The 72,089-nt window shown below is 35.5% G+C and overlaps 3 protein-coding genes and 1 long non-coding RNA gene across 8 annotated transcripts in view; 2 read left to right on the plus strand and 2 right to left on the minus strand.

Moving 5' to 3' along the window:
* LOC125646314 (carbohydrate sulfotransferase 1-like) overlaps window positions 1-20,748 on the minus strand; it is a 24,602-nt gene extending 3,854 nt beyond the window's left edge. Inside the window, exons 1-4 of one of the 2 annotated variants that reach the window (XM_048872545.2) lie at window positions 20,642-20,748; window positions 10,647-10,839; window positions 9,767-9,874; window positions 4,762-4,948 (exon numbers count right to left, since the gene is read on the minus strand). In XM_048872545.2, the coding sequence (XP_048728502.2) occupies window positions 4,762-4,948; window positions 9,767-9,874; window positions 10,647-10,839; window positions 20,642-20,746 (593 nt within the window). In that variant the 5' untranslated portion in view covers window positions 20,747-20,748. Of the gene's footprint in view, window positions 1-4,761; window positions 4,949-9,766; window positions 9,875-10,646; window positions 10,840-13,425; window positions 13,509-20,641 lie in introns of those variants that run through there. The other variant, XM_056140865.1, reaches the window with a different exon arrangement.
* Window positions 20,749-26,108: 5,360 nt separating this feature from the next.
* On the plus strand, window positions 26,109-51,801 carry LOC125647999 (uncharacterized). The gene is made up of 10 exons (XM_056140870.1): window positions 26,109-26,281; window positions 26,382-26,434; window positions 26,740-26,901; window positions 27,561-27,696; window positions 38,093-38,266; window positions 39,276-39,328; window positions 40,187-40,315; window positions 44,832-44,876; window positions 47,366-47,501; window positions 49,544-51,801. The coding sequence occupies exons 5-10, from the start codon at window positions 38,184-38,186 to the stop codon at window positions 50,037-50,039; spliced, it is 942 nt and encodes a 313-aa protein (XP_055996845.1). The 5' UTR covers window positions 26,109-26,281; window positions 26,382-26,434; window positions 26,740-26,901; window positions 27,561-27,696; window positions 38,093-38,183; the 3' UTR covers window positions 50,040-51,801.
* Window positions 41,419-42,431, minus strand: LOC125669451 (uncharacterized). The gene is made up of 2 exons (XR_007367860.2): window positions 42,176-42,431; window positions 41,419-41,727 (listed from the first exon to the last, which is right to left on the minus strand). It is a non-coding gene; the product is annotated as an uncharacterized LOC125669451 (long non-coding RNA).
* A 19,230-nt stretch (window positions 51,802-71,031) lies between the features above and the next one.
* The window catches only part of LOC125667356 (multiple epidermal growth factor-like domains protein 11), a 19,156-nt gene continuing 18,098 nt past the window's right edge, over window positions 71,032-72,089 (plus strand). For 2 of the 4 annotated variants that reach the window (XM_056140871.1, XM_056140872.1), the window contains exon 1: window positions 71,038-71,214. In XM_056140871.1, the coding sequence (XP_055996846.1) occupies window positions 71,132-71,214 (83 nt within the window). In that variant the 5' untranslated portion in view covers window positions 71,038-71,131. Of the gene's footprint in view, window positions 71,215-72,089 lie in introns of all 4 variants that reach the window. The other 2 variants (XM_056140874.1, XM_056140873.1) reach the window with 2 other exon arrangements.

The raw sequence follows: 72,089 nt of genomic DNA on the forward strand, positions 1-72,089 counted from the left end.
TCACCGTGCGCTCTCCGTTTACAGTTTTGGGCTCACCGTTCACCGTTCACAAAACGTTCGCCGTTCTCTGTAATTCGGAACACCAAAGTGAAAGGATCGATTTTCATAGCAAGGCAAAATTGAAAAAGGAACGTGTGCGTAAGAGTGAAAGTAAACTTTCCTATTATATCAGAAATTTAATCTATAAAGTATAAATATCAGGATTATCAACTGCGAAAATTCAAGGAAAACTACAGATCACTCACCAATATCAAAGAATATAGATATTATTACAAAACATAACTATTATTTGGTTAAAAAGTAGAAGTTCTGAATGAGAGAAGAATGTAAGAACCTGCAGTTATGAATTCAACCCTTATGCATGTACATGTAGCGAAGAACGAGCGCTGGTACGTGTACAAAAAATGAGGCAGTTTTAGTTAATGAATACCACCCCCCCCCGCCCCCCTCTCCTCCCCGAATTATCACTTTAACATTTCCAAGTTTGGGGTAAAGCACAATTTATTATATTTTATCTCACTTGATAAGAATTTTAGACAAGTCTATTTTTTCACCTTAAGGCCTCTCCCCTTACTTAAAAAAACCCCGATACTACAGTGCACATTTCAATGCACATTCGTGCCCGAATGTCAATCTGATTTCACAAGTATTTCTGATTATTTTACGCCTATATTTATGAGAGACATTGTCAATAAATGTATTTACTCCATCCCCATATTTGAAACTTTTCAATCGTTTGTCTTTAATATAAAGATGAAATTTTTCTCGTACATTTCTGCCCCACACATGATATACACTGTACGTATAGTTCAGTACAATAAACAGTTTTATCCGCATCAAAAATATACAAATATTGTACAATCTAAATGTAAATTTCATGGTCACACTATTTTGTACGTACATTAATTCTGGGATTATTTTATTATTTTATTCAGGTCGATATACTATACATATATTTGCAATAAAGTGCAAAATCTACGTGAGAATAAACCTAAGCGTTCAGGTGTTAACACGAGATACCTATACTACCCGTGTTATTTGTCTTGACTCCTTTCGGGGATGTTTTTTTTTTAAATTGCAATTAATCCAAACGACCGCGCTCGTAAATTTTGAAGTCATGCATGTACACCTGTAAATTGGTGGCGGTAATTACTAGACTATCTTCAGTTCACATACATTGTTTATACTATTGTATTAAAAGAAATTAAACACTATGTATCTAAGTCAAAATGTAATATACATGTACTATACCAAGATGACGCACCAATATTCATGATTTATGAAATCGTCAAGACTTCTAAATATCATAGAATACATGTTTCTACTTTTCATGTGTACATGTATCTATATATGTAATACTGTAAACAATGTACATAAGAAATTTTATTTTGTTTATGCATGATTGCTCCCTGCATTGATGTGAAATTTACGATCATTTCATGAGAAATACACGAAATGAACAAACAGATGTATTTATACATGTATATTCCCTACCTAATTATAAAATAAGTACAATCATGCAGGGGAAAAATCCGAAATATACCGAATGAATAGACCATTTTGCGTCCACTGTGCGATGATCGTTCACTTTGCGTTCACCGTTCACCAAACTGCGTTCACCGTGCGTTGATCGTTCACTTTACGTTCACCGTTCGCTCTGCGTGCGTTCACCGTGCGCTTTATGTGCGTTCACCGTTCGCTCATCGTTAAAAGTGGGAAAGTGGAACGTTTCAGGGACTGTATAATCTGGAATCAACTCTATCCATAAATGATTTGTGGTAAGTTTGATTAAACATGGCAAATGGTTCTGGAGAAGCAGATGGAAATGTGAAAAGTTTTAAATGACCCCAACGACGACAATGATTACAAGAGACACCGGAAAAAAATGATTAGAAAAGTTGACGTGAGCCTTTGGCTCAGGCGAGCTAAAACCGATATGCCTATTGTTTCATAATTCAATAATAGATATTGACTAAATGTGTGGCAGCAAGGTCAGTATAGTAACTTTTCTTTCAACTATGCATGATCAGGCAAAAAAAAAAAAAAAATGTAACCATCCATGACATCAATTTAAAAAAAAAAATATTTTCAACTAAAACCAAAACCCCCAATTATTCAATTATTTGTGTGGAGAAAAGATATCATAGTAGTAACAACTATATTCCTGGATATTACTGAGAATTCCAAAATTTACGCAAGGAAATTATCATTGCTTAAATCACACACGAAATAAAATAATAATTTTTATTCTTATTTTGCTAAAATATATGTAAAACTCTTGTTCAACAGAGCAATTTACGTTCTCGCGATTTGACGTGTACAAGTCAATTCGCTATATTAAGAACTCGCATAAAATAGAGAATTTACAGTATTCAGTTTACAATCAGTCAAATTGAGCACAATTAGTTTGAGATAGACATAGTTTGAGATAGACATTGTTTGAGATAGACATAGTTTGAGATAGACATTGTTTGAGATAGACATAGTTTGAGATAGACTTTGTTTGAGATAGACATTGTTTGAGATAGACATTGTTTGAGATAGACATTGTTTGAGATAGACATTGTTTGAGATAGACATTGTTTGAGATAGACATAGTTTGAGATCGACATTGTTTGAGATAGACATTGTTTGATACTTTGTATGTTCTGTTGTTGATAACAGTGAATCTAAATATGACGTCACAATGCACTGTTTACATCAACTGTCCTGCGTTAGTAAACTGGTACCCTGTTGACCTCACTTCTCTCGTGTGTGTAGCACCAATCAGCGGGAACCAGTTTACCTGTGTTAGATGAATAGGCGGATCATATAGTATCTAAAGTCGTGTTGCAAGACGTTCTGACAGCCGTCCGTATAAGCCAGGAAAAAAAAATCTTCAGAATTTTCTAATTACAAGTGCCTATTATGGATAAATCTATACACATAAGTATACACTGGCTGCGCTCACCCTAACAGTAGCACACTAAACATATGGAAGTGTAATTGAACACTATTAGTGATTGTGGATTATTTGGACAAATCTTTCTAAATGATTTTGTCACCGTTTTCCCCTATGTCAATATGCAAAGCCATGTTGTAGATCCAACAGAGGCACATGGGAACTGAAGAAAATTGACTTGACACCACATGAAAATTCATTCTTACTAAGAAACCGATATCTACGCCTAGTAGTCTTGAGAAATTTTTATTATGTAGTAATGAGTCAATTTTAAAAAGACATTCTTGGATAAAGTACAATGGCATGTAAATTAAAGGTGCCTCAAATGAAAGATCACGTTTTCTCCCAAAAGAGGCAAGAAAATGGAAACGATAAAAACACGTCGATAATCTTTTTTACATTAGAAGGTGTAGCCTTGTTCTCGAGATAATTTCTATTGATCCATATCGCTAGAGATTTCTATTGATCCCTATCGCTAGAAATTTATATTGATCCCTATCGCTAGAGATTTCTAATGATCCCTATTGCTAGAGATTTCTATTGATCCCTATTGCTAGATATTTCTATTGATCCCCATCGCTAAAGATTTCTATTGATCCCTATCGCTAGAGATTTCTATTGATCCCTATTGCTAGATATTTCTATTGATCCCTATAGCTAAAAATTTCTATTGATCCCTATCGCTAGAGATTTCTATTGATCCCTATTGCTAGAGATTTCTATTGATCCCTATTGCTAGAGATTTCTATTGATCCCTATTGCTAGAGATTTCTATTGATCCCCATCGCTAAAGACTTCTATTGATCCCTATCGCTAGAGATTTCTATTGATCCCTATCGCTAGAGATTTCTATTGATCCCTATCGCTAGAAATTTATATTGATCCCTATCGCTAGAGATTTCTAATGATCCCTATCGCTAGAGATTTCTATTGATCCCTATTGCTAGAGATTTCTATTGATCCCCATCGCTAAAGATTTCTATTGATCCCTATTGCTTGAGATTTCTATTGATCCCTATTGCTAGATATTTCTATTGATCCCTATAGCTAAAAATTTCTATTGATCCCTATCGCTAGAGATTTCTATTGATCCCTATTGCTAGAGATTTCTATTGATCCCTATTGCTAGATATTTCTATTGATCCCTATTGCTAGATATTTCTATTGATCCCCATCGCTAGAGACTTCTATTGATCCCTATCGCTAGAGATTTCTATTGATCCCTATTGCTAGAGATTTCTATTGATCCCTATTGCTAGAGATTTCTATTGATCCCTATTGCTAGAGATATATATGTAACCCGGAACCTGGGGGAACGTGCTTTGAAGAAAACAATAACTTCATTACATAAGATTTTAAATGATCCCATTTTTAAAAATTATTCTTGAGACATATTTATTAAAGCGAAAAAGTAACGGTGACAACAACGTCAAAGAACAGATTCCGAACAAATTTGGATTAGAAAAGCTTTCGTAAGGCTACATTCAGGTGACCTAAAATGTTTCAGAATATGTTTACCAGTATTAGAATGATATAAAGTTTGAATATATACTTCAAATCATAAAAATCCCGTGGGGATCCGGGTTAGAATAGGTCTTCAGTACCCCTTGCTTGTCGTAGAAGACGACTAAATGGGGCGGTCCTTCGGATGAGACCGCAAAAATCGAGGCCCCCTGTCACAGCAGGTGTGGCACGATAAAGATCCCTAAATTTTGCAGCCCTTCACCGGCAGTGGTGACGTCTCCATATGAGTGAAATATTCTCGAGAGAGACGTTAAACAATATACAATCAATCAATCAAATCATAAAACGAATATTACCTACATCCTCTATCTGTAAAAGAACACAATTTTGACTGAGTATAATAATACTGGTCTGTGAACGCCTTGAGTGGTTCATATATATAAAACACATCTGGCGACTGCTGTATGACGTCAGCTGTAAATGTTGAACCACTGCGCATGTATGTCAGCAGTAAAATGGGAGGCTTCCTGTTCAATGGAGGATCTGGAATTTAAAAATTGCGAAATCTCATGTACATCTACAGTGTCAAACTATTTTAAATGATTATATAATACAAGTTTGATAAGGAAGCAATGGCGCTATTCAACCCAAGTTTTCTTACGTAAAACAGTTACAGGTTCAAACCTTTCCACTACTTATTTTCAATGTAAGAGTTCTCCAAGTAAACAAAGTAAGTAAACGCTACGTTTCACATTTAAAGTGAAAATAAGACAGCTATTAAAGATGGTGTCATTCGCCAAACCTGGCAGACATGCTTCTCAAATAGAGAAACTGTGTTTTAAGTCAATGTGAGTACCATATTAAATTCAAGTAATGCTATTTTGTAAATCAATTTTTGTTCGATATTGTATCATTTTGGGACTACAATGGTGTAATAATTGATTTTAGAGTAATTAATTGCTCAAACACTTTTTGACAATTTTCATAATTCTTTCAAAATGAATCCACTGAAAGATATTACCTACATGAAGACCGGAAGCTGACATTTTAAGACTTAATGCTTAAAAACTAAAATAAAGGCATAATCTTAGAAATTTAGGTGTAATAGGCTAGTGTTCTATGTAAATATGGGATCGGGATCAAATGGTAAACTGTAATTCAATTTTTTACTTATATAATTCACGAAATATCCATTCATTTAAAAGCAATCTATGGCAAGCCGTTTTCCTGTTTATTCGAAAGAGAGATATCTCTAACTTTGAGATATATTTCTCTAATTTAAAGAGATATCTCTTACTTTAAAGAAATATCTCTTAACCTGAAAATATATCTCTTAACCTTAAGAGATATCTCTTTAAAGTAAGATATATCTCTTTAAATGAGATATCTCTCTTAGTTTGAGAGATATCTCTTAATTTGAGAGATATCCCTTAGTTTGAGAGATATCTCTTAATTTGAGAGATATATTTTAGTTTGAGAGGCATCTCTTTCATTTAGAGAGATATCTTCTTGACATTGAGAGATATCTTTTTCACTCTAAGGGATATCTTTATAAGATTTTGAATAAAACATATCTCTTAAAACAGAAAACATAATTATATCTTTCCAAGTTCAAGAGAGAGATATCTCTCTAACTGAAGGAGATATCTCTTTCGATTCTTAAATACACACGGAATGCTCCCCAAAGCGAAAACGCACCAAAATTGTGTTACATGACAGAAGTTGGAAGTGACGAGATGCAACCATTTTCGGCTTTCGATGTGCATACCGGTATGAATGAAAAATACAAACATCAACGCGGTAGCGACAACCTCATCTACATGTTCAGCCATTTTAATCATGTGCATTTATTACGTCATAAAAAGGCCAAGGCCAATTTTTGTTCAACTTAATTTTTGACATGTACTTTTTCCAAAGTATCTTATATAAACACCAATATACGTTTTCTCAAGTCTTTGTATTATTCTCAGGAAATTGTATTTCAAAGAATACAGTCTATGTGTCATTTGAAAATCTTAAGGAAAGATTTACTATCTCAGATTACATGTATCTTTTAGGTTGTCATTATGACTTGAATCATTATAAAACGTTTACTTTGGCATGAATGAGCCGTACATGTACACTAATAATAACTGCCAAGTAGGTTGAAATGTAACACTTATATTTAAGAAAACTTGGGCAGATGTTGGCTCTTACAGACTTCTTCATTACCATATCATATTCCACACATATTAACTCTTAAAGTCTCGGTTTACTTGATACATGAAAGTGAATATCATCCTCTACGTTAGTTTCGTAACTTTTTTCCAACAGCAGGGATCTCCATTATTCATTGTTTTCATGGTTAGGCATGACCTCACAGTCTAGATTTATGTAAGAGGAGAGAATAAAAGGTGTGTGTGTGTGTGTGCAATAGCCTATGTACCATGCATATAGTTTTTGCAAGAGTAGGAAAACGTTTCAGCATTGCTTATGACCCCCCCCCCCTAAAATACGCAACTTCCGAGATATCAGCTCTTCTGTGATGGAGGTACGTTCAGTATTCTTTTGAGCGCTTGGGTGGGTACAGGGTGTGTATACATATACTTATAGACTGACTACGTACATAAGGATAAACGTTATGAAAGCATAAATTTTGTTTATATCATCAGTTGATATACATCAAGAATGATATTTGTTTGAATTAGGCCATTAAATTAAAAATGAAATCATTAATCATTTCCTCTTCTGTACACGTGATACTCTAATCAAAGAAAGATGGTGATTATCGATAATAATATTAATGATAATAATCTTTATTTCTAAAGTCGGATATACATAATCAACAATAAACATTACCTATATACTAGCTATTTTTATACCAACTTGCACGGATGTTTGCGCTAAGGTGCCTTTCTGTGGGAGGATACTGGAATTATTCAAATATTTATCAACAAATGAAAGGTGAAGATAACGAACAGTGATCAATCTCATAAATCCCATAAGCAATACTAAATAGATAGTTGAGCAAACACGGACCCCTGGACACACCAGGGGTGTGATCAGGTGTCTAGGAGGAGTAAGCATCCCCTGTCGACCGGTCACACCCGCCGTGATCCCTATATCTTGATCAGGTAAACGGAGTTATCCGCAGTCGAAATCAGTGTTCCACGAACGGTTTAACAATCGGTATGAAAAACGTCAGACAGCATTTGACCCAATGATAGGTTGTATTGGCAAACCAGATCGCTATAACGACCATAGAATTTGCGAAATGTTGACTTTGAACGAAACTGTTGAAACCCCTGTATCATCAAGTTGTTTGTCAGTAAGCTTGCCTCGATTTAAAAACTGACCATACGCAGAACAAACTCTTGCTTATCGAATCATTTGAGAGATATAAACACCATATGCAGGTGATAATGGAATATTGCTACATAAATATGAGAAGTTGACGATGGAAAAGCTGAAATCATCCCGTTCGTCATTAAGTTTAGTTGTTAGTTTGCCGTATATCTAATTTCAATAAAATATCTAAGTATGAAGCAGAAGTGGACGACTCTGTGGGGTCTTATTTCGAGCTCACATGGATATATCGAATCGACATGTGAATGAAAGTTAAAGAAAAGTCTTTAAAGATAAAGGAAATGGATGAAAACATAATCCCAGTGCCACTTCCTTGTTGGAGTTAATCATTTCAGTCCAATAAATATGCACATCTTTATCAGAACCTCCCATCAAAATTACTAGTTGTAATATAGTAATGTAGATGTGTATAATTCAAAGTCTATGCATATTCACTAGCGGAGTGGATTAAAAACCCTTGATGAAGTCTATGAGAACACATCTTTCATAATGAAGAGAAATCGAAATGAGATGAAGGGTGGAGTGAGTAAAGGTGTTGTCCTATTAGAGCCTTTATTCTACTACAATGTGTTTGAGAGGCTGATACACATTACACAGCCTGCATGAATGAAGATAATTCAAGCATCAATACAAGTTGTATAGGGCTTGTTTTTAGCTCACCTGAGCTAAAAGCTTAAGTGAGCTTTTCTGATCACCCGTATTCCGGCGTCCGTCCGTCTGTAAACTTTTAACATTTTTGACTTCTTCTCAAAACCCACTGGGCCAATTTCAACCAAAGTTGGCACAAACCATCCTTAGGTAAAGGGAATTCTAAATTGTTAAAATAAAGGGCCAGGCCACCTTCCAAGGGGAGATAATCAAGAAAAGGTAAAAATAGGGTAGGGTCATTAAAAAATCTTCTCAAGAACCACTGGGCCAGAAAAGATGAAATTTATAGATAAGCTTTATTAAGTAGTGAAGATTCTAAATTGTTAAAATCATGGCCCCCGGGGGTTGGATGGGGCCACAATAGGGGATCAAAGTTTTACATACATATAGAGAAAATCTTTAAAAACCTTCTTCTTAAGAACCACTGAGCCAGAAAAGCTGAGATTTACATAAAAAGCTTCCTAACATAGAGCAGTTCAAATCATGGCCCCCTGTGGTAGGATGAGGCAACAATAGGGGATCAAAGTTTTACATACAAATATATAGGAAAAATCTTTGAAAATCTTCTTTTCAAGAACCACTGAGCCAGAAAAGCTGATATTTACATGAAAGCTTTCTGACATAGTGCAGATTCAAGTTTGTTCAAATCATGGCCCCTGGGGGTAGGAGGGGCCAGAAGGGGGGATCAAAGTTTTACATAGAAATATATAGGAAAAATCTTTAAATATCTTCTTCTCAAGAACCATTGGGCCAAAGAAGTTCACATTTACATGAAAGCTTTCTGACATAGTGTAGATTCAAGTTTGCAAAAACTATGGCCTCCAGGGGACCCTGGGGTAGGTTGGGGCCATAATAAGGACTAAGGTTTTACATGCAAATATATATAGAAAGTCTTCTGATATGGACCAAGGTGACTCAGGTGAGCGATGTGGCCCATAGGCCTCTTGTTTTATCTTTGTTTTAAAAGTCCTCGCATTGGGTCAAATGCTGTCTGACGTGTTTCATACCGATTGTTAAGCCGTTCTTGGCATACTGATTTTGACTGCGGATAACTCCGTTTACCTGATCAGGATATGGGGCTCACGGCGGGTGTGACCGGTCAACAGGGGATGCTTACTCCTCCTAGGCACCTGATCCCACCTCTGGTGTGTCTAGGGGTCCGTGTTTGCCCAACTATCTATTTTGTACTGCTTGTAGGAGTTATGAGATTGATCACTGTTCGTTATCTTCACCTTGCTTTTAAAAGTGAATTAGTTTGGATGGTAATGACTCTGGTCGTATTTATAGACATTCTAAGCTCTCCATGAGAATAGACAAAATGGTACTGTTGATTATGAAATTTTGATATCGCAGTTGAAGAGAACTTACCCTTGGGTATTGTGATAAATGGTACTGTTGGTAATGGTTCCAGTGGCTGGAAGGACGGTGTATATTTCGTGGTCATTTTAGTGGACAGGAGCACTGTTCTGTTACCATCTGTAATATGAGATGGTACTCAAAAGATCTAGATACTTTGTTATACATTCATGTAAAAGGTTCGTTAAACTGCTATAGGAATTACATGTATATTACTTTTTACGATATTTAAATAATTTAATATTTAACCGTAAAACTCCTTTTGATATTCAAAGTTTTATAGTACATGTAGTCATAAATTCTTGATTATCAGTCGTGACTAATATCTTATCAGTAAATAGTAACCATTTTGAAATTCATGTAAACGTAACTCTCTCTCTCTCTCGTTCAAAATGTTGAAATAAAATTCACAGATGAAAACAGTATACGTATATAGACATTGAAAGAGAGAACTTAAAATGAATTTTGATAAATATATGTACATGTGCAGTCTTTTTCATTGTTTTATTAACACGGCGAAATTTGTTTAATCAACATCTCATATCAATGACACGATTTCGGGATTTAATTTTTTTATAAGACCCAAAACTGCATTCATCCTTGAAAAAGTGCCGTGTCTGTAGTTGGAATATTATTTTCAGTCTAAATATATTCACTCTGAAAATGTCTTTAAACTGATATTTCTGAAATTCTTTTATAATAAGAATTTTTTTCGGCTAATTAATCCTTACCAAACTTATATTATGGAGAGTTTACATTGTTCACTCATTAAAACATATTCATATAATTATCATGCTTTGTCCTGAATGCTAATTTCATATTCATATAAAACCATTGTGATCAGACAGAGAAGGGGGCGGCTGAGAAGTGGTTAGAATGATAACAAACCCACCTTTATAGTTTGTGAACAGCATGAAAATAAAGACAAGTGCCACCAAAGAAAGAATATATAGCTCCGGACGTCTTCTGGGTGACTGTAGAATAGATAACTCCGGACATCTTCTGGGTGACTGTAGAATAGATAGCTCCGGACATCTTCTGGGTGACTGTGACCTTTTACACAAGATTTTCATGATCTCAGATATCTATGGATATAAAGATACAAACATGCCACTCATTATTTGGTATTTAAGCAAAGAATTATATTTTATGAAAGATGTAGTCTCGTAACTGCAACGGTGTGTGCATACAAATTCAATAACGCGGGTTATCAAATTTGTTTGCACACACCATTGCAGTTATGAGACTACATCTTTCAAAATATAATAAAAAAAAAAAAAAAGTGCGCAACGCTGAAAAAAATTAATAGTGCAATTCTTGAATTGATTTTCAATTGAATATTATAGAAATAAACTTATTAACAAATTTTATAATCTGAACTGGGTTTAAACAGTTCATATCTTTTAAAATACATACATTTTGTACATCTAATTGTAAACAACATAGGTATAGTCACTGTAGGTGCTCGTCGGCCATGTTGTCACTTCGAGAAATTGAAAGTACAATTAATGAAAGAAGAACTGTTGAAAAATCCCGCACTTGGATTAATTTCTTGTGTTGATTTGGTGATATTAACCACATTAGAGGCAAGATCAACTTCTCTGGCACCGAATGAGTAGCACTTGTGTTGTCTAAGACGGGAATGGACAATTAATCTTTGTTTGCATTCTGCACACATGCGACCGAGCACAGGAAATGGTAATTTTACCTGTAATGATAATAATAGTAGGGGTCTATACCATACCACACCGCAATGAGGGTTAGTAATAATTCTATTAGAGGTGATATGGTTTAAGACCCCTACTATTACATATGTATTATCATAAAATCACCGGTTCCTGTGGGCCGAAATATTATATGCAGACGGGTTCTATGACAGCATTGACAAGTTACCAAAAGACAACTCGCCGAACGACAACTCCCCGAACGACATCTCACCGAACAACAATTCGCCGAATGGCAACTCCCCGAACGACAACTCAACGACACTATTTTCACCTACAGTGTAAAACTCGCCGACACGACAACTCAAAGAAAGACAAGTGACCGACAGACAACTCGTCGACAAAATATAATACACCGACACATATAAATAAATCATGTATACGAGATTTGGCCATGTAACCAAACCGTTTAGTCAAACATCACCAACCGTGTGTGCAATTTTATATCTCTTTGCATAAATCACAATTTCATCAATCAAATTTGATGTGTAAAGTTATGTGCGAGTCCCTCGAGGTTGGGAAGAAAGGGATATTTAGTCCTTTCTCTACATTCTGAAACAATTTGTTAGAATTCTACCATTTCTTTTTTAGGACATCGCAAACTTTACCAATAACTGCCGATCTTTTAATCATTTAGGACCGAGCTTGCTCTGATTTGAGGGAATTAATATTTTTTTTATTACTTTAATTAATTAAACACATAACACAACGCATAAGAGATAAACATATAAACATAATTGTCGATGAGTTTCTACTCACCGCCACAATTATCAGTGAAATGTCCGTTCGGCGAAATTTTACGCGTCGGTGATTCCGCTTTTAATTGTCGGTGAGCTGTCTTTATGCGAGTTGTCCTGGATCGTGCAGACGACAGGTTCGACAGTGCTCTTTTTTCCCGTGAGGATCCGGGTTAGAATAGGTCATCAGCACCCCTTCAGGCTTGCTTGTCGTAAGAGGCGACTAAATGGGGCGGTCCTTCGGATGAGACCGGAAAAAACCGAGGTCCCGTGTCACAGGTGTGGCACGATCAAGATCCCTCCCTGCTCGAAGGCCATAAGCGCCGATCATAAGCCTAAATTTTGCAGCCCTTCACCGGCAATGATGACGTCTCCATATGAGTGAAATATTCTCGAAAGGGACGTTAAACAATATTCAATCAATCAATCAACCTAACGGATTTATAGTGATTCGGTCTTTGCATTTATTAGCAAATATCCTTCAAAACTACATGTATGTAATGCATTTTAACACAGGATCAAAGAGTAAATGTAAATATCAGATATCAAATAATATACAGTTAAATGCATACCTTAGTCAGTTTTTAAATCGAGGTAAGCTACTGACAAATAAGTTGATGGTAGAGGGGTTTCAACAGTCTCGATTAGTCAACATTTCGCAAATTCTATGGTCGTTATAACGATCTAAATCGTCAATACAACCTCGCATTGGGTCAAATGCTGTCTGACGTGTTTCATACCGATTGTTAAGCCGTTCTTGGCAAACTGATTTTGACTGCGGATAACTCCGTTTACCTGAACAGGATATAGGGCTCACGGCGGGTGTGACCGGTCAACAGGGGATGCTTACTTCTCCTAGACAGCTGATCCCACCCCTGGTGTGTCCAGGGGTCCGTTTTTGTCCAACTATCTATTTTGTATTGTTTATAGGAGTTATGAGATTGATCACTGTTTGTTATCTTCACCTTTCATACCTTATACAGAGAACTGAAAGAAAATAAGTTTGGTCAATTTAGGGTTCCTTACACTGTTAAATGCATATCATATATACAGAACTGCAAAGTAAATATCTGAAGTTATTTCTGAGTGAGGATGAGATTCTTTGCTTCACAGACAATGTTAAATTCTTTTAAATACATTCAGAAATACATTTTGGAAAACTAAAGATTTTGAAATACATGTTTCTATGAGTATTGAATAGTTTTTATACCCGCACGTTCAATGCCGATTGCGGTAGCTCCGTGGTACAGCGTTTTCTTCATAACAGGGAGGTCGTTAGTTCGAGCCCCGCTTGTGCTATTGCCACGTCAAACCTAAGACGTTAAAATAAGAAGTGATTGCTCCAAAGGCGCGACATGTAGAAGTGAGAATCACGGGTCTTTCGGATATGATGTTAACAAGAGGCCCATGGGCCACATCGCTCACCTGAGTCACCTTGATCCATATTGAAATATTTTCCCTATATGTTCGCATGTAATTCTTTGATCCCTATTGTGGCCCCAACCTACCCCCAGAGGGCCATGCTTTGAATAAACTTGAATCTGCATTATGTCAGGAATACACTTTCATGTAAATTTGTACTTCCCTAGCCCAGTGGTTCTTGAAAAGAATTTGTTAAAACGATTTTAAAGATTTTTTCCCTATATAGATGTATGTAAGACTTTGATTCCCCATTGTGGCCCCATCCTACCCCCGGGGCCATGATTTTTACAAACTTGAATCTGCACTATGTCAGAAAGCTTTCATGCAAATGTAAACTTCTTTGGCCCAATGGTTCTTGAGATTTTTTTCTATATATTAGTATGTAAAACTTTGATCCTATATTGTGGCCTAATCCTATCTCTGGGGCCATGATTTTTAACAAACCTAAATCTGTACTATATCAGAAAGCTTTCAAGTAAATCTCAGCTTTTCTGGCCCAGTGGTTCTTGAGAAAAAGATTTTTAAATGACCCCACCCTATTTTTGCATTTTTGTGATTATCTCCCCTTTGAAGGGGACATGACCTTCCATTTGAACAAACTGGAAAGTCCTTTGCCCAAGGATACTTTTTACGAAGTTTGGTTGAAATTGGCCCATTGGTTCTACAGAAGAAGTCGAAAATGTAAAAAGTTGACAGACAGACGACGGACAACAGGCGATCAGAAAAGCTCACTTGAGCTTTCAGCTGCGGAGGTCACGGTAGGCGTTGGCACGATAGAGAACCCTACTACTATGGTCTTGGGCGCTAAATTTGTGGTACTTCACCTACTGCTGGTGACGTCTCAATATGAGTGAACAATTCTCCACGCGGGGCGAACGCCCCACCTCTTGACCAACCCCCCCCCCCCCCAATACAATTTTTTTTGTTCCTTTAACAACATAGAGCGCTAAATTTGTGGTACTTCACCTACTGCTGGTGACGTCTCAATATGAGTGAACAATTCTCCACGCGGGGCGAACGCCCTACGTCTTGACCACCAACCCCCCCCCCCCCAAATACAAATTTTTTTTGTTCCTTTAACAACATAGAGGAAAAGGAATTTCTGATGGAGGCATAAATTGAGGAGTGGGACTCGGGCGACTGAAGAAAGTTTGTTCTTTTATACAGGTAAGATCTTAAAGAAGTAGGTGCAGGTAATACAAGATATTAAATGGTTTAGTTTATAATACGCATTAAATTTTTTCATATTGAATATTATTAAGTTAATATGATTTTATGTTGAAGATTATTAAGGTAACATTTATCATATTTCACATTATCAAGTTCATATTTTAAGGTAATACATTATTTTATGTAAGATTAGTTTAGTACCGATGCTGTGTATTATATTGTGTGTAAAATTCATTATGATGTTACCATGAAATATTCACTTATTTCATGATTGATTGGAAAGTTTAAACAAGAGGCCCAGGGGCCTTATAGGTCACCTGAGTATCATGTAACAACCTTCCAATGTTTGAATTAGGTTTGTGTTTAAATATAAGAATTTTACTTTTGGATGGAAGAAACATTGAATAGCTATGTGGTCAGCTCCGCCTTTGCACCAGAACCCCTGACCCAGGGGCCATAAATTTCACAATTTTGAAAGAAGCATCCTTGCTCATCATAACCATGCTATTGGTTTGTCTACTTAATACCCAAGGACAGAGAAGAAGATTTTCAAAGAAATAATGCATTTTCACTATATGACTTATAGAGCCCCACCCTAGCACCAGAACCCCTGATCCAGGGGCCATGAATTTCACAATTTTTAACAAGAGGTACTGTGAGCAATGCTTACTAAGAATACCCCCCGCTTACCCCAATCTCCCAAAGGGTGTTGGTAATAGGTATAAACTACCTCTTTTCTGAGTGTTGCTACTTCGATGTCCAGTGCGCATGAACTTTGACCTTTCGACCCCAAAATCGATAGGGAACATCTTCATCCCATGGGTAGTCCATATGTATGATATGGTAACTGTAGGTGGAAAGGATAACGCTTTAGAGCCCGGAAACCATATTGCTACTTCAATGTCCAGTGCGCGTGACCTTTAACCTTTTGACCCCAAAATCGATAGGGATCATCTTCATCCTATGGGTAGTCCATATGTATGATATGGTGACTGTAGGTGGAAAGGATAACACTTTAGAGCCCGGAAACCATATTGCTACTTCGATGTCCAGTGTGCTTGACCTTTGACCTTTTGACCCCAAAATCGATAGGGAACATCTTCATCCTATGGGTAGTCCATATATATGATATGGTGACGGTAGGTGGAAAGGATAATGGTTTAGAGTCCGGAAACCATTGCGTCTACAGACGGACGGACGGACGGACAGACAGACGGACAACCCGATTCCAGTATACCCCCCCCCACAACTTGTTGCGGGGGGTATAAAGAGGCATCCTTGCTCATCATTACCATGCTATTAGTTTGTCTACTTAATACCCAGAGACAGAGAAGAAGATTTTCTACATTTTCACTTTATGACCAATAGAGCCCCACCCTAACACAAGAACCCCTGCCCCAGGGGCCATGAATTTCACAATTTTGGTAGAGGGCTCAACGCTCATTATAATTATGCCCACAGTTTGGCTTCTTGATGTCCAGAAGTAAAGAAGAAGATTTTTTAAAATTACACTCATTTTGATGGTTTTTGCCGCACCCCTCAGGCCCCAGGGGGGCAGGGACCACGAATTTCACAATTTTTGTTCCCCTCCACCCACAGATGCTATATGCCAAAATTGGTTGAAATTGGTTCAGGGGTTTCAGAGAAGAAGCTGAAAATGTTCGACTGTTAACGCACGACGCACGACGACGGACAAAAACAGATAGCAATAGGTCACCTGAATGAATTCAGGTGACCTAAAAAAAGTAGCACTGAAAGTCTTTCTTAAATTGTAAAGATTGGTATCAGGGATCAAGTGCTTCTTGGGTACGATCTGTGGGACAGTGTGAAACTGCTCACAATGCAAAAAAAAAAAAAAAAAAAAAAAAAAAAAAAATAAAAATAAAAATAAATAAATAAATAAATATAAAAAAATAGCGATTCCGAATATCATACTTAAATTTCTAGGATTTCGAACTTCGTTGCTTCAACATCAAAATATAAGTATAATTTCCGATTCTTTAGACGGAAAAATTTGACTCTGGGAAATAAAACAAACGAAAAAATAATTTGGTACATTCACGAGTTTCATAGCTATGAAAGAAAAACTTTTATTCACATATTTTTTTTTGCACTTTTAAATCGACAGAATTTCCTTTGATTTATTAGTTTTTGCTCTCCCTGCATTAATGAATTTAAATGTTTTTTCTACATGCAGTTGCGCCTTGCGACAATGATGTATTACTGTTGCATAGCTGCATATATTGTACATGTCTTTCTGAGGAATTCCATGGCGGCCGCTAGCAAAGGTTTATCCAGGATTCGCCGCCATTTCATGACGTATGCAAGAAGAATAAAGCCTGGTTTTTTGTCTACAATGAACTTTTTATTCATTTCGGAATTCGACGAGTAGAAAGTGTAACCACTTATTAGGTGCTATCACAGCTAGCAAGCGGCCCGCGTAACAAGCTCTATAGATTAGGACAGAGAAAATTCGATTAAACATATGCGTCCACATGATTTTCGACGTCGAAAAAAGACAAAAACTCCCAAAATTCTAACGTCAACCGTCCTTATTGATCTCCTGAAGTTGACTCGAGATCATGAATTGACATGGATTATCTCAATTTCATCTTACTTTTATGATCTTCTGCACGATGCATTGCAAGGCGCGGCGATAGATCAATCGGAACGTCACTCGGCCTTTTCCGTCAAGTATGAACTAGAATGTAATGTATGTATGTCACTATATGACAAGAAATATATTGAAGCAAGTTTCAAAAGAACGGAACCACCGCGGTGGTCTAGAGGTAGAGCGTTCGTCCCGCATGGCCTCATGAGGAAGGCCGGGGTTCAAATCCCAGCCCCAACAGACCTAAGTCGTTAAAACAGGTAGTGACAGTTCTATTGTCAAACGCTCGGCATCAGGTGTGGATGTCACTGGTCCTCGGAGATGACCTTAAAAACGGATGTTCCGTGTCACAGTAGGTGTGGCACGCTAAAGAACCCTTACTGCTGAATGGCCGTAAGCGCCGAGTATTGGCCTAAATTTGAAGCCTTTCACCGGTCTTGGTGACGCCTCCATATGAGTAAAAAATTGTAGAGAGGGAAGTTAAACAATATACAACCAATCAATCAATCAAAGAACGGCTACAACTAATCGACCGTATAAAATGTTAATTTTGCATGAGAACAAGTATCGATGATGCAGATTAATTTCATCATACATTGCAAACTAAAACTTTGATCCCCTATTGTCGCCGCATCTTACCATCCAGGGCCATGGTTTTAATAAATTTGGAATCTGCACTTCCTGATGATGCTTGTATACTAATATGATTAATCATGGCCCTGCAGGTCTTGAGAAAATTACATGTAATTACCATATAAAACTTAAGACTTCCTATTGAAGCACCATTGTACACTCCAGGGCCATGATTGAACAAACTTGAATCTGCAATACCTGTGTAAGCTTGCACATTAATACGACTAATTATGGCACTGCTGCTTTAAAGAACAAGATTTAAATATAAGCTTTTGTTCATCAGTTGTGAACCCGCCATACCTCCCGAGGTTATATTAATTAAACAAATTGCCTCTTGGCGGTCGATAATAACTACTTTGGGTCGCATGACAAGAAAATGGCGTTGCCAGCAATTTAAGCGTTTTGTGGTCGATCCCAAAGAAACGCATGCACACAGAAGGTAAGCATTCAGTTAGAGAATATTTGATAACTATTAGAATTCTGTACAATATGAAATGTTTTAGAATACATCAATGCAATCAGCTGCAGCACTGTAGCTATCTGGGACAAAAATTGCAGGTTTTTTTCTGCACACGATTTCTAAAGGTCTTACCTTGAGGTATTCTTACACCACCGCCTCCAAATTTTCCTGACATATTTCCCCACTTCAACTGTTTCAAAACGTACCTTCAAACATTCTTTAAAGCCCCATGCGAACCAAAAACTTGACTAAAAAGGTTGGTAGGCAATTTCAACCTTTTTGATTATTGTATTCATTCGTAATTTCATACTGCTGTGTTATCATAAACAGAAATGATTAATATGAAATGAAAAATGGATAGTTCCTCTAGACGTAAAAGCTCCTGAGCGTTGAAAATAATCCTTGTACCAGATGGTCCTCCCCCCGTCAATCCGAAGTGCCAAAATGGCGTGGCGGAAACTATCCTAATGAGAGATCGTAAATTTAATTCAATTCACAAAACTTTACTAACCGAACTAAAATTATTTCATCCAGAAATATATATCTAAAATAATTTGTGGGTAAATAAGGAACATAGGCAGGACAAGTATCGAAGCAAATGAAGACTGTTACCCAACATGGTTATGTTTACAGATTTGTTTGAAGCTGTGAGTTTTCGGTTCGAATGGTGCTTCAATTTTGTTTGAAGGTATGTCTGACACAAGTGTTGTGGGAAAATAGCTCAGGAATTTATTTGAATTCATTAGATGGTTGAAGCCACAATGCAAGAATTAATCCTAATGTTTTCATAAAGAGCTAAAGATAGGCTATGTGCAGCTGTGCTAAATAGGGATAAAGATACAGAATATCACCACCTTGCTATTAAATAAAGATTTTTTAAAATACGATCTTTACTACCAACCCCCGTCTTTTTTTCTTCAAATAAACATCTTAATTTCAGTGGTATAGACTATGTCAGAGAGGCAAATGGAGGGGGAGGGGTCCAATCCTAATCCCCTAAGCTAGGTAGAAAATAAATATATTTGCCTATTTTCATGTACTTTCAGTTATAGAATACTAGGCCTTTTTTCACCCCAAGAAAACTATTGTCAATCGAGGCGTAGCCGAGGTTGACAATGGTTTCTCTAGGGAGAGATTTTCAATGTTACCCTCAACTACATGCAATATTTGTTTTATTATACTGGGCAAATCAGAAGAACTGACGACTGTTGACATGCATTTGATAAATCATTATCATGCAATGTTTTGTATATCGATGCGGGTATTCACGTTTATTACAAATGTATTCACGTTTATTACAAATGCTCAAATGACGTCGTCCAACAATCTACGGCGAACCGTACGCGCATACATTTGACGCATGTGGTCCTTGTCTGGTTATGTTGCCCGTTGCTAGATACAATCACTCCGGAGCACGTGGAGCACGTGCTTCCTATTCTCAGAGGGAAATACTATGTTTTTTCAAATGCTTCTTGACCTCGAGCAGATTCGTGGAATTTACATGAAAGTATATAACTATATTAGTCCCTAGTATAGGATGGACCCCCTGAAGAAAAGTTTGCATGGGTTACATGTACCTAGAACCTACTCCCCTTGGAAAAAATTCGAGTTCCCGCACGCCATGCAGGTAGCATCGAGTCCGTCAACGTTTTAGACAATGTGATTAAAATCAAGTCCTTGATCCGCTCCTTTATTTTTATGTTGTAGCGACAACATTATGTAAATAACGGAGTGGATCGAGGGGTTGATTTAATCAGATTGCGTTTTATATGTAGATTACAAATATATATTTGTGTACCGGGAAGAAAACATTATCCTCTGTCGATAACCTGCATATTTTCATAAATCTGATTATTAGAGAAAATGTGTATTTCAGAGCATTAGAATATACAACAGGAAGGGATATTTTACTGAATTCGATGTTGCTCCCATTGGTAGGGAAATTACATCATACGACGTGGGCGACCACTTGATGATATAGTCTAGATTTAAACAGCTTGAAATTCATGAAACATACAAATAGTACATTTTACCAGAGAGAGAGAGAGAGAGAGAGAGAGAGAGAGAGAGAGAGAGAATTGTTGGTCTATATCACCGTTTTTGTAATATATTGGTAGATTCTTTACTTACCATTCCGTAGAATCTTGGAAACCACAGTATAATAACAGTCACTCTCTTTAATTTTCGTAAAAGCGCATTGTTAATTAAAAATTCAAGAGTCGGACATTTAGACATACACCGTCAGCCCTCATTAATCAACCAAGCAGAACTTGAACAACATTAACGATTAATGAAACACCTGGCGCGAGCACATGTATTGTCATCGACATTGTTGTTAAGACAATCTACAGAATCATTTCGAATGAACTATTATGGCATAAACACAAAAAAATTTAATTGCTAGTCCATTTGAATAGGTATGGTCGAAATATAGCGACAAATATACAGAAAAACCTCCTATTTTCATGCATAAAATAAATCGTACAACCAACTTAGGCTGGAAATCAATTCAATTTATATTTCCAGGATAAGTGAATTTGCTAATGGCGCATTCTACTGATTAATGTAATAATGAGGATTCATTATTCGACGATGTTAACTTAATCAATGCACATTGTACTAAATATTAATACATTCTGTAATGGACGATAGACTCGTAAATACAATCAATTAGATACAACCCACTCAAACGATGGCAAAGTTTAGCTTAATCAAAATGGTTGGCGTATTGGATTAAAGACAGCGAATTTATGAAGTTCGTTCATGACAAAATTGACATCGTTGACAGATTGAAGTGAAAATACATGTACTACAAGTGTTAGTCTAATGGTTTTATTATACTACAAGCTTAAATAAGTCGTACAAATTTATTTTCAAATCATGAATTACAGAAATTATTCCAGATTTAACAATGAATACCCTGGTATGTAATACTCTATCATCGGAAGAGAAATTTTGATGAGAGTGTTTTCATAATCAAGCTTAAACACAAAATTCGTTATGCGGATCCAAGCTTGAGCCTAGAATGACAAACTTTATATTAAGCGATGTTTTCGAATTATTCAATGGACACGCGCGGAATTGGTATTGAAATGAACCGGAAGATCAATTGGATAACTTTTTTCTCAAAGAAACCAGCACAACTACCACGCAAACAGTAACATCACGCAAACAGTGACATCACGCAAACAGTGACTTCACGCAAACAGTGACAATGCTTTAGAAAACTAGCCCCGCACGCATGTATATGGCACCAGAACCCAGTTCATGAGAATTTCTGCAGACAATATATAATTGGAGTTCGGGGAATTTAAATATATTTTCTATTGCATTTTGTTAATTTAAAACATTTGAAAATGTTTGCCCTACGTCATATTCTTATTTACCACTGCATTTGTAAGAGTTTTGAATGTGCAAAGATATCTTATGCAGAGCAATTCAGGCAAAGATTTTTTAGAAATGCAACTACCATTCTGCTAATGCATCGTTAAAACTGCTTATACATTCTGGATTTTACGAGTTGGAGGCTTCTCACTTTGCCAATTGGAAAGGAAACAATTTATAAAATTTGATGAAGATGAATCAAATTTCTATCAGACAAATAACACTTCAAGAAATACCATTCAATGAGTAATTATTTGCATGAGATAGATTATGGGTAAAGCATGTCCTGTCAAACGTATGGTAGGACATCTTTCAGTTGAGCCAGTGTCATCAAAATGAACTCTTTGCCAATTTCTTGCAAGTTTGTTAGGGTTTCAGAATACTAACTATAAAGCTACCATATCGTATGTATGTAACATTGACTCGATCAGCTACCACATCGTATGCATATAGCCATGACTCAATCAGTTACCACATCGTATGTATGTAACATAGACTCAATCAGCTACCACATCGTATGCATTAGACTTGATTCGATCAGCTACCACATCGTATGTATGTAGCCATGACTCGATCAGCTGCCACATCGTATGTATGTAACATAATAGTTATATATTATGAATCAGTGGGATAAGACATTTTTTAAAACGTGGATAAATTAGTGTTCTGTGATAATGACACGTGTATTTAAGCTTCCTGGAACATGAAAAAATGTATAAAGAGACACCATAGATCAGAGAGAAATATTTATTCGTGGTTCGAATTTCCTCCATTGTTTACATATAGGTTATAGTGCAATATCCTTGACCCAGGCGCCTATGCATATTTGTTAAAAACAAAGCGATACCATTGACATTCCATATTTCAAATATACCCAGTGTATGGCGCATGGTCTCAATTCAGTCTTGAACGTCTGGACATACTTGTTTGGTGGCAAGGCTTTTCAAATCTGAAACTTCTGAATCGTCATACCAGATTTCAACAATATTTCTGAGTCACATTAGCTTTTCAAGTCTGAAACTTCTGAATCGTCATACCAGATTTCAACAATATTTCTGATCCACATTAGCTTTTCAAATCTGAGACTTCTGAATCGTCATACCAGATTTCAACAATATTTCTGAGCCACATTAGCTTTTCAAATCTGAGACTTCTGAATCGTCATACCAGATTTCAACAATATTTCTGAGCCACATTAGCTTTTCAAATCTGAGACTTCTGAATCGTCATACCAGATTTCAACAATATTTCTGAGCCACATTAGCTTTTCAAATCTGAGACTTCTGAATCGTCATACCAGATTTCAACAATATTTCTGAGCCACATTAGCTTTTCAAATCTGAGACTTCTGAATCGTCATACCAGATTTCAACAATATTTCTGAGCCACATTAGCTTTTCAGATCTGAGACTTCTGAATCGTCATACCAGATTTCAACAATATTGCTGAGCCACATTAGCTTTTCAAATCTGAGACTTCTGAATCGTCATACCAGATTTCAACAATATTTCTGAGCCACATTAGCTTTTCAAATATGAGACTTCTGAATCGTCATACCAGATTTCAACAATATTGCTGAGCCACATTTAAGGACTAGGCTCATGTCACATTAATGCACTGTGGGGACAAGGATTGAGGGGTTTGTAGGGTCTCTCTGTCTCAATGATTGAGGGGTTTGTAGGGTCTCTCTGTCTCAATGATTGAGGGGTTTGTAGGGTCTCTCTGTCTCAATGATTGAGGGATTCGTAGGGTCTGACTGTCTCAATGATTGAGGGGTTCGTAGGGTCTCTCTGTCTCAATGATTGAGGGGTTTGTAGGGTCTTTCTGTCTCAATGATTGAGGGGTTTGTAGGGTCTCTCTGTCTCAATGATTGAGGGATTTGTAGGGTCTCTCTGTCTCAATGATTGAGGGATTCGTAGGGTCTCTCTGTCTCAATGATTGAGGGGTTTGTAGTGTCTCTCTGTCTCAATGATTGAGGGATTTGTAGGGTCTCTCTGTCTCAATGATTGAGGGGTTCGTAGGGTCTCTCTGTCGCAATGATTGAGGGGTTTGTAGGGTATCTCTGTCTCAATGATTGAGGGGTTTGTAGGGTCTCTCTGTCTCAATGATTGAGGGGTTTGTAGGGTCTCTCTGTCTCAATGATTGAGGGGTTCGTAGGGTCTCTCTGTTTCAATGATTGAGGGGTTTGTAGGGTCTCTCTGTCTCAATGATTGGGGGGTTTGTAGGGTCTCTCTGTCTCAATGATTGGGGGGTTTGTAGGGTCTCTCTGTCTCAATGATTGAGGGATTCGTAGGGTCTCTCTGTCTCAATGATTGAGGGGTTTGTAGGGTCTCTCTGTCTCAATGATTGAGGGATTCGTAGGGTCTCTCTGTCTCAATGATTGAGGGGTTCGTAGGGTCTCTCTGTCTCAATGATTGAGGGGTTTGTAGGATCTCTCTGTCTCAATGATTGATGGGTTCGTAGGGTCTCTCTGTCTCAAATATGATGCAGAAAATTTCCAAAATTTCATAATCTTTAACAAATGCTAAATTATTGAGTCACAATTTTTGTTTTAAAAAAAATGCTCATGGAACACAAAAACAATGGAACGAATAAGAGTGTAACTGAACCACTGCATATCTTAAGATAGAGAATGAATATATAAAATACCCATGTTTGATAAGTAGTATTGGCATGGCTTTAGACAGTGATATCTCTGGGTAATTCTATGTTCCTCTTCAGCATACAAGGTGGATAAGTTGTAGGATCGGTCTATCCCGAAGCGCGGGTGCGGGATTTTAAGTTCATTACAGTTACTCCCTTCTTTGTTGGTTATGGAGCCAGTTGTATGGGACTTCCCATGAATTATAGTTTTGAGCACATATATACCTTATAATACTTATCTACAATTATGCACTAAACTGGCAAGATTGGAAGTGCACAACGTTCTTGATTGTCATATTTGTTACAATCAAACCATTTGACACTACAAAGGAACGGGGCAGCAGTAGACGATATTTGACGGTTAATTGTAGCCGATCAATGGACTTTATTTCCAGTTCACCATGACGATGTGATGGGTAAGACCTTGACAGAGTTGCTTCTAAACGGTAGGGGTCTAATTTTCATATTATATCGAACTTTTCGCCGAAAATTGCAAGCGATGCAGCTGATAGAATAAAAGAAAACCAAGATGGCGGCGTGATATTCCTTCAAGTTGTGAATATTTTGTTTATAGGAAGACAATTGTTTTTGATATAGATACATGTATTTAAAACGTCGAGGTCCTCTGGGTATTCGGGTTAGAATAGGTCCTCAGTACCCCTTGCTTGTTGTAAGAGACGACTAAATGGGATGGTCCTTCAGATGAGACCGTGAAAACCGAGGCCCCGTGTCACAGCAGGTGTGGCACGATAAAGATCCCCCTGCTTAAAGGTCGTAAATGCCGAACATAGGCCTAAATTTGGCAGCCCTTCACCGGTAGTGGTGACGTCTCCATACGAGTGAAAAATTCTCGAGCGATATACAGTCAATTAATGAAACGTCGAGTGCCTGTGTGTGATACTTATTTAAATTTCATTCAGGTCGTACCTGCGCTTTCATTGTGACGTCAATGTTAAATGTAACAGATGAGATGGCAATCACGAACGTTGTATTTTTCTAATCTTGCTAGTTAATGTTCTGTGGTCTTAAAGTTTACTATTGTAGATTAAAGTTTCACAGTGTTCAATTAGTACTTTCCATACACACTACAAATACAATTAAATGCTTTTCATAAAGTGCTTACAATTTATCACTACAGAAGGGTATATATTTCTTTGTTACATGTACATGTAGGACTATAATGAATCAGATGTTGAATGTTCCGTATCATTGTACATGTAGTATAAACATGCTAAACAATATCATTTTATTTCGGGCTGATGATTCTAAGCAGTTTGATGTTGAAATTTTGTAAAACCTGAAGCAAAATAATATTCATATAATTATATGTGATGATGTAATGTTTATTTCCAGTTTCAAAATCAGAAAATGTTAACATATAACTGTGGTTGATTACCGATTTTTAAATCAAATGTGAAGAATTTTTTTGTTGTTTACCGTTTGTATATTTGTAACTCCTCATGACAATGTTTACTGGGTAATATTTATTCATCATGTAAAATACCCACCGCCCCCTGTATATTACACACACTAGTATCCGGTGTTCATTCACTCACTATTTTTAAGAAGGAGGACATGCGAACTACTTCCACCATTAATGATAAAAGAGATGACGTATGTGCAAGCGATGTAGAGAAGGAAGCTGGACACTATCATGGAAGTAGCGGCAATGATAATATTATTAGGCGTCTGTTGGATAATTTCACTACAGGTCTCAGATTCTGGACGATGTCCTACAGCAGAGTAAGTAAATCAGACCAAAATGGGCTCTTTATTTTCCGATTGCATGGAGTCCTACGTATTATCTACTAGGGTGCATGTAGTTTTCATTTCTATATTCTAGTGATGCCGATAGATGTTGTACAGGGGAACGAATGATAAACGAGACATGTGAAAGTGAGTTGTTTCATAGTTTCCGATTTTCCATTAAACAAAATATTTTATATCAAGGAAATAGCATCAAAATACACATAGCTTTCTTCATATTCTTATGCACATGTCGTTTATGGTATAATATCCCCATTGTAATAATATGAAACATGAGAATATGCATACAGAAAACCCTCTTGTGGGAATTGTCCACAATCGATTTTGTGAAAAAGCACTTTTCGGGCTATTTTAACATGCAATTATACTTTTTATTTGTATGTGATTCGATTTTACTTTTCATTTAATACATTGAAAATTATATTCTTTTAAAGAGTGTGTTGGTTTCTTCGGTGAAAATTGCGAAAATCCATGTCCACCCACTTTCTATGGAACGAAATGTACGTCTAAGTGTAATTGTACAGAAGATCAGGCGTGCAATTCGTTTGTTGGATGTCTTCCAGTTCTGTCTACGCTAAAGAATATATCTTTGCAAGGTATTTTACTTCATGCAATCCTTCTGAGAAGATGAATTTACACAGACGACTTTCTATTTGAGAAAAATGTATGCCGATTGTAAATTTCATAGTTATTTTTCACATAAAGAATTTTATCAATACGCTGTATATGACCAAATAAATTTCTCACGAAGGTAGACTCTAACACAGGAATATAGGTAATGTTTTAGCACGTGTAAAATTATGATGTTCAATTCGATTCGTAAAAAGGATTAGGGATTTGAAACTTGGACAATATGTTTATAACATGGTTTTTGAAATAACAAGAGAGCTACACATGTAACTCTTAAGAATTTATTCTTAGAATAGCAATTTTTAGGCTCCGAAAAAGTCCCTTATGGGGTCAAAAACGGACCCATGTTTTTAGATTGCCCTTTTAGTGATCAATTCAAATTACGAAACAGTTTGAAAATCCGATGCCAAATGAAAATATTACGGTTAAAAGACGGTTTCTTACTAACAATTCTTTTGGATTTATGGGTTGGCCAAATGAAAAGAGTAAACGTATAAATGTAAATGAATGTGACCTCAGACCAAAATTTGTAGTAGAAATGCATAACAATATAGAAACGATGTAAACATTGTATCTTAATGCAGGTAGCCGACTACATATATATCATAAAGCTTTTATTAAGTAGATGGCAATCAAAGCAGCCCTGACCTTGGACTTTCGGGAAGTCAGACCTGTGGAAATCTACTGATGGGGGTGTTCGCGCTTGGCGGATCACAGATATTACTCCTGGTTTTGTGTGTGATGGCAATATGCATAAAGTGGTATGTTCCAAAAATTATTTATATCTCGGCAATCGGGTGAAGAATCATAGATATTATGTTTCATAAAATATTAAAAAGTGCGAAAATGAAAGCTTGTATCAAGTATTTTGGGTGTTCATTAAATATTAATATGAGGGTCCTGGGTGTAAAAAGGTACACTATTTAAGTGTTCATTATATATTAATTAGAAGGTCCTGGGTGTAGAAAGGTACAATATTTAAGTGTTCATTAAATAGTAATTAAATGGTCCTGGGTGTAGAAAGATACAATATTTAAGTGTTCATTATATATCAATTAGAAGGTCCTGGGTGTAAAAAGGTACAATATTTAAGGGCCATTTTTAATGTTATACATTGTACTTACATGTAATTGTTTGACTTTTATCTATGTAATGGTGGATGCAGAAGGGCACCACCGGCAGATAGTTAATTTATCTAATGTTTTATAAGCAGCACGGTATTGTATATACGTGTGTGTATATATTTGCCAGTATACCACTGCACCAGTACATAAACAAAATAAGGACTAATGAATTCACTAATTTTTTCGAATACTTGAAATCCTCTGGAGAAAATCACCCAGACGTGCTTTAAAGATGCAATGACCCCCTCTCCCCTTAACTTTGATTTCTGAGATCCGCTCCTGTTCTGGTTCTAACTTTGGGTTAGTTGAATGTACTTATTTAGGCACGTATAATTTCGATTTATTCATAGCAGGGGGATTCCACAAGCAAAATAAATACATATAGATAAATAATTTTAAAAAACATTTTTTTGAAAATCACACACCTCTCATTCTTGTGAGCGTGTGACAACTTGAGATCACATTTTCATAATCTAGTGCTAAGCCAGTAATAGTGTACATGGAAGGGATATGCATGTATTGCCGGTATACGTCAAAAAGTGGTCCCTGTTATGTCTGTGCTACAGGGTAAAATGAAACCAGAAATAATCGAAATCAACAAACTCATCATTACTGATCAAATGCAAGACAATGGCTTTCTCATTCAGGAAGTACGCATTCCGTTGATTTAATCCAGGTGATCAAACATATTTGATTGAAACTCGCGATGGTTAATTGTTAATGCACAATTTTATATATACAATTGTAAATTTGTATTTCCTATCTGACACAACTGTCCAAAATGACATAATGAATATATACTTTTAAAAATATCATATAATGTATCTTATAAATTGTTGTAAATAAAAACCAAATAGTCCTCCATACGAAAGTCTATTAGAATGTACATGTACATGTATAATGAAAAATAAATAAATCAACCTTCAACTATCTCGTAATTACGAGAAAAGTACTTCCACCCTACATTATACATGTACCTAGATCCCATCATCAAGTTTGAATTACCCAAAATGTAAGGTGAGAAAGACGATCACGTGACCTTGGTGACTACAGTATGTGAATGTTTGTTAAACATTCGCTGTCACACAAATATCTCCAGATGGGTGGGTTGGTTGTATGTTGTTTAGCGTCCCACTCAAGAATATTTCTCTCATATGGAGACGTTTGACAGATGGAAAATGTACATATACATGTAAGAACTTGAAAAATGGTACATTTGTCACATTTATGGAGCGCCAAACTCAAATAATTGAAGATATCATCAATTCATTTGATGCGCGCAATAATTTGATTAAAGATCTCTTCAAATAATTGATGATATCTTCAATTCTGAATTATTGCGCTCATTAATTGAATTGATGATAGCATTAATTCTTCAGCTGAATTGATGTGCGGTTTAATTGAATCAATGATCTCTTCAAATGAATTAATGATATCAACAATTGAATTGATGCGCGCTACATAATAGTTTTATTTTCTTCACGAAAAAATCCTAATGCAACATATATCCATTTTAAACTAAATTTCAAATGATTTTCTAATTTTTTCCATATTAATTGAACGTAATTAAAGATATCTTCAATTGAATTAGAGAGATCATCAAATTATTTATACCGAGCTCTAAATTAATTATTGCGAGCAATATTTCTACGACATTGATGCTATCATCAATTGAATTGAAGAGAGCAATAATTGAATAAATGTGCGCATTAAATCAATTATTGCTCTCATTAATTCAATTGATGCGCGCAATAATTGAATTGAAGCGCGCATTAATTCATTTGAGATCAATAATTGATTTAATGCTCGCATTAATTCAATTAAAGAGAGCAATACTTGAATTGATGATATCTTCAAATAATTGAAGATATCGTCAATTATTTGAGTTTATGTTAATTTGGCGTTCCATACACATTCGTTTACTTATTTTGCACGTGAAGAATATCTTACTTCAGTAATTATTAATACAGAAGGTCATTTTGTAGATTCAGAGAGTGTCACCATACATCATGTCTCCCCTTCCAAGAAGGGGGACATATTGTTTAGTGTGAATTCTTCTTCTTCCGCTTCTCATACAAAGTTTGTCCCGGCCATAAAATTTCTGTCTTTTGGCCTTTGATATTTGGTATGTGGGTATACCATGATAAGAAAGTGTGTCGCCTACCATTTTTGATGACTTTTGACTTTTCTGTAAATGTCAAATAATAGAATTTCGGGGCATGTCTTTTATCAGGACCATAGCATTTCTGTCTTTTGACATAGATTTTTGATACCAGTATTTGGTATGTGGGTATACCATGATAAGAAAGTGTGTCACATGCCATTTTTGATGACCTTTGACCGTATTGTTTAGTGTGAATTCTTCTTCCGCTTCTCATACAAAGTTTGTCCGGGCCATAACTTTTTTTGTCTTTTGGCCTTTGATATTTCGTATGTGGGTATACCATGATAAGACAGTGTGTCGCGTACCATTTTGACGACTTTTGACCTTCTATGTAAAGGTCAAATAATAGAATTTTGGGGGACATTTGTTTTGTCCGGACCATAACTTTTTTGTCTTTTGACATAGACCTTTAATATTTAGTATATTGGTATGTTTATTTTACTATCATATGTTTACAACACTGTTCCTTGTTTGAAGCTCATATTCTGCGTATAGTCAGTTTTTAAATCGAGGTAAGCTACTGACAAACAAGTTGATGGTACAGGGGTTTCAACAGTCTCGATTGAAGTCAGCATTTCGCAAGTTCTATGGTCGTTATAACGATCTAGTTCGTCAGTACAACCTCGCATTGGGTCAAATGCTGTCTGACGTGTTTCATACCGATTGTTAAGCCGTTCTTGGCACACTGATTTTGACTGCGGATATCTCCGTTTACCTGATCGGGATATAGGGCTCACGGCGGGTGTGACCGGTCAACAGGGGATGCTTACTCTTCCTAGGCACCTGATCCCACCTCTGGTGAGTCCAGGGGTCCGTGCTTGCCCAACTATCTATTTTGTATTGCTTATAGGAGTTATGAGATTGATCACTGTTCGTTATCTTCACCTTGCATACATATAGGCAAATGTTATATACCGTAAGTCTTTAAAGATTATCCTTAAAAATGTGAGAAAAAACCCCAAGGAAAACATCACTTTTAGTTTGCTAAAACAATTCTTCCTAATCACTTATTGAAACTGGTAGATATTACAATGTTCCTATAAATATGAGGGAAATATATATCTTATGGGGAATCTAGTTGAAGATTAAATTCACTTCCTTTATATTTACATTTGGCAATGCACTTCCTTATATAACAGTACTAATGAAATTAATGTGACAGATACAGTCAACAGAGAATTTATTTAAACTAGATCTTCTAATAAAGTGAATCATTTGTTTAATTCATCTGATGAATGGATATCAACTTGTGAAGATGATGAAATTCTTAATTGCTTAGGCAAATTCCTTCATGACAATTTGCCTTCAGTTTTGTATAAAGCAAGTTATTTTATCTTTGAAAGCTGCTCCATTTATATGAAGTGCAATGGCCCTTCTCTCTATTACATAAAGTTATAATGTAATTTTCTCCCATACTCATGTATTTGTGTCATTGTATGTGAATTTCTCTATACTATTTTTGACAGTCTTTCTGTACATGTATGTGTGGAATTTTCCTTTTGTCCTGTTTTGGCTCATAATTAGAAAATAAAATCGTTTATATTCTATGGCATGGCATAACAATCTCTGAGACTAAAGTCAGTGATATTTCTAGGAGTCAATCATGAGTGTTTATGTGTTTTGAAGTCGTTGACCTTTCTCACAGTTCTATTATGAACGTAGGTAAATCTCCATGTCGAGAAAATTTCCTAAGTCGATCATGCAACGCTGAGGACTTCCCATTACCATTACACATTTTGTACGACTATTTTATCCCCTAAAAATCATAAAAAACTTCTTTAAAGTACGGTAGTGCTGCAAATATCATTTATTAAAACTCCACAACAAAGGATGAAATATTTATATATCAGTATATGAATGCTACACTGTACTAGACACCAATCGCAAACCTGCATAAGTCACTTGTAGACAATAAATCGTAGGTTGAAACAGGCTAAACTCAAAACTATGTCATGTAATGTGTAGTCACTTTCTTTTATTATCAAAGTCACTGCAAATCACGCAATGTCTTTTGTATATCCATCTACCACAAAAAGAATCTTGTTAGAAAGTGATATCAACTCAATACTTAATTATTACCTGTATATCCACTACTGGTGTCAGAATAGAATTATGTAATACACATAATGTAAGATGTGTTGAATTAAATTGAACTGAACGATAGTTGCAGGACCTCACCACAGCGAGAAAACAGAGAAGAAAACAGCAGTGAGCCATGTGGAATGGGGATGGGAACAAGCGAATCTCTTGTAGAACAGAATGTTTCATGTAGTCACTATCCCGATTCCAGTCTGACTACTAGAGATAATGGAGCCATGTATCTCCAAAGCATAGGTTCGATCGACAAAGAAATATCTTCTTTTCCGCTTGATTATTACGATACGACTGTTTCAGTCAGCAGGATGCAGAGACAAATTTGATGCCCAATATGATTTAAGCGACTAACAATTAGTGTCCCCAAAAGAGATTTCTCAACGGTAATTGTTGACCATTCCAATCTCCTACGTCACTGGGAAATTCGAAAAGGGAGTCCCATGCTTCATACATCAAAATACAATCACCAAAAACATGCATCCTTCAGAAGTTAAACGTGTTCTTCAGTTTCAATGGAACATATTCGAAATAATGTGATTACCTGATCACTGGGATATATTGCTATGGCAATGGTACATATGCATGTATATCAATTATGTAATTCGCTCGAGATTTGTGATTTTCGAAATATTTATGAATGTGAATTTGCATTTTATTCAAGTTAGAATGTGAGTAGTACTATCTTAAAATGAATACTAAATAGTACTATATTGATAGTGCATATGTAGTTGATGGTAACATTTAAGGATTAAGATATCATTTTTGAGTGTTATTGCGATACAAGTATAGCTTTTAAACAAAGCTTGCCGTCTTTAGGAATAACCTTATATAGTCAACTGATATAAATGTATGATATGCTTTAAGTATTTATATTTTCATTAAATGACAACATAATCAAACTTTTCTAAAATGGTAAATCTTATATAAAATCAAGTTTTAAAAACACCTACTACAAACTACTGTGCAATATTTTTTCTTTTATGGCCTTGAAGTAGATATGTTTGAACTAAAATAGAAAGCTTTGGTTTTTTTTTTCAATCTAAAAAAACCCCCAAAACAGTGAAAAGCAGATGTTCAGCATGTTTAATTTTTCACACAGCAAGAAACAAAGACTACTAATAGCTGAAAATTACCCAAATTTTATCAAAAAGAATTTTAATGTTTGCGTGCAAAAAAGACCATTTCTATTATTTGTTGAATTATAGAAACGTTTTGGATAGTTGTTATGAATAAGATTAAAATGTCAGTTTCATTATGTTGCAATTTTTCTTCTTTATTCGTTTTTTCTCTCTTTTTTTAAAGATTGAAAATCTTGTAAAATTGTTAAATCGTACGTAAATTAGGAAATTATCTCCTTTGCGTTGAACAGAATTTCAACCAATGAAATAAATTAGAATTTTCACATCATAACATTTTCAACCAATCACAAAGGAGAGGAAGTGCATTGGCCAAAGACTGTAAAATAGTTCAACCATATGATACCGTCTTCCAAGGAAAACGGTAATGCCATGAAGTTGGTCACGTGATCAAATCCGATAACACCCGATTGGCGTTATAGTAGATTTGATCACGTACCAAATTCATGTCATATCCCAATTACACTCAAAATGATATCTTGTTTCTCTATTTTGAATTGTGTTCTTACCGAGCTTCCATGATTATGTAACAGAAGACCGAAATAACGATCGTGCAACAAAAAATATAGTTAGTTAGATTTTTTTCAAATAAACAATTAGGAACAATATCTAAGAGAATAGAAGTTATTAATATTTAGTTTAGGTTTAAGAAAGACGAAACAGGTGTAAAATAAAGGTAATTTAGAGCGGAAAGTCAACTGAATTGAAGACAAGAAGAGCGGAGTAAACTACGTTCGTGATGTGATTTGCGATCAACGATGGAAAAACTGTGACGTTGGCGTAGCCTACTAAGTTGAAAACGCAATTGTTGAACATAAATTTGATAGAAATTCAAAGGATCAGGGAGAATTGATGGAGAATATGATGGGCCAAGCTAACGTTAAGCTCTTGGTCAGGTTTTAGGAAGGAAACAACGGCATGTTCATCGTTAGGACTCTCGGTTGATGTAGGAGACGCTCCGAGACAGTAGGACAGATTTAGACGAAGTGCAGGTAGGTTTTTTTTTATTTACCTTCAGTGTGCGTTAAAGAAAATAAAAACGAACTGTCAGAGTTTTTGTTCACTTGAGAGATTTCTGTTGTAGGATTTTAATGACAGCGGTACTCTGACATGAACATAATTTTTCGAGCCTCGAAACCAGCCTCGCTCATGCCTAGTCAGTCGTGATGTCCGTTATCCGGAAACAACAGGTCACATCGTCGTCATAAAGTAAATAGGTCTATATCTCTACCTCCATTTTTCGCTTCCAATATCAAAGTTACCTTATGAATTAGCCATGTTGCAGAGGTTGCAGTTTAGGCATAGTTGTGGACGGTATTTAAAACTGTTTAAAATTTAAAAACCTGAACGGTATGTTTAATGTTTCTGTTTTATTAATTGAAGAAATTCTTGTCTGTTTACAAAATAAACCCTGTATGAATACCCCGATGCATTTGTTTCTGTTATGATGTGATTGCAGAGGTGAATCCAGGATTTCCGAAAGGGGGGGGGGCATGAAAGTCAAGTATTAGCCAAATTACTCGGCCATTGTGGGTGCCAGTCTGGAATTGTACTCACACTATTTCTAATTTTTAAATTTGTGGCAAAAGGGGAGGTCTCTAAATCCGCAACTGCAAAAGCAAGAAGTCAGGTGAAAGTACCTGACTTTTGAAGCGGTGATTGTATTCATATGCAAGAAAGACTGATCATGTGACTGACTTCATGTTACAAGAAATTGAATGTCAATTGCATTAGTATTATCATATGAGGAAGTGCATTGGCAATCCTCAGTACCCCTTGCTTGTCGTAAGAGGCGACTAAATGTGTCGCTCCTTCAGATGAGACCACAAAAACCGAGGTCCCGTGTCACAATAGGTGTTTCATGATAGAGATCCCTAGATCAGAGTCAGAACCTCTACCCCAGGGATAATGAAATTTACAATTTTGGTAGAGGCCTTCCTTCTCGACAACACTAAGCATCCATTTTATTCTTACAGATGTGCGGTTATATTGAAGATTTTTGAAAATTGGTAAATATTTCTGTCCCACCCCTGAGATCACAGGAGCAGGAGTCCTGACATTTAAATTTAGGTCTCTCTTGTCCAAAAGATGTTTTAAACCAAATTTGAAAAGAATTGTAATAAGTTAAAAAAATGTTAACCAATCAAATTGTACATCAAACACCTTAAATGAATAACCAATAATGAATGGGTTTAGGAAAGAGGAAGGAATAAAATCTGGGCGTTTTTACATGTAGGAAACCAAAGATTATATCAATTGTGATTTCCTCGAACACTAGATCACCGATTGAGTTCGAGAGAAAAATAAATAACATGAACAAACATGAGACTGCCATAGTCATACACACAATAAATTCTTTGCATGGCTTTCGAAGTATTAACATATTCCTTAACACTTTGGAGATTGATAAACTAAATAGAGTAAACGCCCGTAAAATGCGTTAGAATATACAACAGGAAGGGGTAGTTTACTTAATTCGATGTTGCTCCCATTGGTAGGGGAATTACATCATACGACGTGGCGACCACTTGATGATATAGTCTAGATTTAAACAGCTTGAAATTCATGAAACATACAATTACCACATTTTAACCAGAGAGAGAGAGAGAGAGAGAGAGAGAGAGAGAGAGAGAGAGAGAGAGCGAGAGAGAGAGAGAGCAAATGGTGTATCTTAGAAAAGAAGCATCGATATCGTAATCTAATACATAATGTTTTTATTCAGTAAATGAACATGAAGGCAGTTCCGACATTGCTCTTCTGAGAAGCCGTGATGACTTAAGACATTTATTGATGCTGGTTTTATCGCAGCCACTCCTTGTGTTTTGTGGATTGTTTTGTGTAACGACACTTTGCTTGAAGTGGCATGTTCCGTAGCACTCTCATCTTTAAATAAATATCCTGCTCTATGAAAATCCCTTGCTGTGAGCTACAACTCTACATTTAGATATATCGACGACGTTATATCTACATTGTATTAACAATGCTCATTTTTATTCACATGTAGATTTGATATATTCCAGTTAAAGACACCAGTCTTCTATATCCGCTTCATATTTGGATATTTTTATTGATAATAAATGTTACATATATCAATACATTAACAACTCAAACTATATTGTACTATGCATTTAACCTGGCCGTACTTGCTATTTTTCTTTTGTATGAAAGGTGAAGATAACGAACAGTGATCAATCTCATAAATCCTACAAACAATACAAAATAGATAGTTGGGCAAACACGGACCCCTCGACACACCAGAGGTGGGATCAGGTGCCCAGGAGGAGTAATCATCCCCTGTTGACCGGTCACACCCGCTGTGAGCCCTATATCCTGATCAGGTAAACGGAGTTATCCGCAGTCAAAATCAGTGTGCCAAGAACGGCTTAACAATCGGTATGAAACACGTCAGACAGCATTTGACCCAATGATAGGTTGTACTGACGAATACATTGAATGTACATGATACATATATTGTAATATTTAAGACGTGAAGCCAGCAAATTGAAAAAAAAAAGCTTGTCTCCAATACGTTTGATTATTTAATTACCCCCCCCCCTCAAGAAAACGACTAACTGGATGACCTCGGCTTCTCCATCCTCAAATTCCCATATTTATGTAACAATATTCCATTGTCGCCGGCATGTGGTGTTTGTGTCTCTCAATTGATTCGATACGCGAGAGAATGATCTGCTGATGATCAATTTTAAATCATGCCAGGCAACTGAAAAAGAAGTTGACATTACATGGTTTTCCAACAGTCTCGTTTAAAGTCAGCATTTCGCAAAGTCAATGGTTGTTATAATAAAGGCAGATCTTACTTGAAAATACAATCTGTTGTTCGGTCAAATGCTGTTAAATCTGCTTCATACCGATTATTAGGCCGGTTTTAACATATTGATTTTGACTACCGATTACCCCGTTTACCAGATCAAGATATAGGGCTAATGGCCGGTATGACTGTTCGACAGAGGATGTTTACTCCTATATACCAGATCTCATGTATGGTGTTTCCAGAGATCTGTGTTTGCCTTGCTGTTAATTTTGTGTTCTTTATAGGATTTAAGAGATTGGCCACTGTTCGTCATCTCCATGTTTTCATGAAATCAATTTGTTTACGTTACATAAGTTATCATATGACGCCATTATACCGCAACTGTTTGTCGGTATGTTGTTCGCTTTGTTGTTTTAGAAATAGATTATACCTCATCCGATCAATATCGAGAGAATCCTGGACCTCTTCATTGTCAGATTGGTCATAAAAGATAGTTACTTTCATAGGTTGAAGGGGTTTTCACTATCAATACACCAACTGTTTGACTGGTGATTGACAAATGCCCCTGTGGAATTCATTTAAAGATTGATAGTTTTGGAATCAAACGTCAGGGTTTCTGCTTTGCATATCCTATAGTCTACATTATAGTTAACAAACGCCATGGATAGCTTGGTCATGACTAGATGATCTTTTAAATTACTGATTTTTTGTTAGTACGTGAATATTCACATGCATGAGACTCTCTACTACATGTATGATTACCAAAGGTTATCGTCGTCCACTTGATAGCTAGGTACTTGTGTGGAGTATGAATGTTACGGGTTCCTTACACGCTGTTGTTAATTATGTAAATCGATTAAAATTTAGACATCCGGACGCAGAGGATTTTGTGAAGTTGAGGAAGGAGGAAGTTGCTGGATTGTAAAGATATTTTTTCCACATAATCTATCTGGTAGTTATGCTGGGAAAAAGTGTTTTGGTGCTTTGGATTTTACTGTTTGACATAGCAGATCTAGATTCTAACAATTGCCCAACGACAAAGTGAGTATATATACAATATGCATGCATGTATCCTTAACACATAATTCATGTGATTTTCATTTTTCCATATATATATATATATATATATATATATATATATATATATATATATATGCAAGGTGAAGATAACGAACAGTGATCAATCTCCTAACTCCTACAAGCAATACAAAATAGATAGTTGGGCAAACACGGACCCCTGGTCTTAAAGTTTACTATTGTAGATTAAAGTTTCACAGTGTTCAATTAGTACTTTCCATACACACTACAAATACAATTAAATGCTTTTCACAAAGCGTTTACAATTTATTACTACAGAAGGGTAGATATTTCGTAGTGACATGTACATGTAGGACTATAATGAATCAAATGCTGAATGTTCCGTATTATTGTACATGTAGTCTAACCATGCTAAAAAATGCAAGGTGAAGATAACGAACAGTGATCAATCTCATAACGCCTACAAGCAATACAAAATAGATAGTTGGGCAAACACGGACCCCTGGACACACCAGAGGTGGGATCAGGTGCCTAGGAGGAGTAAGCATCCCCTGTTGACCGGTCACACCCGCCGTGAACCCCATATCCTGATCAGGTAAACGGAGTTATCCGCAGTCAAATCAGTGTGCCAAGAACGGCTTAATAATCGGTATGAAACACGTCAGACAGCATTTGACCCAATGCGAGGTTGTATTGACGAACTAGATCGTTATAACGACCATTGAATTTGCGAAATACTGACTTCAATCGAGACTGTTGAAATCCCTGTACCATCAACTTGTTCGTCAGTAGCTTACCTCGATTTAAAAACTGACTATACCCAGAACAAGCTCTTGCATATCGAATCAGTTGAGATATATAAACACCATTTACAGGTGATAATGGAATATTGCTACATAAATGTGGGAAGTTGACGATGGAGAAGCTGAAATCATCCCGTTTGTCATACAGTTGAGTTGTCAGTTTGCCGCTTTGTAAATATATATAGCGTAATTGTGTTCTGTTACTTCAGCAATGCAGAAAGATGCTGTGCTGGTTATAGAAAAATAAATGACAGTTGCGCAGGTAAGAGTCTTCATATATGGAGCAACATACACGTTTTCGAAGGTTTTGTATACTTTTATCTCATTTTCATTATACCTTTAATAAACGTTGTAATGAAGTCAAAATCTGTAGAAACTCATTATTTACAATACTGTAAAATACATATACATGTAGAAGTTCGTTCTCATTATTTACAATACCGTAAAATACATATACATATAGCAGTTCGTTCTCATTATTTACAATACCGTAAAATACATATACATGTAGCAGTTCGTTTATGCATCAGTTCTTCTTCAGGTAAAACGACGTAACGAAGCCACCATTTTGTACAGATTGAATTGTTTTGAATAATCTTATTTATGATTATTAGCTCAAAAGCACTAGCCAAGTGGACTGCACTCGTTTTTGCTCAAAGCAGGCAAATCAAAACAAATTTGAGAATAGAAAATATCAATTTATTTAGTAAATGACGAAAAGTATATACAGTACAGGGGGGTCATTAAAACCAAGTAAAAAAGAGATCATATGCTGCAAATGACTAGATGACCCCCTGTTACATATATTTATAAAATTAACATTGAGAAAGAGAACATATATACAGAAAATAAAAACATCCGATAGGGGGTCTAACAAGATGATCCCCTATTGCATACACATATGTAAAAAGACTATATTTAGGAAGACAAAACATTTTTAAATTAATGTTTGGTAGCTTCCCTATAATGAATAATCATTTTAATAAATTTCAAGTTCTTGGAAGCACCGTCTTGACAATTTGCATGTTACAGTATCTCAAGTAGATTCAGAATTGTATGATAGTGCAAACGGGGATATTAACACTTGCATTTGATAAATTTAATGACTTCAATTTTACAGTGTGTTTTGGTTTCTTTGGAGATAATTGCCAAGAACCATGTCCTAACGGCTCTTATGGTATGAAGTGTGAGGAAACTTGCAGCTGTACTACAGAGGAATATTGCAACCAATATGTCGGATGTCTGCCATGTAAGACAGTGCATGTGACAGTTACAATGAAATAACATGGTAACATATGGCACATGTCAGTTATCAGAAAATTTCTCTCCGATTGCAAGGAAATTTGACGAAATTAATGAGGGATATCACACCAGAGAATTCTGATATGGATGGAAATTGGGGATATATAGAATAATATAACGATCTAGTTTGCCAATTCAACCTATCATTGGGTCAAATGCTGTCTGACGTGTTTCATGCCGATTGTTAGTCGTTCTTGGTACACTGATTTTAATTACGGTAACTCCGTTTACCTGATCAGAATATAGGGCTCACGGCGGGTGTGACGGTCGACAGGGCTGCTTACTCCTCCTATGCACATGATCCCACATCTGGTATATCCAGGGGTTCGTGTTTGCCCAACGCTCTGTTTTGTATTGCTTATGGGAGTAATGAGATAGATCACTATTCGTTATCTTCGCATTTCATTTTTGAAATTGAAGTTTCAAATTTACCGTATTTAGTTTTTAAAATGCAGTTTTAGTAGAAAGTAATCTGAAAACAAGATGTGTTTGTGAAACACAAATGTTCCCGATCATGGTCAATTCCAAAGATGGCCAAGGTCACAAGGACAGATATCTTTGTACCCGTAGAAAGATCTTGTCACAAGAAATGCTAATGTGCAATATGAAAGCTCTGATATTAACCATTTAGAAGTTATGACCAATGTCAATTTTTTAAAAAGTAGTTCAAATGTCAAGGTCAAAAGTTTTAGTACCCATCGAAAGGTCCTGTCACAAGAAATACTCATGCAGGGCTCACACTGGACCAAAATTTTGTGTCGCAATCTGGCGCGCGTGCATCGACCCATACACGTTTACTGTAGATCTATATTTCATGTATATTATTCAAGAGGCATATACAACATATCATATCTCTGATTATTCTTACACAATGTATACAACATAGCTTTGTTTAGCTTTTATCACAAATCACTATAATTATTAGGATATTGTGAAAATCGATTGTATTTCAGCAGATTGCTTTTTAGTCAGTCTGATGACATTGCAGCACAATCATGGTTTTATTTCTAAATATTGTTTTTGGCTAAGTTGACTCAATTCTATTTCATACCAGAAAAAAATAGGAGTATTTCATAGCATATAAACTGGCTATATTAAATAAAGACAAGAAATGAGTTTCTAAATGTTTATTAATCATTTTAGTAGTGTAAATGACATATATTACTCATTAAATTTGCAGTCTAGAAAAAGTCACTGATGACAAAGTTACTGAAAATTAATTACTGTAATACATAACACATGATCATAGTTTCACATCACATTTTCACTGAAGAATCCTGTTTTCATCTTGAAATCCAGAACGACAAAGTGGTCCTTCGGTGAATCTCATCATGTAGAGGAGAAGGGACTTCATGAAGTCTGAAACAAATTTTAAATGGCTTAAGATGATGTGAAGTCAAAAGATGACAGGATAGCAATTTCAGAAGAACCTACTGTTTTGCGTTTCCTCATGGCCATTTTCTAAATAGATCAAACTAAAGACCTAAAGAATAATGCAATTTCCCAACATTCCTCTATTTATATACTATACTAACGTCAAATGGATTAGAAAATATAGCTGAACATTCTAGTTTACCTTTCTAGATGAAATCGCTTTTGTACTGTGATGAACCGACAAATTAAATTTTATATATCTTTATTAACACGGAAGTATCTTCCATTGACTAGCTTGTGTGCACAATCACACGCTTTTTATTCCATCCAGTACAAAACAGGTAGCTCCCCAGTAATGACTCGGGTATCTCTATATTTACGATGTGTACTGTAGGCAACTGGCACACGCAAAGTTCATTTCATTCACACCTACCTGCACATAGAGGATCGATCCTTTGTTTTGTGTAAACTGCTAAATAAACAAGACGCCCCTAAGTCTTTTTGTTCCCATGCGACAGGGTATCCACATTCTGTACAGGTAAAACAGCCCTGAGGCTGTTTGGATGCCAACAGCTGAAATTCAAAATGGCGCGCGAATACTAAAATACGAAATGTCCGTGTCGCATTTCCGGAATTTCTGTCGCATTTTTTCCTGAAAAATCGCAAAATGCGACAAATGCGATGGGCAGCGCGAGCCCTGCTCATGTAAAATACCAAGGCTCTAGCACTTACTGTTCAAAATCTATAAGCAAGGTTAAAATTTTCAAATTGTAGGTCAAACTCTGTTTTCTATTAAATGACCTTACACAAGAAAACGAACCCGCTTGTTTATGAAGGTACAACGTATTCTTTTGGAAAAACAGGTTTATATTGTTGACGGATTTCAAACCAAGGAAACAGTACGATACAATATAGTTTAAGATAGGAGCATAATTATTGCTAATATAGATGGAAGTAGAATACTATATTGGTTGAGAGGAGACTCATAGGAAGTATTTTCAAAAGTAGGGTAATGAATTTCTGCGTAAATTAAAAAGAATTGGAAGAGGGGATCACATTCTCCCATGAGCTTGTTTGCTGGACACAACACAGAAAGGAGACAGATCTAATATTTGATTTTCAAACAATGCTCTTCTGCGTTACCTTGTTGATGCAGGGATGCTACTCATTACCTAGGAATACTTATATTATTATAGGAATAATTATATATATTGACAATACTGTTGTTACGCGTTATTGGCAGAAAGATAATTCGTACCCTCGAGTAGGACCCAGGGTCACCCCATTTTAGCATGATATCGAGTCAGAGACTATCTACGGGTCTCTATTCAGGTGTAGGTAGTCTTTCTTCAAATACAGTTGTACCTTTACCACTTTACCAAATCGTATGTCCTTGTAGTCCTGAAAATAGTTTTAGGTAAACTTTCATTGCCTCCATATGTTAGTACCCCTATGATCGATGGAAGGGGATGTATTCACGCTAGCTAAAGGTTAAGCGGTGACACTTTCATCCGATCCAGTAAATGCTCTCCCAAGCCCCTATCTTTGCTTTTCACGAAAATATTAACAGATATGAAGGAGAATCGTCAAATGTACTGTGCGACTACATTGGTGCATCAAAATTGGTACCGTATAAGTTTTACATATGCCAGAAGTGGTGTAAATCAAATGTTGATTCTAAAATATTTTAAAGAACTTTGAATAAATTTGAAATTTCAAAACTTTTCTCAAGTCAACATGTATGACTTTTCAATACTTTACACGACCATTCCTCATGATAAAATAAAGATTAGACTTTTTGATATCATAGACAGTTGTTTCCTCAACAAAAATGGAAAACGAAAATATTCATATTTAGTGATCAGTCATCCAAAAAACTACTTTGTTAAACACCACTCTGATTCCACGCACAAGTACTCTGAAATTGAAATAAAAACTATGCTGGAGACCCTCATTGACAATATTTTCGTGGTCTTTGGTGATCAGGTTTTCCAACAGTCTGTTGGAATTCCCATGGGCACTTTGTGCTCCTTTGTTAGCTGACCTGTTTTTTTTTTAGCTCACCTGAGCTGAAAGCCCAAGTGAGTGCGCTTTTCTGATCACCCGTAGTCCGGCGTCCGTCCGTCCGTCTGTAAACTTTTAACATTTTTTACTTCTTTCAAAAACCACTGGGCACTTTGTGCTCCTTTGTTAGCTGACCTGTTTTTATATTGGTATGAAGCAGAATTTATTCACAAACTTCTACGTGAAAAGAAAAAATCTCTTACTGTGACCTTCAATTCGAAATTTAGATTTATCGACGACGTATTATCTATTAGCAATACTAATTTCATTCATATGTCGATTCGATTCATCCCTGTGAACTCGAAATAGAAGACACCATGCAGTCATCCACTTCTGCTTCATACTTAATTGGATATAGATATTAACGGCAAACTAATAACTCAACTATAACACAAACGGGATGATTTCAGCTTCTCCATCGTCAACTTTATTTATGTAGCAATATTCCATTATCACCTGCATATGGTGTTTATGTCTCTCATCTGATTCGATATGCAAGAGCTTGTTCTTCGTATGACCAGTTTTTTAATCGAGGCAAGCTACTGACAAACAAGTTGATGTTGCAGGGGTTTCAACAGTCTCGTTTAAAGTAAGCATTTTGCAAATTCTATGGTCGTTATAACGATCTACTTTGCCAATACCACCTATCATTGGGTCAAATGTTGTCTGACATGTTTCATACAGATGGTTAGGCCGTTCCTGGCACATCGATTTTGACTGCGGATAACTCCGTTGACCTGATCAGGATATATGGCTCACGGCGGGTCTGACCGGTCGACAGGGGATGCTTACTCCTCCTAGGCACCTGATCCCACCTCTGGTATAACCAGGGATCTGTATTTGCCAAACTGTCTATTTTGTAGTGCTTTTAGGCGTTATGAGATTGATCACTGATCGTTATCTTCACCTTTCATGAGAATGTACAATACCCCTTCTTTTCACTCTTGATAGCCGTCATATACATGTAATAAAAACAACGATGTAAATTGCTCAATATAATACATGCATTTCTTACATAATTGCAGATATGACCAAGAAGAATTTTTCACTTTCAGCGCAATCATCCACACGTAAGTTTCCATTCAGGTTACGAATTGACCATTAATAGTTCCTTATTCAGCTGTGAAGTGATCTCCAATAGGTGTCATTACTGAATTAATAAAATTCAAATTCATGAAAAAATTCCAAAATACAAAAACATATCAGATAATGTAACATTTTATCAAAAAGCCTATCTACATATAGCTTCCACAACACCTGCGAGTTTGTTTTTAAGTTTCACAAATAAAAATGGCATAACTTTGCGGAGTAGTATATACGTGAAATATCGTAATAAAACAAACAATTTCAAATTTTAAAAAATCAGATTTGATATTAAACAATTTACTGACCATTAATACTTGTAGAATAAAGACAAGACCCGGAAGCCGTTCGTCCGGAACTACTGCGCAATAATTGACAGCACACAAAATTTCCATGTGTGTGTTTTTTTGTTTACATTGACAACATCGGTCACGGTAGCTCATTAGTAGAACGTTCGCCTCGTAACCGGGAGGTCATAGGTGTAAGTCCTGCTTTTGCCAGGGTTGCGTCAAAGCCAAGACATAAACATAGTTAGCGATTGCTCCTTTGCCAAACGTTCGGTATTTAGAAGTGAGAATCACGGGCCGTTCGGGTATGACTTTACAAATGGAGGTTCAGTGTCGAGGCAGGTGTTGGTACGTTAAGACCCCTCACTGCTACAGCCTTAGCACTAAGCACACAATGTAGATCTACATTTGTAATACTTCACCTGCAGTTGGGGACGTCTCAATATGAGTGAAAAATTATCGAAGAGACGTTAAAAAAACCCACCAAACAAAAATTGACAACATAGCAGAAATGATACTAGCAAGTCTATTTCATTGTTATTGCCATATACAGCATAGTATGCATTCAGACGTTGTTTTTGCATTCACGCACGTAAATTTCACTGTCGTTTTGTGGAAAATGTCTGGTACACGATGGTAACGCTGTTCATTGTTCTACTATCAATATTTTAATTACATCTAATTTCGATGTAAAGTAGCAACAATGTCAATCTTTTCCAGGGAGACTGTAAAAATCCCATCATTTCTATACGCCCGCCTTTAGTCGCGACGTATTATGGTACAGCAATGTCTGTACGTCCGTCCGTCCGTTCGGGATTTTCTGTTTCTAATTTCATTTCTCTGTCAGGTATCAAGCTGAAACTTGCTATGTAGCTTCTTTGTAGATCACCGTAGATCATGTTGATATTTTGATCTATATCGACCTCTCGTTCAGGAGTTTTGCCCCTTTATTTGAAAATTATTGTTTTATGGAGGGTACATGATTTGTCTGGTGAACTCCTCCCACAATTTTCAAGCGAGTACCATCTTGTTTTACAGAGTGTTTGTATGGATATTGAAGATGAGCATTTGGCAAGGATTTTCATTTTCTTCAATATCTGAGAAATTTACAGGTTGTTGAACTTAGTCAGTTTTGAGGAAATATTACAAAGATAGTACATGATTTGATCGATGAACCTCTTTCACAGTTTTCAAAAGAGAACCGTCTTATTTTACATAGTGTTTATATGGGTATTGAAGGTGTACATGTGGCAAAGAGTTTGATTTTCTTCAAGTTTTGTGAAAATTACAGGTTGAACTTTTGAGGAATTATTACTTAGTCTTGTTAGTAAAAGTTAAAAGACTTTGTCTAGTCTTAAACTTGTCTGTTTTTCCCTCCACAGTTTTCAAGTGAGGACCTTCTTATTTTACTGAATATTTGTATGTGTATGGAAGATGTGCATGTGACAAGGATTTTGATTTTCTTGAATTTTTGTGATAATTACAGGTCGTTGAACTTAGTCAGTTTTGAGAAAATATTGCATAGATATTACATGATTTGTCTTTTACTTTTCCTTCCACAGTTTTCAAGTGAGGACCTTTTTATTTTACAGAGTATTGATATAGGTATAGAAGATGTGTATGTGGCAAGGATTTTGATTTTCTTCAAATTTTAAGAAACTTACAGGTTTTTGAACTTAGTCCATTTTGAGGAAATATGATATTAAATAAAAACATGGTTTTTCCTCAGAACTCCTTTCACAATTTAAAAAGCTAGGGTATTTATAAATAACTTGAAGATGTGCATAGTGCAAGGATTCTTATTCTCAACAATTTATAATTTTCTTTGACATTTTGAATATTTACAGGTTGTTGAATTTGCTCGAATTTGGGGAAATATTTCACACAAACAACTCTTAGTTTGTCTATCTACCCCCTGTTACAGTTTTAAGTTAAGACCCTTTATTCATATTATGCAAAGAAAGTATGTCACAGCCTGATGATGGCTGATACTACCTAAGGCAAAATCTACAAATTATGACTTAAAAAAAAACCATGTAAGCATTTTCACAGGCGTATTTTATACCGTTTGCGGTACTCTTGTTTCAAAATTGAACGAATATTTTGGACCGAAATTTTAAAATACCGATTTCCTGATTTAATATACATATCTATTGGGATTTTTTCCCTTCTTTCTTTCGGTAATATAGAAGTAAACACGAGCATCGATAAAGAGGACATAGAAGATTGGATCGACTGCGATACCTTAAATGTGGTCTTTTATGTCCTCTGTGGTACTCAGGCGTTTGTCATCCTTTCCTGCGTTGTGATGTTCTGTTGGTGGAGGTAAGTTCATGTAGCTCTTAACGTCTAAATGTGTTAACCTTCCTGTCTGAAAGTACACACGTGTCTTTTAAATGCATTATTCTACCCTGCATTCTGCTACGTGCTTGATTCACTTTACGTCTGGCAATAATCGCACAACTATTATCTACGAAAATGATGGAATCTAAGAATTTTTAGAACCAATTCACATTGCATGAGTTGTAATGCTATGTTCGCACTATCACGATTCGCGCCACGATTGAAATCGTGGTCTTATTCGTGGAATAGTCGTGGTGATTGTATCAAATCTTGCCTAATCTTGGCGTCAATTGTGTTGGTAGCAAATGTTTTGACTGTCCAAATATTTTCTACGATCAACATCAGTCGTTATCAGATCGTATTGCATCGTAACAAAGCTCAACATATCGCATTTATTCGTGCTCCCAAATCATGAAGATTCCGGTCAATACACCACGATTTGTTGCAATGTCCCACGTTCTGTCACGATATTTTTACATTATTTGTCGAAATGCGCATCTGGTGCATCAAAATTGGTACCGTTTAAGTTTTATATTATAATATCTAAGCTGCCAATGCCACGTTGACATCAACTTCAACTTCCGCCATTTTCAGCGTTTGTGGGTTGTATTGTTTACTAGATGTGGAAAAATGAAGTCAATGGTCAGTCGGGCTGTATATATACCTATCAGGATCCAATCGTAGTTCAAACAGTGACCATCTCGATCCTGAAATCGTATCCTATTGTAACATAGCACACCGGTTCGTGATTAACGTATACGAACATATCTGCACGTACATGATCGTCCCAAATCGGGAACTCGGATCGTATGAGATCGTATGAGATCGAGGTTCAATCGTGATCTTGATCGGGACAATCTCAGCAGAACGTATGTGATCGTGTTTGAATGTTGTTTAGATCGTGTCACCTGATTTATCTTTCGTATCAAAACCTGAAATTCCAGAAAACGTCCGTGATCAACTACGAATTGTCAATCGTGGCCTTGGTAACCGATCGCACGAGTGTGAACCAGGCATACACCCACAATATTTACTTAACCAGCATCGCTTCATTATGGTAACTGCAAATGCATATTGTATGAATATGACCTCTAGTTGAGGCTCTACTGTTTGAAATAGGGTAATTAAGCCCAGTGTCGAAGAAATAGAAAAATATTAACTGCCAGAAAAATTTGCAAATCATATTGGAATCAGTTCTGATCTACCATACTAATATCTTTACGTAACAGTTAACATTCATTATACACTTGGTGTGGGTTAAAATAATCCATCTTGTGCCAAAGCTGGTTACTTTCATTTGTACTTTGAAAGAAGATAAAGTTATATTGAGCGAAACTCGGACGGGCCTTCGCAAAGCAAGGCTCTAAACGTTACATACATGCTGAATTACAAGTCACAGGGCCTTAAGGTGGAATGATGCACCTGGTGATTTTACCGGTACCAATTCTTCATATGTTTATAGAAACATCGGTAATAAACCCAGTTCACAAGTATTTGTCGTTTATTTTTCACAAATTTTTTTATTAATTTTTTTAAAAGAGAAATTTGAATTTCATTAAATTTTAATTGCATACTCCGAAATTCCTCATTTTGTCTTTTGAAATATTCCTGTTTACGATGTTTGAATTAATATTTTTAGTCTTCATATATTTTTTTTAATATTTCAGGGAAAAAGTTTTTTTAACATCACAATTCTATTTCTTGAAAAGTGATGGTTAAATCTATACGAACGTCTTTAAATAGAAAATAGACATGTATATTAACAATATGGAAAGGTCTCGAAATATTGTTTTAAATATAAATAACCTTGACTTTTATATTTTAAAACAGCATTCCTTGACTCTGAGGATATCCTGCAACATCCATGAAAACGCTACTTTATTTCTTTAAATTAACCCACGTTCACCTTTTTTTTCTTTTACCGCTGTTGTTTGCACTGGTCCTGAATAAAACATAAAACTACGAGTTATTTTACTCAACATTTCATCAAAACTTTATTTCATGACATTTTCTCAACGTTGTAGGTGTTCAAAAACTTCTCAACAGAATTCAGGATGTGACAAATTTCCAGACTCGGCAAACCGAAATGAATATCCGAGTGTACGAACGAGAAATGGAGACTCTGTAAATCTGGACCATCTTTCTCGCTCACGTGACTCGAACACACTCTCTAATCACTACGACCGGTGCCAGTTCACCAGAGGAGAAATAATAAACAATCCTCCGGGAGAATATAGTGTAAGTGGCTTGAACAATAAACAAAATTTTGGCAGCTTTGAATCGAATAACATTTCCAGTTTTAGAAATAATGCAACGACAGTTTCTGGACCCGAGTTTGCTGCACATAATATGGGATCTCACTGTCCCTCGATTAATGCACCATCCACATCTACTCATCCCACGAGGCCATACAGTTTAGTGAAACAAGATAGAGAAGATGCAGACAAAAGTTTCAATTTCGCTTCCGCTGAAGGAGGATCCAAAGATGACGATGGATACCACAGACTTATTCCACTGTAATGAAGTTCAATGTACCTACAACCATTTCATATCAAACCAGCCATTTTTACGTTCATTATATCTTATCTATAGTACGATCTATAAGGGTGGTATATTGATATTCAAATCCTCCATATCTTTGCAGTACAGAAGGATTACATACGAGATTTCGAATAGTAGAATCATAGAGGGGAGAACGTGGTATGGTACACTCATTTTTGTCATGCAATTGTGCCTTCAGGATTATTAACACACAATACTGGCTTTCTTCAATTAAGGTGAAGATAACGAACAGTGATCAATATCATAACTCCTATAAGCAATACAAAATAGAGAGTTAGGCAAACACTGACCCCTGGATATACCAGAGGTATGATCAGGTGCCTAGGAGGAGTAAGCATCCCCTGTCGACCGGTCACACCCGCCGTGAATCCTATATTCCGATCAGGTAAACGGAGTTATCCAGGTGATATGCAGGTTCTAAAATGCACGTAGTATCCTTTTTCAAAGTAAGGGTGAGTTAACTTCACATTGTCTGAAAATTCGTCACAAACTCCCACCCCACTCTAAAAAACCTTGAATTCGTAGTTCTGTCTAAACCTCAGTATCCAAAATTGAGGAGAGCGGCGGTGAGGGGACAAAAGATCAATCCTTCAGTACACGGCTTCATTTAATCGGTTCAAGCCTTCAATTACCATTCATCAATGATATGAAATGGAGACAACCAGCCATTAAATTCAATTTTGCTTTTAAAAGTAACGGACTTTGCATATACACATATGACAGAAAATGCACATTGTCAGATTGGGGGTGACTGTGTCAGATTGGGGTGACTGTCAGATTAGGGGGCGACTGTGTCCGATTGGGGTGACTGTCAGATTGGGGGTGACTGTGTCAGATTGGGAATGACTGTGTCAGATTGGGGGTGACTGTGTCAGATTGGGGATAACTGTATCAGATTGGGGGTGACTGTGTCAGATTGGGGGTGGTTGTGTCAGATTGGGGATAACTGTATCAGATTGGGGGTGACTGTGCCAGATTGGGGGTGACTGTGTCAGATTGGGGATAACTGTATCAGATTGGGGGTGACTGTGTCAGATTGGGAGTGACTGTGTCAGGTTGGGGGTGGTTGTGTCAGATTGGGGGTGGTTGTGTCAGCATCCCCTTCCCCTCTTGCTACGTGTTTGCTGCATTCAAACACGAGGAAACATGTACATAATGTTTACTATGTGACAGATACGGAGTTCACGTGTGATGATTCGTATCTCTTGAGGTGTGCAAGGTTCAGTATCTAGATGTACCACATGCGCACGCACACACTATACTGCACTGTTGGTTTTGACAGCGCTACCTGTATAACAGTCTTATTCTGATGTATGAATTTAGCAAAGCGGTTAACAAATAACGTACACTGTTCTTGTTAGTTAGTTTATTGAAACCTTGAGAAACATCTCATTGGTATGGTACAGTTATATAATAATCAAGTAACAATATACTAGTGAGTATAACGATGTGAAAAGAATCATTTGATCAAATATGGAGGATGGACAAGCATAATTATAATATCTTATAAGTTTCTTAGGCTCAGTGCCTTTATCAAAAGCCTTGCTAAATTACATAATGCTTTTCTGTTATTGAGAAAAGTTGCACAAGTTTGAACATGAATGGTCGAGTAAAATAATATCGTTTGATGTATGTTTTTCGTAAACTTTGATTTCCGTAAATTAGTATTTTTTATTAATATATTTTTCTGTGAATATTTGTAAATAAATTATTAACTTTTTGAATCGTGTGATTGATCTTTGCTGGTAATGGGTTTATTTAGACCCATAACATATCTCTATCTCTCTATTATGTCTTCCATCATGCGTTGATACATGTAATATCGGATATTCTGAATAGTATGCATGTTTTTCTACTATTGCGTTCAAACGTTTTAATTACAAAAAAAAAAAATAAAAAATAAAAATTACAGTGCCTAGATATAGACCATCTTATACTTAATTCACCTACGTGTTCTTGTTCTTCGTCTTCTTTCAACTATAGTCCAGCTGGATATGTCATTCCTGGTGATGTTGATACAGTTGAAAATGAGGACATGGAATCAGTTATTTTAAAATGTCCTAAACTCCGAGAACCTCGGTCTTTCATTTGGCAATAGAACTTCATTTCCATTATGAATTATATCGAAGATTATGCCAGAAGATAGGCTAAATATTGGATTAAAAGTATAAGAGGGATATTAAAATCCCATATTAGACACACCAAAACAAAAGTACGAACGATCTATCCATCTGTATTTAGTAAAATAGACGTGATAAAAGAATTAGATAGGTTACCTGAGGAATATGTTTTGGTTTCAGCTGACAAAGCTTGTAACATTTGTAAGGCTCATTACTATTACAACTGTGTTTTAAACGAACTTGGCATTAAGTCCATATTTGGTAATCGTACAATACTTATACTTCAGCTGCCCTTTCTAAAGATGAAATTCTTCAAAATCGTTCATCAGTTTTAGACACATTTAATACCCCAGCCATTGGGATGGGTGAATATGAGTTACTGTACCTACATGTAGATGTATACTGGATTCCTAAACTTCACAAAACCCTTACAAAGATAGATTGCTGGATTTAGTAAATGTTCTGCCAAGCCCCTATGTTTGCTCCTCATGAAAATATTTAGCTACTTGTTCCAGTAACAAAGTCCCACTGAAGACGCTGCCATTGTTGTCAAGTCTGAATTATAATCAAATTCATCTTCTTAGAGTCAGTGGGAATTTGTTACTCCAACAAGTTTAAAAGAAACTCCCATCAGCCACATACATCGAATCAATTGATTCATCCCTCATTTTGTGTTTTGGCGGTGTTATCAAGGTTTCTATTTTTTAAAATTCAACAAAATATATAGAAAAAGACTAATAATTAACTGCAATATAAAAACACCACAAAGAATCAAAGAATTCTATTTTCCATTTCTCTCTGATTTTTCCACTAAGATATAAATATTGTACTCCAAACTTCCGTTTTTCACCTCATTTAAAATAGTATTGTTTTAAAACGTTATCAGTACATGAAAAAAAGCTGTTATTTTAGTTGTAAATAACTTGTAAGATAGTTGACCAAATCATCCATATTTCCATATTTCAGCACTTTTCCCACTAGAAAAATATATTTAATATCCCAAAATTCCATTTTCCATACATCAATTTGTTTTATAAAAGTTTTCATATTGATTGTACAAATACAATCCTGTAATTTGAGTTTTAAATAATTTGATATCAATTGGTTTGATATAATTATTAAATTTTTCCACATTTCCGCGATTTTTCAGTGTAAACCTAATGCATGTATCCCCCCCCCCCCCACAATTTACTTTTGTCCCAAATCATGATTTTGTATAATTTTAATATATTACTTATATATATAAGTACCTATATTTCAAGTGGTGATTAGCTTTGTAACAATTAGTTTGAAGTTTGGCTTAAATTTTGACAGATTGACTAGTTTTTAACTCTAGTACCAATGTGTTCAAACATAAGGAAGAATGGGAGAGGAAATGCGACTGGGCTTCCGCAAAAATGAGATGCGATTTATGTTTTAGGAAACTGCGATGTTTATCTTTCACGTCACGTGCATATGACCAAATAACTTATCAGATTATAGTTATTTTTTCCATAGAATCTGATATTATAACAATGAATTATTTTTAGGATTAGAAAATGAAATTCATCAAGCTTAGAATCAATAAAACATCTCGTGGTATATTTCATAGAAATATATTTATTTTACAAATCGCATTTTCCTCTATGAACCAACGAATTTCACCACGCGACACAATTCGTTCGTATTGACTATGAGCGGATTATGAACTAGCTAAAGCACGCGACTGAGATAGCGTAATGATTTGTAAAAATACAACATGTGTTACAAAGATCTCGCAAGTCACACCTCGGATTAAGATTCTGAACTTAAGTATATTGTCATCCCAATCTTGAGGTTTCCCAGCTCCAATATACAGTGCACCGTGCAATTTGATGAAACCCTTTAAACATATTAGACAGTAGATTTTGATCATTAAAAGTGACAAACAAAAGGGGGGATTGTGAATCAGTCCCTTTAAAGCCTAGTATAGCATGGGAAAGAAGGCAAATAATAAATTTACATGGGGAAGTAAAATTTATGATATGTTAATGTACACCTATATTTTTCATAGTCAATTTAGCAAAAATTAGTATATTTGGGAGAAAATTGGAAATTCCGAGAATTTATTTTTATCTATGAGCTCTAAAAGTGGCAATTCAGTAATTGATTTTATTTGCTGTGCTCATAAAATTTTATTTCAAAACTTGTTCGTTTTGAGTATATTAGAGGGCAGATTTTGATAGTCATCGCACTTTATTCTTTATAGTGTGTAATACACTTTCGTGAATTCAAGTATGTCGTGATTATAAACGAGGAAACGATTAAAATTGAAGTACGAATATAGGATCATATTTTTAAAAGATCAATATTTCCAGAACAGTTATCAAAATAGTCGTTTTTCAGCAGATTTTCATATTACATGCAGTACGGTTCATGTAATGTAAGAAGTGAAATGAGAATAAGTCTCTCAATTGGTTTATTTATTGTTTTACGTGAAATATGAATCATTAGATAACTTTTTACTGATGTAAATATTTCACTAGGTTTAGGTGAAGTACCATAATTTTTATTATCTATGCAAGACACCCAGGGCCGTAACAATGAGGGTTCTTTTTCTTGGCGGTGCTTGCTGCGACACATGACTTTCGGTTTAAAGGTCATACCCGAAAGACTTTTGATTTTCGCCTTAAATACCGCGCGCTTTGCGAAGGAACAGTCACCACTTATTTGAAACGTCTTCGGTTGGTCTCTTAGTTGTAACTGTGGTATAGTTCTGTTACGGTATTACTTCTGCTTTTCTTAAATGCCTTCTGATTGTTAAAGGTAACAGTGCTTGCTAAAATGACCATAATGTATCTACAGTTGTAGTCAATTATTGTGTATTATGGTAAACTATTATCAATTGATAGAGTATAGCAAAGTATCAAACGTGTTTTCGTAGTAAGTATTGTATTATTTTAAAACACTAAATCAATGTATTGGAGTTTTATCGATCAAAATAGCACGCAAAATCATTAAAGTTCTATAATATAATTCCCAGGGAATGTAAATTACTGACAATTTGTAACTTATTTTTACATATTTATGATATTTGTGAGCGTAGTGAACTCTAATGGTACCGGTAACACGTGTAGCTTTTTTTCATCAAAGTGGCTTATGCAAGACGTCGCCGACCGTAACACATTTTCCATTCACCAGTGTTCCAGAACGGGACATTTAGGCTTTTCCATTACGGAATTACACATTGTTATCCAAGTGACGGTATGTGTGTCAGCAATATCAGTACTTTTCTTACTTTCGAGTATGATTAGGAGAGAGAAAATATAAACATACGTGAGGTGAATTTTAACAAAAAATCATTCAAGTACTAAAGTGGATGATTTTTAACCAATACATTAAAAACACAATAAAACTATTCAATTATTTTTGCTAAAATAAAAAAGACGGATTAGGCCAAAATAAAATATATGTGTGTTTCTTATTTCACTCCCGAAACAATTAGGAAGGGTAGGTAGGAAAACATTTTGTTTTATTAAAACAGTTTATTTGGAATCTTAGTTTTTGATACGCTTTCAATACAGATCTATATACATTACAAATGAAAGGTGAAGACAACGAACAGTGATCAATCTCATAACTCCTATAAGCAATGCAAAATAGATAGTTGGGCAAACACGGACCCCGGACAAACCAGAGGTGGGATCAGGTGCCTAGGAGGAGTAAGCATCCCCTGTCGACCGGCCACACCCGCCGTAAGCCCTATATCCTGATCAGATAAACGGAGTTATCCGTCATCAAAATCAGTGTGCCAAGAACGGCCTAACAATCGGTATGAAACAAGTCAAACAGCATTTGACCCAATGATAGGTTGTATTGACGAACTAGATCGTTATAACGCCCATAGAATTTGCAAAAATGCTAACTTCAATCGAGACGGTCGAAACCCCTGTACCATCAACTTGTTTGTCAGTAGCGTGCCTCGATTTAAAAACTGACGATACGCAGAACAAACTCTTGTGTATGTAATCAGTTGAGAGATATAAACACCATATGCAGGCGATAATGCAATATTGCTACATAAATATGGAAAGTTGACGATGGAGAAGCTGAAATCATTCCGTTTGTCATACAGTTGAGTTGTCAGTTTGCCGTTAATGTCTACTTTCAATAAAGTATCTAAGTATGAAGCAGAAGTGGACGACTTTGTGGTGTCTTTTATTTCGAGCTCACAGGGATATATCGAATCGACAGATGAATGAAATTTATTATTGTTAATAGATAATAGGTCGTCGATATATCTAAATGCCGAATTGAAGGCCACAGCAAGATATTTGTTCTTCTCACGTAGAAGCTTCATAGGAATATAAAAACAGGTCAACTGTATTTTAAACGAATTTGGCATTCCTTCCACATTAGGTAATCGTACTTCTACTAGAACTACCCTTCAAAAAGATGAAATTCTTCAAAATCGTTCTTTGGTTATACACTTAGCAAAACAACCCTGATAAAAGAAACAATATGAAAATGACAGAATATAATGTTACCAGTTTTTAACAGTTTTGTAATCGATGTGTCTCTCTAACAGTAGCACAGAAAAAAATTAAATATTATCGATAGAAATCGATGACCCGTGACAAAACCTTAAAACAAGAAATCGGTTCTATGCAGCACGTGCTCAATGTACTCGGCTACTTTTTACGACTAATATAATTCCTTAATAATCGTCTCAATGTAAAATCACATACAATGGACAGAAAGACCATTGAGGAAAGAGGGAGAGCCGTGGGAGTGTTGGTATCTGCATTGTCCTTACGGCAGGGTGTACTCACTTTATTTCATTATTTATCTCATCCTCGTAATTTCTCTATTTCTTTGGCAACTTGTATCAACTTTCTGTTAGAGATAGCAGGTCACTTTCTTCGACATCTTACAACAATTCGAAAGCTCTGGTCAAAATACAATCAAACAGGAAGTGTTCGAAGGCCCAAGTCACGTGTCACAACCAGAGTTCAGGATTGTTACATCGGGTAAAAATAAAAAAGATGAAGAACTACGCATTAGTTTTTTGTATGGTATACAAATTGTAATGTTTAAATTGTAACCTTAAAAGTTCCGTCAATGAACCATCGCTTCGCTTGGCGAAGGATCCCTAGTTGATGCTCTGCTGAGAGAACTAAATGGCGTGCTCCATCCAACTGCAGGTCAGCAATCAAGAAATCGTTGTATCGCAGGAATTCCATGTCGAGCTACAAACATGACATACACTTCACAATTTCTGAAAACATTGCTTAAAATAAAAATGAAATTTTGTACATGACGATTTGATCATGAACCCCCCTTTTTTACCTCAGACTCAAGATCTGTTGGCTCCTTGGGTCGAAACCCAGATCGATGGCGGTTGACATGACGCTTTACGTGGGATATTTTGGGGGCCAGGAATTGGTCCTCCTCTCCTACCACATCTCCAACAGTGGACTCGATGATGTCTCGTGCATGCCAAAAAACTTGCTACTTGGCAACCTTCTTGGACTAAAATACGTAAAAATAAAAAAAACTAATAAGTACCTATTGGTTGTAAAAAGGTGATCACGAAAAATCATTTGTACAAGTCGTAAACACACACACACACACACACACACACACACACACACACACACACACACACACACACACACACACACACACACACAAATATATATACCTCTGCGGACACTTTCTTCAATATAGGCAGCTTTAAGTCCCCTAGATGGCAGTGCTCTACAACACCCCTAAGAAATGTATTGTTCCTCTGAAGAACAGTGGCGTGACATCGCATCCTGGACGACTTGATGCTGCAAGTCCACATGGTGGATTCCTTGTTCTGCCGCTAAAACACCCGAAAATTGTTATCATTGTGCATGTCTAATTCCGTTAGTGGTAATTTCAACCGATGTATAAAGGATGTTTATAATCTGCATGTAATAGAATACCTGTATACCATGCGTGAATCCATCCGTGGCCACGAACAGTTTACCGCCCCTCTTGCTCCCTTTCTCCAAAATTTCAAACTGGACAGGTCTTTCATCAAGGATGGTATCATCGACATCTTCCTGTAGAGTTCTGTTAAATAATATAAAAAAAGAAATTTATTTTATTTTATTTATTTTGTCAATGTCTTTTCATCTGTCTTTTTATACAACGACGAGAATTAGAAAATATGATACCGTTCTTGCAGTTCTATATCCTCTTCATCCACGTCACGCCTGTGGGATATATCAAAGGACTCCAGTACATCTGGCGGCCGAAACACTGGATCGTCATCTTCATCACTCTGAAATAAAAGGGCATATGTTATTCTAAAAAAAAAAAATCAGAAATCCCATTGAAATTAAATATTTTTGAATTAATGATAAATTAAAATCTCAGGGTCGACAGCTAAAATGGTTGGGATCACCAGTCTGGGTGGTGTTGCTGCATCCTCCAGTGTAGTTGACTGAAAAACATCCTCTGACACTTCCATTGGCTTAAAAAACAACAACAAATAAATGTAATATATCCATATGATATATTGTAAAGGTGAGAAAGAGAAGCGATAGAGATATCAAAGGACATACGTTATGATTAATGAAACCAGAAAACTCCTTGAAATTAAGATGCCTTCCTAAATATTTTTTAATCATTCATGAATTAAAACCTCAGTGTCGTCGACAGCTGATAGGTGTGGGATCACCAGTCTGGGTGTTGATGCGTCCTCCACTGTAGTTGACTGAAAAACATCCTCTGACACTTCCAATGGATTAAAAACAACAACAAAGTAATTGTCAAATATTCATGTATATGATATATAGTAAAGGTGAGAAAGAGAAGATCTATCAAATTGTTATACCACATTGGAGTTGGAATCATCTCTACATTGTTGACACTGGTATGTGAAATCTTCCCTGCTCCTAACCAAGTCCCTGTATCGCTGTCGTGTAATACCTATATAACATATCTTTAATATATTATTCTGTACATTACCTGATCAACATCAATGTTATGCACAAAATGTACACATCTATACATATCATATTTTAAATTAATACCCGAATTGTATTTTCGATGTAGCCACCTGCTGCAAGCATCACAAACAAGGGCCTCCTGGCGTGGACGTACCAGTTCATCACAAACTAAGCACTGATCTGCAATTGATAATCATAAGTTCGTGTCGTCTCCTTGTGTATATTTTTGAAAAAAAGGAGATAATTATTATGAAATTCATACTGTGGGTATATGATACAAATGCCTGTTGAATGGCATCAACACAAGTACGGAATCATACTTGCGTACAAGTGAATGCACGTGCATTGTTTGCTTTCATTTCTTCTTACTGAAATGACCATATTAAACGTACTAACTAAAGGTAAAAGAAAATAATTTTTTGCTATAGGTTTACAACTTTAGTCACTTTACTTGAAATTAATAGGCATGAAATGCTAATTCTATATAAAGTAGAAATCTTGATTTATATTCCATGAGCTTGATATTTATTTGCGAAAATTATGATATCTATATGACAATGTTTTAATTTATATTCGGTAATCTTAACATTTATATGCGATAGATTTGTATTATATTCAGTAAATCGTATTACTTATATTTGATAATATGGCCATTTATATTTGATTATCTTATTATTCATATTCGATTATTTTTGTTATTTAGACACATAAACGATACAACTTGATTTTTATTCATACATCAAGAGACACGCATTACATACACACGTATCACATACTACACACTTCGTAAAAACTAAAATATTCTACATTGTTAACAAGAATGATACAATGTATTGAGAAAAATGGTTGTCGTAAATCTTGATATACATTTGATAATCGTGTTATTGAAATATTCGATAAATCTTGATTTATATTCGATAATATTGATATTTATATTCGATAAACTTGATATTTATATTCGATAAATTTTGATAATCTTGTTATTCATATTCAACAAATCTTGATTTATATTTCTTAATCTTGATCTCTATGTGCGAAAAGTTTGATTTGTATTCGATATTCTTGTAATTTATATTCGATAGTCTTGTAATTTACATGTATATTCAATGAATTTTGATTTATATTCGACAATCTTGATCAATAAAATGAATATAATTAACAAGATTATGAAATATAAATAAAAAATGTAATATACAAATATCAAGATTATCGAACATACATCAACATTTTCACAACATTTAGATAATTGAAAATAAATCAAGATTTGTATAATATTGCGAGGTTTTACATTTTCACTTACCTGGCATCGTTGCTATCTCTGCTATGTACGGATTGAAGAGATTATTTTAATTTTATTCTTATAGTATATAAACAGAATCTCATAATTGAAAGGATTTTTCGTGGAAATGACATCTGAAGCATCTCCAAATTAATATTGATCCCGGCAAACGCAAATTATAGATGCACTTAACTTAATATTTGAAGTGGTACTGCCATCGCGGTAGTTGTCTTTAATCTCGCTTAGATCACTTACCTAGTTTGTTGAGAGTGTTAATCCCTATAATTATAATTCCACATGTTTGATTATTTCTATAACATAGACTATTAACTTATTTTTAATCAGTATGAATATTTATAAACATTAATCTACAAAATAAAGACAATCGTCAATGTAAGTTTAATATCTTTTTAACGTCTAAGTGCGAATCGTCCTAGGGCGAAACGTCTCAGGTGTTTGTACCGGTGTTGTAGAGTGGTCCTTCCCCCATAATGAGACTTTCCCCCGAAAGCCTGGCTCTAGAGTGAGCCTTCCCCCGGAAGCCTGGCTCTAGAGTGAGCCTTCCACCTGGGGGAATGTTCACTCTAGAGTAGGATAACCCCCGGGGAAGTCTAACTCTAGAGCCAGACTTTCCCGTGGGAAGACCTACTCTATCAATAGTTGTAGAGTCAGACTTCTCCCCATAGCAGGACTCCCCCTCCATTTATTCCTGGTAAACTACTATCACTTTATAGAGATTGTTTAGATACCAGGACCTTTATCAGCAGGGCATTGAATAATTTTGCTTAAGCCGTTCATCAAACTCAAGAGAAGAAAACGGTGAATAAAACACATTGAAATTGATAAGCCATTTTGTTTGACCCATAGACCTTGAACTTTGACCCACACAATACCTATGCCGTGGTTAGTTTTAAAAGTTTGAAAAATGAAATGAGGAAATTTCGAATTCATGTTTCTTCTCATCTGCGTACAAATATCGGTTATGCTTTTAAACGTGTACAACTTCAGGTAGAGAGGTAGGTTAGTTGGTAGGTAGGGTAGTTTTGAAATAAGACAATAATAGTTCAAAAGGTTCTTTGTACCAACCACATCTTTTACATCAGTAAAGTATTTGAATGTTTCATTCTGCAAAACTAAGTCATTCAAGGTTTTAATGCCTCTGTCAACCCAATTTGTATTAAAATTCCATTATTTAACATCAACAAAGTTTCTTATATCTAAATTCAAATAATCTGTAACAGAAAGAGAGCCTTCTTTAACTCTTGATAGAGCTTTAAACACATCTTTCCAAAACACATTGTCAATATGATTTACAAATTCATTAAGTTTTTCTTTGGATAGGTGCAAAATGAAATCCACATTTCTAAGATTTAAAATACTATGCAACATATGTTGCCATATACCCTCATTATCAGCAAGGTACCTTTTGACCCATTTCAGCTTAATATAAGATATATAAGATGCCAAATGTACCATATTTAGTCCCCTTTCATCATAATTACCCACAATTGTATATCTTTTCAACTTTTCTACCTTGTATCCCCAAATAAATTTAAAAAATATTTTATTCAACTCTTCCAGTACTTGTTTAGGTGGGTCAGGCAATGCTGAAAATAAGTGTATGAGCTTTGGGAGTGCTAAAATGTTGATGATTGTGATTTTACCTATTGGAGTTAAATCCCGTTTAGTCCACAAACCTAGCAATTTTTAATGGCATTGATTTTAGATTGATAATTACATAAAGTTATGTCTTCCAGATGTTTCGTAAATACTATTTCGAGGAGCTTAAAATTGCTATTTCCCCATTTTATTTTCAGATCATTACACAAAGTTTCCGCCGAACCTGATTTGCTCCCCAACCAAATTGCTTGTGATTTTGAAATATTCCTGATACCTGACCAAAGTGTTCAATTATTTTAATGACTTTTTCTATAGATCGGATATCCTGTAAAAAAAAAAAGTGATGTGTCGTCTGCATGTTGAAGTATTTTTATTTCATTAGTCATAAGGTCATTACTAAAGCCTTTAACCTCTGGTGAATTGTGAATATTTTTCGACATTATTTCTACGATAAATAAAAAAAGCAATGCTGAGATTGGACATCCTTGTCGAATGCCTTTGGTCATTTTACAGATCCTAGACATCCATCCATTATTTTTATGCGATTTACAGGATTTGTATATAAATCTTTTTTATCCATTTTTTGAATTGCTCTCCAAAATGAAATTTATTAAGGGTGTTGAACATGAAGTTCCATTCTACAGAATCGAAAGCTTTTTGAAAATCAAGAAGTAAGATTGCTCCTTCTTTTTGTTTTGTTTCACAGTATTCAAATATATCAAGTAAAAGTCTTGCATTTTCACCGATAAGGATATATCTACCTTTAATGTTGATTAATGATATATTTAATTCATTTGAAGAGAGCAATAATTCTTTTAGAGAGAGGAACTATATAATTAAAGATATCTTCAGTTCAACATATCCACAATTGAATTATCTCTTTAATTGAATTGTTGCTCTCTTTAAAAGAATTAATGCACGCATTAATTCCTTATACAAAAGCATTGTAAATAATTAAAGATATCTTCAATTGAATTAGAGAGATCATCAAATTATTTATACCGAGCTCTAAATTAATTATTGCGAGCAATATTTCTACGAAATTGATGCTATCATCAATTGAATTGAAGAGAGCAATAATTGAATAAATGCGCGCATTAAATAAATTATTGCTCTCATTAATTCAATTGATGCGCGCAATAATTGAATTGAAGCGTGCATTAATTCATTTGATGAGAGCAATAATTGATTTAATGCTCGCATTAATTCAATTAAAGAGAGCAATACTTGAATTGATGATATCTTCAAATAATTGAAGATATCTTCAATTATTTGAGTTTATGTTAATTTGGCGCTCCATACACATTCGTGTACTTATTTTGCACGTGAAGAATATTTTACTTCAGTAATTTTTAATATAGAAGGTCATTTTGTAGATTCAGAGAGTGTCACCACACATCATGTCTTCCCTTCCTAGAAGGGGGACATATTGTTTAGTGTGAATTCTTCTTCCGCTTCTCATACAAATAATATTTCTGTCTTTTGGCCTTTGATATTTGGTATGTGGGTATACCATGATAAGACAGTGTGTCGTCTACCATTTTTAATGACTTTTGACCTTTCTGTAAATGTCAAAAATAGAATTTCGGGGCATGTCTTTTATCAGGACCATAAGTTTTCTGTCTATTGACATAGATTTTTGATACCAGTATTTGGTATGTAGGTATACCATGATAAGAAAGTGTGTCTCATGCCATTTTTGATGACCTTTGACCGTATTGTTTAGTGTGAATTCTTCTTCCGCTTCTCATACAAAGTTTGTCCCGGCCATAACTTCTTTTGTCTTTTGGCCTTTGATATTTCGTATGTGGGTTTATCATGATAAGACAGTGTGTCGCGTACCATTTTGACGACTTTTGACCTTCTATGTAAAGGTCAAATAATATAATTTTTGGGGGCATTTGTTTTGTGTGGACCATAACCTTTTTGTCTTTTGACAAAGGCCTTTAATATTTAGCATGTTGGTAAGTTTAATTTACTATCATATGTTTACAACACTGTTCCGTGGATGAAGCACATATACATAATTATAGGTGAATGTTATGTACCGTAAGTGTTATTTTGCCACTGTAAAGATGATCCTTAAAAATGTGGAAAAAAACTCCCAAGGAAAATGGAAAGGAAAACATCACTTTTAATTTGCTTTATTAGAAGACCCAGTTTAAATAAATTCTCTCTTTGTTGACTGTATCTTTCACATTGATTTCATTAGTACTGTTATATAAGGAAGTGCATTGGCAAATGTAAATATAAAGGAAGTGCAATTCATCTTCAACTAGATTCCCCATAAGATATATATTTTCCTCATATTTATAGGAACATTGTAATATCTACCAGTTTCAATAAGTAACTAGGAAGAATTGTTTTAGTGAATCATTTTACTAATTCATCTGATAAATGGATATCAACTTGTGAAGATGATGAAATTCTTAATTGCTTAGGCAAATTCCTTCATGACAATTTGCCTTCAGTTTTGTATAAAGCAAGTTATTTTATCTTTGAAAGCTGCTCCATTTATATGAAGTGCAATGGCCCTTCTCTCTATTACATAAAGTTATAATGTAATTTTCGCCCATACTCATGTATTTGTGTCATTGTATGTGAATTTCTTTATACTATTTTTGACAGTCTTTCTGTACATGTATGTGTGGAATTTTCCCTTTGCCCTGTTTTGACTCTGAATTACAAAAAAAAAATCATTTCTATTCTATGGCATCGCATAACAATATCTGACTAAGGTTAGTGATGTTTCTAGGAGTTAATCATGAGTGGTTATGTGTTTTGAAGTCGTTGACCTTTCTCACAGTTCTATGATGAACGTAGGTAAATCTCCATGTCGAGAAAATTTCCTAAGTCGATCATGCAACGCTGAGGACTTCCCATGACCATTACACATTTCGCACGACTGTTTTATCCCCTAAAAATCTTAAGAGGTTCTTTAAAGTACGATAGTGCTGTAAATATTTTATATTAAACTCCACACCAAAGGATGAAAGATTTATATATCAGTATATATTTATATTACAAATCGCATTTTCCTCTATGAACCAACCATTACACATTTCGCACGACTATTTTATCCCCTAAAAATCTTAAGAGCTTCTTTAAAGTACGATAGTGCTGTAAATATTCTATATTAAAACTCCACACCAAAGGATGAAAGATTTATATATCAGTATATATTTATATTACAAATCGCATTTTCCTCTATGAACCAACCAATTTCAGCGCGCGACACAATCCGTTCACATTGACTATGAACGGATTATGAACTAGCTTAAAGCACGCGACTGAGAGAGCGTAATGATTTGAAAAAAAATAGAACAACTGTTACAAAAATCTTGCAAGTCACACCTTTGGATTAAGATTGTAAACTTACGTGGATTATCATCCTAATCTTGCAGTCTACTACCTCCAAAATACAGTGCACCTTGCAATGTTGATAAAAGGCAGGGTGAAACGAAATGTGACGTCAGGTTTATGTGTTGATATACGTCACAATAACAACTGTGACAGAGGCTAGGAGTTCGTTTTATGCAACAAAATAGAAGCAATGTAAACAAAGGGTGATATAGTAAATGAATATAAATATAAGAAATGAACATCACTTTTGAGCTGTCCATGGTCAATATGAACGGATTTGGATTTGAGGCAAATTCTCTGTGAATCGCTAACGCGATTCACAGAATTTGCCTCAAATCCAATCCAAATCCGTTCATACTGACCATGAACAGCTCAAAAGTGATGTTCATTTCTTAAATGAATGCTACTACCCAGTAGACATCTTTCAAAACCACCAATCGCAAACCTGCATAAGTCACTTGTAGACAATAAATCGTAGGTTGAAACAGGCTAAACTCAAAACTATATCATATAATGTGTAGTCACTTTCTTTTATTATCAAAGTCACTGCAAATCACGTGATGTCTTATGTATATCCATCTACCACAAAAAGAATCTTGTTAGAAAGTGATATCAACTCAATACTTAATTATTACCTGTATATCCACTACTGGTGTCAGAATAGAATCATACAATACACATAATATAATACGTGTTGAATTAATCAAATGAATTGAACGAAAGTTGCAGGACCTCACCACAGCGAGAAAAGAGAGAAAAAAACCCAGCAGTGAGCCCTGTGGTATGAGGATGGGAATAAGCGAATCTCTTGTAGAACAGAATGTTTCATGTGGTCACTATCCCGATTCCAGTCTGAGAACTAGAGAGAATAGAGCCATGCATCTCCAAAGCATAGGTTCGATCGACAAAGAAATATCTCCTTTTCCGCTTGATTATTACGATACGACTGTTTCAGTCAGCAGGATGCAGAGACAAATTTGATGCCCAATATGATTTAAGCGACTAACAATTAGTGTCCCCAAAAGAGATTTCTCAACGGCAATTGTTGACCATTCCAATCTCCTACCATTGGGAAATTAGAAGAGGGAGTCCCATGCTTCATACATAAAAAGACAATCACCAAACAACATGCGTCCGTCAGAAGTTAAACGTGTTCTTCAGTTTCAATGGAACATATTCGAAATAATGTGATTACCTGATCACCGGGATATATTGCTATGGCAACGGTACATGTACATGTATATCAATTATGTAATTCGCTCGAAATTTGTGATTTTCGAAATATTTATGAATGTGAATTTACATTTTATTCAAGTTAGAATGTGAGTAGTACTATACTAAAATGAATACTAAATAGTACTATATTGATAGTGCATATGTAGTTGATGGTAACATTTAAGGATTAAGATTTCATTTTTGAGTGTTATTGCGATACAAGTATAGCTTTTAAACAAAGCTTGCCGTCTTTAGGAAGAACCTTATATAGTAAACTGATATAAATGTATGATATGCTTTAAGTATTTATATTTTTATTAAATGACAACATATCAAACTTTTCTAAAATGGTAAATCTTATATAAAATCAAGTTTTAAAAACACCTACTAGAAACTAAGTAGACTTACTGTGCAATAATTTTTCTTGTATGGCCTTGAAGTAGATATATTTGAACTAAAAATAGAAAGCATTGTTTCTTTTCGATCTAAAAAAACCCCTCAACCCCCCCTCCCAAACCTCAACAACCCCCCCCCCCCCCAGTGAAAAACAGATGTTCAGCTTGTTTAATTTTTCATACAGCAAGAAATAAAGACTACTAAATGAAGAATTTTAATGTTTGGGTGCAAAAAAAGACCATTTCTATTATTTGTTGAATTATAGAAACGTTTTCGATAGTTGTTATGAATAAGATTAAAATGTCAGTTTCATTATGTTGCAATTTTTCTTCTTTCTTCTCTTCGTTTTTTCTCTCTCTTTTAAGATTGAAAATCCTGTAAAATTGTTAAATCGTACGTAAATTAGGAAATTATCTCCCTTGCGTTGAACAGAATTTCAACCAATGAAATAAATTAGAATTTTCACATCATACATTTTCAACCAATCACAAAGGAGAGGAAGTTCATTGTCCAAAGACTGTAAAATAGTTCAACTATATGATACCGTCTTCCAGGGAAAACGGTAATGCCATGAAGTTGGTCACGTGATCAAATCTACTATAACGCCCTTCTGGTGTTATCGGATTTGATCACGTACCAAATTCATGTCATATCCCAATTACACTCAAAATGATATCTTGTTTGTCTATTTTGAATAGCGTTCTTGCCGAGCTTCCATGATTATGTTACAGAAGACCGAAATAACGATCGTGCAACATAAAATATAGTTAGTTAGATTTGTTTTCGAATAAATAATTAAGAACAATATCTAAGAGAATAGAAGTTATGAATATTTAGTTTAGTTTTAAAAATGACGTAACAGGTGTAAAATAAAGGTAATTTAGAGCGTAAAGTCAACTGAATTGAAGACAAGAAGAGCGGAGTAAACTACATTCGTGATGTGATTTGGTCGCGATTAGCGATGGAAAAACTGTGACGTTGGCGTAGCCTACCAAGTTGAAAACGCAATTTTTGAACATAGATTTTGACAGAAATTCAAAGGATCAGGGATAATTGATGGAGAATATGATGTGTCAAGTTAACGTTGAGCTCTTGGTCAGGTTTTTGGAAGGAAACAACGGCATATTCATAGTTAGGACCTGCGGTTGTAGCCATGATGTAGGAGACGCTCCGAGACAGTAGGACAGATTTAGACCAAATGCAGGTAGGCTGTTTCTTTTAGTTACCTTTAGTGTGTGTAACAGAATATAAAAACGAACTGACAAGAGTTGTTGTTCACTTGAGAGATTTATGTTGTAGGATTTTAATGACACGGTACTCTGACATGAACAGAATTTTTCGAGCCTCGAAACCAGCCTCGCTCATGCCAAGTCAGTCGTGATGGCAGTTATCCGGAAACAACAGGTCATCGTCATCATAAAGTAAATAGGTCTATAACGCTACCTCCATTTTTTCGCTTCCAATATCAAAGTTACCTTATGAATTAGCCAGGTTGCAGAAATTTCAGTTTAAGCATAGTTACAGACGGTATTTAAAACTCTTTAAAATGAAAAAAACTGAACGGTATGTTTAATGTTTCTGTTGTATTAACTGATGAATTATTTTCTGTTTACAAAATAAACCCTGTATGAATATCCCGATGCATTTGTTTCTGTTATGATGTCATTGCAGAGGTGAATCCAGGATTTCCGAGGGAGGGGGATGAAAGTCAAGTATTAGCCAAATTACTCGGCCATTGTGTGTGCCAGTCTGGAATTGTACTCACACTACTTCTATTTTTTAAATTTGTGGCAAAAGAGGAGGGTGCTCTAAATCCGCAACTGCAAAAGCAAGAAGTCAGGTGAAAGTACCTGACTTTTGAAGCGGTGATTGTATTCATATGCAAGAAAGACTGATCACGTGACTGACTTCATGTTACAAGAAATTGAATGTCAATTTCATTAGTATTATCATATGAGGAAGTGCATTGGCAATCCTCAGTACCCCTTGCTTGTCGTAAGAGGCGACTAAATGGGGCGGTCCTTCAGATGAGACCACAAAAACCGAGGCCCCGTGTAACAGTAGGTGTTTCACGATAGAGATCCCTAGATCAGAGTCAAAACCTCTACCCCAGGGATAATGAAATTTACAATTTTGGTAGAGGCCTTCCTTCTCTACAACACTAAGCATTCATTTTTTTCTTACAGATGTGCGGTTATAGTGAAGATTTTCGAAAATTGGTAAATATTTCTGTCCCGCCCCTAAGATCACATGAGAGCAGGAATCCTGACATTTAAATTTAGGTATCTCTTGTCCAAAAGATGTTTTAAACCAAATTTGAAAAGAATTGTAATAGTTATTAAGAAGAAGTTAAAAAATGTTCACCAATCAAATTGTACATCAAACACCTTAAATGAATAACCAATAATGAATGGGTTTAGGAAAGAGGAAGGAATACAATCTGGGTTTTCTTTTACATGTAGGAAACTAAAGATTATATCAATTGTGATTTCCTCGAACATTAGATCACCGTTTAATCGCAGACACTCCTTGTGTTTTGTGGATTTTTTGTGTAACGACACTTTGCTTGAAGTGGCATGTTCCGTAGCACTCTCATCTTTAAATAAATATCCTGCTCTATGAAAATCCCTTGCTGTGACCTACAACTCTACATTTAGATATATCGACGACGCTATATCTACATTGTATTAACAATGCTCATTTTTATTCACATGTAGATTTGATATAATTTATTCCAGTTAAAGACACCACAGTCTTCTATATCCGCTTCATATTTGGATATTTTTATTGATCATAGATGTTACATGTATCAACATATTAACAACTCAAACTATATTGTACTATGTTAATTAACCTGGCCGTACTTGCTATTTTTCTGTTGCATACATTGAATGAATATGATACAGATATTGCAATATTTAAGACGAGAAGCCAGCAAGTTGAAAAAACTTGTCTGCAATGCGTTTGATTATTCAATACCCTCCCCCCCCAGAAAACGACTAACTGGTAGACCTCAGCTTCTCCATCCCCAAATTCCCATATCTATGTAGCAATATTCCATTGTCGCCGGCATGTGGTGTTTGTGTCTCTCAATTGATTCGATACGCGAGAGAATGATCTGCTGATGATCAATTTTAAATCAAGCCAGGCAACTGAAAAAGAAGTTGAAAGTCAATGGTTGTTGTAATAAAGACAGATCTTACTTGAAAATACAATCTGTCGTTAGGTCAAATGCTGTTAAATCTGCTTCATACCGATTATTAGGCCGGTTTAACATACTGATTTTGACTACTGATTACTCCGTTTACCAGATCAAGATATAGGGCTCACGGCCGGTATGACTGTTCGACAGAGGATGTTTACTCCTATATACCAGATCTCATGTATGGTGTTTCCAGAGATCTGTGTTTGCCTTGCTGTTAATTTTGTGTTCTTTATAGGATTTAAGAGATTGGCCACTGTTCGTCATCTCCATGTTTTCATGAAATCAATTGGTTTGCGTTACATAAGTTATCATATGACGCCATTATACCGCAACTGTTTGTCGGTATGTTGATCGCTTTGTTGTTTTAGAAAAAGATTATACTTCGTCCGATAAATATCGAGAGAATCCTGAACCTTTTCATTGTCAGATTGGTCATAAAAGATAGTTACTTTCATAGGTTTTAAGGGGTTTTCACTATCAATGCACCAACTGTTTGACTGGTGATTGACAAATGCCCCTGTGAAATTCATTTAAAGATTGATAGTTTTGAAATCAAACGTCAGGGTTTCTGCTTTGCATATCCTTATAGTCTACATTATAGTTAACAAACGCCATGGATAGCTTGGTCATGACTAGATGATCTTTTAAATTACTGATTTTTTGTTAGTACGTGAATATTCACATGCATGAGACTCTCTACTACATGTATGATTACCAAAGGTTATCGTCGTCCACTTGATAGCTATGTACTTGTGTGGAGTATGAATGTTACGGGTTCCTTACACGCTGTTGTTACATATGTAAATCGATTAAAATTTAGACATCCGGACGCAGAAGATTTTGTGAAGTTGAGGAAGGAGGAAGTTGCTGGATTGTAAAGATATTTTTTCCACATAATCTATCTGGTAGTTATGCTGGGAAAAAGTGTTTTGGTGCTTTGGGTTTTACTGTTTGACATAGTAGATCTAAATTCTAACAAATGCCCAGTGGGAAAGTGAGTATATATACAACATGCATGTATGTACCCTTAACACAGAATTAAATGCGATTTTCATTTTTCAAAACTTCAAGATTTCTCTTCCATTCACCTCTTGGATTGTAGATTTTAATACTAGATATGTGTCTTTTGATTGACATTGTTTGTTGTTTAATCGTGTTCTTCTGGGAATCATATTAATTTTCGTTTTCAGCAATTTACCATATCCGAATCAGCAATGGTACGGACTACCAAATATTGTTTTGAACTTAATCACTCCATATCATTATCTTCCCACCATTTTATTCCATAATCACATTGTTTTGGAAGTTTTCCCTCTAAATTTATCTGATTTCTGTAATTTTCAAAAATAATTCTATTTTCATCCTGACCCGACCATGGTACAAACTCTCTACACCATCATCAGTAAACACGCTTTACAACGAAACCACCATTTTTATCATTTAGTACAACAGTGTATCACTCTTGTTACCAATGTAGATTATTGATACTTGTCGTTTTTTTCGTGTTATTTGTTTATGTAATACTTTTCAGTGCATTATATATATATATATATATATATATATATATATATATATATATATATATATATATATATATATATATCCAAAATTGAAATAGAGTCTCAGTAATCGGATACTAATATTTAAAAAATATGAAAAGAAAACACAGAAATCCTCCGTAAAGCTTTAGCGCTTTCATTACATCTTCAGAAGCTTTACAAAAATGTATACATAGCAGTATCATAGTAACAGTGATTATGACGTCAAAGTAAGCGGAACGTTAAATGTCTATATTGTGACGTCATGGATAATGTACAACAATGATCTGGAAAAAGTACGGGAAAATCATAGGCAATTATAAAAGACTAT

This window comes from Ostrea edulis, chromosome 6 (assembly GCF_947568905.1).
Source record: "Ostrea edulis chromosome 6, xbOstEdul1.1, whole genome shotgun sequence".
Lineage (NCBI taxonomy): Eukaryota > Metazoa > Mollusca > Bivalvia > Ostreida > Ostreidae > Ostrea > Ostrea edulis.

Coding starts and splice junctions, on each gene's coding strand:
- LOC125647999 (XM_056140870.1), top strand. CDS start 38,184: ATGCTGGGAAAAAGTGTTTTGGTGCTTTGGATTTTACTGTTTGACATA. Junction 38,267..39,275: donor AACAATTGCCCAACGACAAA/GTGAGTATATAT, acceptor CTGTTACTTCAG/CAATGCAGAAAGATGCTGTG. Junction 44,877..47,365: donor TTCAGCGCAATCATCCACAC/GTAAGTTTCCAT, acceptor TCGGTAATATAG/AAGTAAACACGAGCATCGAT.